At 47.7% G+C, this 71,038-nt stretch overlaps 1 protein-coding gene and 1 pseudogene across 3 annotated transcripts; one reads left to right on the top strand and one right to left on the bottom strand.

Moving 5' to 3' along the window:
* Positions 1-34,599: 34,599 nt before the first annotated feature.
* On the top strand, positions 34,600-35,576 carry LOC101115162 (POU domain, class 5, transcription factor 1-like; annotated as a pseudogene).
* A 9,400-nt stretch (positions 35,577-44,976) lies between these two features.
* CRABP1 (cellular retinoic acid binding protein 1) lies at positions 44,977-52,622 on the bottom strand. 3 transcript variants are annotated; one of them, XM_060401411.1, is made up of 4 exons: positions 52,533-52,622; positions 51,832-51,974; positions 51,111-51,289; positions 44,977-49,083 (listed from the first exon to the last, which is right to left on the bottom strand). In XM_060401411.1, exons 2-4 carry the CDS (start codon positions 51,899-51,901, stop codon positions 48,400-48,402), a joined length of 933 nt encoding a protein of 310 aa, XP_060257394.1. In that variant the 5' UTR covers positions 51,902-51,974; positions 52,533-52,622; the 3' UTR covers positions 44,977-48,399. The 3 variants fall into 3 exon arrangements, with proteins under 3 accessions (XP_060257394.1, XP_014957449.2, XP_060257393.1); XM_015101963.2 differs by lacking the exon at positions 52,533-52,622 and having other exon boundaries at positions 44,977-45,262; positions 48,970-49,083; positions 51,832-51,994; XM_060401410.1 differs by lacking the exon at positions 52,533-52,622 and having other exon boundaries at positions 51,832-51,994.
* Between the last annotated feature and the right edge of the window lie 18,416 nt (positions 52,623-71,038).

Below are 71,038 nucleotides of genomic sequence, written 5' to 3'. Positions count from 1 at the left end.
CTGCCCTGGGCAAGCAATGCTCTCCTGTCTGCACCCCACTCACTGCCTTAGGGTACTCCCTCTCTTTCCCTGGTTCCTTTAAGGACACCAGGCAGCTGCCAGGGGCCTGGCACATGAGGCTGTGCCCAAGGAAAGTAGAAATCATGTTGTTAATTAAACCAGCATGGACATACTGCCCCGGAATTCAGGAGCCTGCCCTCTCCTGCCCCCTCTGACCAGAGCCTCACAGAGCTGGAACGAGTTAGTTCGACCTTCTCAATTGATGTCATTTATGAGGTGGTTGTGCAATCCTTTGTTTAACAGGACTGGTTTCTGGGCCTGGCCCAAGGCTAAGCTGGACTCTGGCAGGCATCCATGTCCCTAGCCCTGCCTGCTCCCTTGAACTTCCAGACCCTGGCCAGTGCCCCCTATATACCAGGCTGACATTATCTTGTTGCCAGCATCCCTGAACTCCTCTGCCTCCCCGGAGGAATCCAAGAACAACGCCTCTGACCTTTCCCTGAAGCCCCGACTCTGTGGAGCTTTCTGTTTTACGAGCTGGCCTTTCTTGTCTGGAGAATCCGTTTCTGTGTTTGCAGTCAGAGCAGAAAAAAAACTGCCCAGAGAGGTTGCATGGCCGTCTGGGGGTCTGGTAGCCATATCTCTGCGACTAAGAATCTTTGGCCTCAAGGATGCAATCTTCTCTCTCTTCCTTGCTATAGTTCCCAAAGTTCTTCCTAACCTTGTGTTACAGCTTCTGCCTCAACTGTACCGGGCTATCCTTCCTGAGCCCAGCACACTGGAAGGGCAAAGGCTCGGTGTCAGATTGGCCTGGGTTCAAATCACTTCTTTACTGCTTTTCAGCTGTGTGACCTTGGGCAAGTGACTTCTTTGAGCCACAGCTGCCTCGCCTGTAAAATAAAGAACACGACTCCCACCGCCTTCCGGGGGCAGTCTAGGGAGTGAGAGGATGTGGTGGAGGACTGGGCACAGTGACCAGCAGACACGGTTGTCACTGGTCCCCGCAACCCAACCCTGGCCCCCATCGAGGTCTAGGCTTCCAGTGGCTCAGCTCTTCAGACAAGGAATGAGTGGGTGCAATTCCAGGCCGGCTTGGTTCCCTCTGGGCACTAAACCGGCTGAGGATGGCGGGGTGTGCTACCACCACCAGGACAGAGGGCCTGAGACCCAGGCCTGGCTGAGCCCCTCCCAGCCTGTATGATGTCAGGTAGCCCACCTCCTCCCTCTCTTTCGTGGTCTCACCTGTAAATGAGGCAGCTCGACTGTGAAACCCAAATTCTCTCCAGCTCCATGATTTTAAAATAGGTAAACTCAATAAACACATTCAGGTGGGGAGATGGGCCTTGCACGAGATGTGGGGTTCCTAGGGAGGATTCTAGGCCCTTCTCAAGCCTCACCTCTTGGAGAATGCTGAAAACTAAGACCTTCTGTCTCTTCCCCTGGGCTCACCCTTCAGGGTCCCCATCTCCATCACAGAATTCTCAAGCCCCTCCCTGCTGAACTGTGCTGTGATGGAATCTGTGTTTTGCATCTTTCTCCTCCAAGTGCAGCTTCCTGGTGAGCCCAGCATCCTTCGAGCCACATGTGGGACAGCGGTGAAAGGTTTCAGGACCTGTAGGTGGTCCCTTCCCAGTGGGCTGGTAATCACTTCCCGGATTCCAGAGGCTCATTATGTGAAATCTAAGCTGGACGCCCCAGCCGGGGTTTGCCTCTCCCATCTCAGCTGTCAGCGAGGCTTGAATTGTTTACAATTATTCCAGGAGCGAGAAAGGAGGACTGAGGCTCAGGAAGGTCTGTTTCCAACCCCCTCCCTCATGCTCTCCCTGTTGATGTTGGCCCCACTGGAGCCTCCCCCAGAGTGGTGGTCCTGCCCCCTGGGTGCACCTGCTGTGGGGGCCTGCCAGCCCCGCTGGGCTCAGGGGTGTGTGTGTGGGTGAGGGTGGAACATTTGACTTGGGCTTGACCTTCCCACTGGGAGGTGGGGGCTGCGGGGCAGAGCAGGGGATTCATCAGCAAAGAGCTGTTTGACAGTGTGTTCACAATACTAGAATTAAACTTGAAATGGGTCTGTAATCCTTTCTACCATTTCTTCCACTTTTCCTTTCATAAAGAGGGTGAAACGACTCTCACAAACCCAGAGGCAAGTACTGGGATGGGGGAAGAATTACCATGCACAGATCCTGCCTGTAAGGAAAGAACAATTTGGAGAGAGGTCAGAGAGAGTCATCCCTCCGTTCATTCTTTTATGCTCTGGGTGAGTAATCAGCCACCAAGGCCCTCTACTCCCCTCAAGCCTCAGATGGAAATGGGTAGGTTTGGGGGTGGATGTGGAAATTCTGAAGCTGAAGAGAGGCTGTTTTCCTACTTCCCTTCCTTTCCCGGGGGCTGGTGCAGACAGATGATACTGAGATGGGAAGCACAGCCCCTGCCTGGGGTTGCACAAGGCCTAGTATGTACAGGAAGAGCTACAATGAAAGGCTGACTCTGATAAGTGCCTTCATGAGGCAGAGAAAGAGAACCAGGAGTTCCCAGGAGGAAAGGGTCACTCCTAACTGGTGCACCCAGGAAGACTCCCAGGAGACGGCCATGAGCTGGGCCTGGAAAGATGAAGGGTTTCCACAGCTAGAGATGGAAAGGGCAGAATTAAGGGTATTGGCAGTGTGCGAGAAACCCATGGGAAGGCTGGAAAAAGCAGGAGATACTCAGGGAACAAGTTCACTAGAAATTAACTAGGAGAGATTCCCTTTCTTTTCTTAATGGCTGTGTGGTCTTGGACAAGTCCCCTAACCTCTCTGGGCTTGGTAGCTTTGCGTACACAACACAGAGAAGGCAGAGAGCTCCTGTGAGGCCCTTTCATCTCATCCTTCTTTCCTAAAGCAGTGAATAAGACTGACAAAATCCCTGCCCTCATGGGGTGGGGAGAAAGAGTAAACAAATAGGACAGATGGTACTACATGCCTTGGAGAATAATAAATTAGGGAAGGGAACGGAGAATAGGGGGTTGGATAACAAATTGAAATAGGATAATTAAGGAAAGACTTAGTGATAAGATGACAATCGGTTGAAGATCTGAAGGACCCAGCCATGTGGACACCTGGGGAAAGAGCTATAGAACGGAAGAAACAGCTAGTGCAAAGGCCCTGGGGTGGTTGCCAGCTTGGTGTGTTCAAGGCCAAGTAAGGAGGACAGTCTTTTTTTCCTAGAAAGGAAGAGCAGTAGGTTTCCATAGAAACTGGTTCTAGGAGGATGTATAAGGCTGGCGCGCTCTCTGCCAGGGGTAAGTACCATTGTGTAGTCAGAATCAGCTTGATAGGGCTTGTGAGCAGGAAGCACTCGCAATGCTAGCACCGGCAGCTGGCAGAGTGCCCAGGGCACCTGGCGGCAATCAGCTGGACCAATTGGCTGTGCTGAGAGCACGCTTCCTGACACACGAACTGCAGGGATTCTCAAGTGCTCCTATCTTTGGTCTAAAGGGCTCTGTAGCTTTATCTGGAGTGTATCAGGGGTATAGCGTGGTCCCACAGCAGCAGGCCTCCAGCACAAACAGTGCTATCTCCACAACCAGACTCTAGCCCTGAGTGGAATCTCCAGTGAGGCAACAACACAGGTTGGGAGAAAAACATCTGACATCATAGCTGGGCCCCGTTTTCCCCAACCCCCAGCACTTCCTTCCATCTCTTGATCTTTTCCCTTTCCACCAGTTGAAGGATTCCTCCCTTGCTCCCTGATGGAAGAGATGATAGAGTAGAACCCCCAAAACGGTCCTTTCAACTATTGAGTCATAAATACTAAGGTCCTGGAGATTTTATGGGACTAAGGCATGAGGATGAAGGGGGAGAAGTAAATTCATGGTTGGGAGGGGGGAGGGGAGGGAGAGGAAAATGAAGCTTGGATACTGGGGAGGGGGAGGGGCCGTTGAAAGGGGTCTGTGTTCTGCCTTCCTCTTGATCAAGTGCCCAGTGTGGAATGGGGGCAGAAGGGGTGACTGTGGGGTATGTCCAGCCCAAGGGGGTTCAGGAGAGTCTTCCCCAAGCTCTCTGGGTCCAGCTTGATGCTGGTACCACATTTAGCCCCGTGTGATTAAAAATGGCCTGGGTGGGGTCCTGGGAACCCAGAAAGACCCACCAGGAATGGTGGGAGCACATCAATGTCAAGCTTCCATATAAAGAGGAGTAAGTATTTATTATATATAGCATTTATTCTAAAGCATTAACTCATTTAGTCCTCAGAACAATTCAGGAAGGTAGGCACTTTATCATCCCCATCTTGTAGATGAGGAAACTGAGAGGTTAAAGAACTTAGCTAAGGTCCCAGGGCCAGTCAGAGACATGGCTAGGTTTTGAACCCAGGCAGTTTGGCTCTGGAATCTGTTCCCTTCATAACCACTCCACTATATTGCTAAGATCAGGCCGCCTTGTTGGATGAGGCCCACGCGGATGCTTGACCACACTGAGGATCAGATTCCATACCAACCCCCTCCCCCCACCACCACTGGTTCTCCATAAACCTCCCCAGAGCTTAGGCACCATTCAGATAAAACAGGGAGGGAAAATAAGACTGAGATTAAATTTCTCCCACCTGATAGAGGAGGACTCACCAGTGAAACTTGGCTCAGTTACAGACTACTGTCAGCTAGTGGACCAAGTTCACCCTCATCTCAATCACCTCCTGGGACCGGAGAGCCACTCCCTGCTATTGCTGCGTCTCCTGCCACCGTCGCCACCTGCCGGGGAGCAGGAAAGGGTGCCACCTCGCCTAGGGCAAGAACAGAGATATACCTACTACTGGGGATGTGGCTTCCTCTTCCTTGGTCAAGGGTTTCTGATTTTTAGGTTGAGCCATTCCAAGTGGGTCGGGTTGGGGCATTTCTCTTGACTCCAGCAGAAAGCGCTCTCTGATTGGCTGGAGCCATCAATCACCCCACTCACTCATCCAATTATGCCTGCAGTTCTACCCTCATCTGGAAAGAATGAAGGCAGCAAAGCGCTATGGTCGTCTAATGCAAACCATTCGTGTAGTCAGAAGGAAAACGGGACGTGATTCACATGGACTTTCCAGCTTCTTTTTTAAGAGGCCTGCTGTCAATAAAGTGAAGGCATTTTGCAGAAAAGGGACGTTTCTGGTCAGGCTGGATTCATTCTCCCTCAACCACCTCTGACTTCTTTGGGAAGCAGGGTCTGATCCATTCTTGGTTCCCTGCAGATGAGCTATGTGTGTGTATAAAAGGTCAGGAGTTTTAGAAATTCCAAGTGTGTGAGTTCGACGTCATCTTAATTTTCTTACAAGCCATGGGCCCAGATGCAATAATGTATTTCATACACCAAGGAACACAAAGGAAACATTTAACAGTTATCATATTTTAGTAGAGTGTAAGCTCCTTGAGGGCAGACATGTTTATGATTAGTTTGACCTCCCAGACCTAGCACAGGCCCCCAGGAGGCAGATGCAGAGTTTTATCTCAACACCCCTTCCAGCCTCTCATCCCTCCATGTATCCTCTGCCTCAACCATCCTTGGACTGCCACTCTTCTGCCACAGGACCTTTGCGCATACCTTCCTTAAGCCTGGTGTGTCCTCCCTCCCTCACTTACCTAGTTAACCTCTAGAACTTCTGAGCTCTCAGCTCAGACATCACATCTTCAGAGAAGTCAGCCTCCCTAATTAGGCCAGTTTCTGCAAGACAGATTCTCATTCCAGGCTGTAACCTTCCTTGTTGAGTCTGCCACGGTTGTCATTTTATGCTTTTTCACGTGCCTCTTTGATGACTGTCTGTCTCCCTCTCCACTTTGCCAAGTCTAGGAGGACTTACCACCATCTCCCCCACTGTCCTGCCTAGCTCCTGGCACTTGGTAAGTATGAAATGGGTCGGTCAACCTTCACTGAGCACCTGGTCCTGTGTACCAAATGCTGAATAACCCCCCCAAAATGGGCATTATCCTCCCTTTGCAGAGAAGCAAACTGAGGCCCAGAGAGGATAGAATTGCTCACAGTTCATGCTTTGTAAGGGCCAGAGGCAGGCTTTGAATCCAGTTCTTCTGACCCAGGTACCAGCATTCTTTCCACTGCCTCTCTATGGGTTGGCTGAAGGACTGACCTGACTACTTAGGGTGGACGGCATCAATCTTGCATGTGAAGCTATAGAGGAAAGGCTGCGGTTCCAATGCAAATTAGCAGAGGTTTTGCCCAAGGAAGGAGGCTGCTTGGGTTCAGCTCCAGGCCAGCCTTTCCGTACTTAGCTGGAGACAGCAGTTCCCCAGCCAGACAGCCCTGTTCTCTGGTCCTTTCCTGCCCTACTGGGCCATGAACTCTGTGGGCGGTGAGGCAGGCATTTCCGGGGCCCCGGGTTATGCGCCTCTCGGGGGTGGTGGCTACAGCTGGCCACATGTTCACCAACTGCACTCTGGTCAATTGCCCCAGGTCCTGGTTCACAGAATTGCCGGGAAAATGACAGCTCTGGGTCCACATGAAAGGCATTCTTGAAAAATCTCTCCACCCTCCTTCCTTCCCCTGCTGGAGAATTTTGTGCTGTGAGTTATTGCAGCAATTGGCGGCCCGGATGGGTTTGAGCAGAGGGGGCTGGGCTTTCTCGTTGCTTTATTGCTCCAATGTGTGCGGAATCAACTCAGTCCTCTGGCAATCTTTTCTCCCCACCTCTTCGTGGAATGAAGATGCTCAGAGAAATGGAAGCAGGAAGACAAAGAGCCTCAGTTTCTTTGCAGTTTGTCCTATAAAGCAGGGGTCCCCAATCTCCAGGATCTAACACTCGATGATCTGAGGTGAGGCTGATGTAATCATAATAAAAGCAAAGTGCACAATAAATGTAATACGCTTGAATCATCCTGAAACCATCCCCCACTACCCTGGTCTGTGGAAAAATTGTCTTCCACAAAACTGGTCCCTGGTGCCCAAAAGGTTGGGACCACTGTGGTAAAGCTCCCTGCACATTGCAGACCTTCTAGCAAATAAAGAGGGTGAAGGAAGAGACTGGGGCTGGGGGTGGGGTAGGGGGCAGGTTGCCAGTCTTTGCGCTGAATCCCTGCTCCATGTCTCCCAGAAGTGAAGGCTGTGGTCGTGACCAAAGTGCATCCATGTAGTGGGCCTGGCCACGAGGAAGAGAAACCTGCAGTGTCAGACCAAGGACTTCATCTGGACAAGAATGATACTTGATGCTTATGCATTTGATCTCAAGTAGATTTTTATTTGCCTGTGGCCACTCCAGGGGTGTCAGGGAATGTCACGTATCACACATTGCAGGGTGGGGGGGTGGGTAACTGTATTTCCAATACCTTCCTGTCTGAAGAGCAGGGCTGTCCAATGGGACTTCCTGCGAGGAAGAAAATGTTCAATATCTGTGTCATCTTAGGATGGAAGGCCCTGGTCACATGTGGCCCCTGAGCACTTGAAATGTGGCTAGTTCACACTGTGTCTTGAATTTCAATTAATTTTAATTAGTTTGAATTTAAATAGCCACACATGGCTAGGGGCTATCATATTGGAGAGGGTGGTTCTAATGACTAGCAACATTAGCATCACCTGAGAGCTTATTAGAACTAAGCCCCACCCCAGATCTGTTGAATCAGACTGAGCATTGTAATAGGATCCCAGGTGAAGCACATTAGCAATTGAGAAGGGTTTCTCTGGAGCACAGTCAAGAACAAAGGAGGTGAGAAAACAGAAAGCAAGGAATAAAGCTAGTGGACAGAAAGAACAACTATCATCAAATCTTTGTATCTTTCGCACAGCATTTATCTGGGGGGTGTTGATGCTTACTTTGGAGTCCATTCTCACAGCGCTGGCTGGGGGATGTTTTTTTTTCCCAGTCTGCAGTAGATTGGAAGCAGCAGTAGGGGCACCATGGGAGCCTCTTTGCCGCCTCTAATGCCACTTGTTTAATCAGCACAAAGTGCCTGTGAGTATAAGGATCATGATGACCAGTGCCATTTGGGAAGGTGAGGTCTGGACCATCTCCCTAAGACCACACTGGAGTCTCTCAGCTAGAATTCTGCAAGCCAGGGCAGCATTTCAGAATCTCATTTTTAAGTACACGTTAGTGTCTGCTGTAATGAAACGCATGCTGTAGACTGATGAAATTTAATGTTCAAGCTAAATAATAAAATCTTTTATTTACGGGCAAGTTTTACGTTTCCCTGAGGGGAGATAAGCTAGTGTGCAAGCCTTTCCTACTTTCCCTGGGTCTGATGTGAAGCCAGCTTGTTCCCCCTTGACATCACAGGGGAAATATGAGTAGGAGGGAGGTGGAAACGGGCGGGAGAGGAGGCTCTATATTTACAAGCCTGTGTATGATGCAGCCAGATGCAGATTCTACTGGGTTTGTGGGTGTGAGGACACCGGGGGAAGGAGTTAAATAGGACTTACCTCTCTGACCTCAGCTAAGTCTTCAGGAGGACTCGTGGGGAGGGTCGCACTGGAGAAATTTTTTTAACTCTAAAGAGACCACAGATGATCAGACAATGCTAGGAAGGGCTCCTAGCCCTCACAGACCCTACCCATCACTGATAAGGTTGCTCTTTCATTCCAGGAGTCTATCAGCAAACAAGAATTGAGCTCCTTCCATGTGCCAGGCACTATTCTAGGTGGTGGGAGCTTAAACAGTATGAAACAAGTCAGAGACCCCTGTCCTCAATGAGTCTGCATCTGAGTGGGACAGAGACATGTACACATGTAATTTCAGGAACTGAGAACGGTTGTCAGGAGGATAAAATTAGTAGAGGCATGACAGTGGTCCAAGTGGGCTTCATGGAGGAAGTGACATTTCCATTGCGTCCTTAGAGTAGTGAAAAGAAGGCAGTCCCTGAAGGTGTGAGGGAAAGGCACTTCAAGGAGGATCGGGGTAGGGGTTGCGGGGATGGAGTGAATCATGCCAGGCCAGCGTGGTGAGATTTTATTCTAAGCAAAGGAGGAAACCATTAGAAGGCTTGTGTCTTGAGGAGTGATATTTCCTAAGCTTACTGTGGTTGCCATATGGAGAAAGGACTATAACTTTGGGGGGAAGAGCAGCAGCAGGGAGAACAGGGAAGAGGCTGTTGTGTTCCAGGTGACAGAGGATGGAGACTTGGGTGGAGGGTTCATCGTGGAGGTATAAGAGGCTGGACTCAAGATAAATCCTGAAAGAGGGGGCAGACAGGTCTTCCTGTGACCTGGATGCTTGTGGGAAGGTCAAGCTCAGGTGCCTGAGTAAATGGGTGAATGATACCACCACCTCTGGAAAGGAAAATGTTTGGAAGAGGAAATCAGTGTTTCTCTGAGATGCCATTAGAATATCCAGGTGGATTAACATTTAGGAGTCTGGCGCGCAAGTTCTTGAGATTTTTTAAAATGTGGTCGTAGTCAGAATACAGAGAAGATCGGGAGCTACAGGACTACCAGAAAACAATGCCTAGGGAGGGATAAGATTGAAGACCGAGCCTAGGGGCACACTACCACCTATAAATCTAAAGGAGATGGAGGAGCCCACAAAGGGGACTGGGGAAAAAATGGCCAGAGGGAAAAAGGGAGAAAAGTTAGTGGAACTAGTAGACCAGTCAAATGCTGCTGAGAACTTGAGTAAGATGGAGACAGAGCTGGTCTTTGACTCTGGCCTGAGAGAGGTCACTGTTATGGTGGACATAATAGCAGATTTAGAGTGAATTGCGGTATTAATATTTACTTCTTCTACAAGGAATAAGAAGAGAGGACTATCAGTTGCCTCTAGGGAGGGAAACTGGGTTGTTGGGAGAAGGGGAAGGGGACTGCCTTCCTTTCGCTAGATATCACTTTGTGTGTTTTATACCCTTGTTACAAGCACCTGTTCAAAATGTCCCAGCAGATTGAGGAAAGAATGGGCAGTAAAACAAGAGTGGGGATATCAAATATAAATGACTCTTGGGAGATATTTTGCTGCAAAAAGGAAGAGAAAAATGGGTCGTTGTGGGGTCAAGGAAAGGTTTCTGATGTTTATACATTGGTGAGCGTGGTCAAGCAGAGAGTGGGAAATGGGTAAGACAGGAAGGGGAGGGGATGGCTGCAAGGGCAGGATCCTTAAAGAGGCCACAGCGATGAGATGAGCTTTGAAACAAGGGGTGAGTAGGGAGTGGGAGCTGGCCTGAGACTGACAGTTCATTTCACGGAACAGGAAGGAAGGTGGGGGTGTAGGTTTAAGCACAGCGGGATGATGAATAGATGGGAGGATGGTGAGACCATCAGTTAAGGGTGACGTGGCTGTGACAGAAGATACTGGAGGGTCAAGAAGAATGTATGAAATGGTTATTCTAGGGAGTGGGAAAGTAAATTCTTGAGGAAAAGAGTGACAGGTTTCCTCGGCAGTATTGAGCACCCACTTGAAGTCTGGGGTCGTAAAACTCGAGTGAAATAGTTGAGGGGAGGGTGTGTCTGGAGCAAGGAGGTGGAATGACTTCATTTGCGTCTCTCTGCATTTGGAGGCCTGCCTGATTCTTCTTTGGCAGAGAAGTCTTTCATCTGTGCTGTTTTGGCACATTGGATACTTTTTGGTGGGAAGGCATTGTCGGAAAGAGGGGTGCCATCGAAACATATGAATGACATAGAGCTGGGGTTACCAGGCATTTCGAAGAGCAGCTGGCAGCAAAGGACCAGCTAGTTCCTGGAAGAACTGTTGGTGATGGGGCAGTGGGACATATTGGTGATGGGATGGATGTGTGGATTTGAGAGTGCTGGCTTTGGATACTGGTGCTAGCTTGGTGGTGATGGCATGTGGGCAAAGAGGTATTGGCACTGGGGTGTTAAAGGGGCAAGAATAGCTATGGATGCCCTGAGGGACAACAAGAAGGGCTGCCATTATGAGGTACAACCCAAGCTGTGACATTGAAGAAAGAGATCAGAATGAAGCTTAATCTACAGAGACAGAATAGCTTAGTGGTGGCCTGGGGCTAGAGGTGGGGCCAGAGATTAACTGCAAGTGGGCACAGGGATCTTATTGGGGGTGATGAAAATGTTCTAAAACCGGATGATGTTGATAGTTACACAACTCACTAAACCTACTAAATATCATTGAATTGTATACTTGAAATGGATGAATGTCATGGTATGAAAATTATACTTCAATAAAACTGAAAACAAAAAGAATGATGGGATAATGCTTGGCACATAGCAGGTCTGCAATAAATAACTGTTGAATAAATAGACCATCTCTTCACCAACAAGTGAAAGAAAGTCAAAGTTCAGTCGCTCAGTCGCGTCTGACACTTTGTGACCCCGGGCTCCTCTGTCCATGGGATTTTCCAAGCAAGAATATCTGAATGGGTTGTCATTTCCTCCTCCAGGGAATCTTCCCGGCCCAAGGATCAAACGCAGGTCTCCCGCATTGCAGACAGATGCTTTACCATCTGAGACACCAGGGAAGCCCCTCACCAACAAGGAAAGAAACCAAAACACTGGCCACATTTGTCAAAAGGAGCATGTATTATTCTTACAATCAGAAGATAATGGAGGGTTTTTTAAAGTGGTTGGGGCCGTTGGCATTCTCAGTCCTCTGTTCTCATTACAAGAGTCCCTTCCTGTGCCGAGCCCTTCAGACCTGGGTTTCCACTCCTACCTGCCTGCTATCAGCACCCATGTAACCCAGCCGGGTCTCTCCTCTTGAAATCTCATGTTCCCAGGCTCCATGTTTCAAACATACCCATCATCTCCATCCCTTCCACCCCACCCCCACCTGCTCCTTTTCCTCTTCTTTGCCTCAGTGACTATACTCACCCTCCACCTTGTGGTCGAACCTGGAATACTCCTGGACTCCTCGCACCACATCCACAACACCACCATGCCCTGACATCCACCTCACACCCACCCTCCCCTCCCCCTGCCACCCTGGGTCTGCGGCACTCTCTCCTCCCCACCATCTCATTCCTCCTCCTGGTGTCTGCCTCAGCTGCCTCTGCATATACTCCTGCCTTAGCCAACCCCTCCTCTACACTTCAGCCAGAGTGATCAGCCCAACATATAAATACGGTCACCTGCCACCCCTTCTTCAATTTCTCTGATCCTCACAGCCCACAAGATAAAGTCCAAATTCCACCCCAGGGCTACTCAGGGTTCTCCACCTCCATCTCCTCTCTATTTCAGTCCAGTTCAGTTCAGTTCAGTTGCTCAGTCATGTCCGACTCTTTGCGACCCCATGGACTACAGCACACCAGTCTTCCCTGTCCATCACCAACTCCTGGAGCTTACTCAAACTCACGTCCATTAAGTTAGTGATGCCATCCAACCATCTCATCCTCTGTCGTCCCCTTCTCTTCCCGCCTTCAATCTTTCCCAGCATCAGGGTCTTTTCCAATGAGTCAGTTCTTCGCATCAGATGGCCAAAGTATTGGAGGTCTCAGCTTCAGCATCAGTCCTTCCAATGAATATTCAGGACTGACTTCCCTTAGGATGGACTGATTATATCTCCTTGTAGTCCAAGGGACTCTCAAGAGTCTTCACCAACACCAAAGTTCAAAAACATCAATTCTTTGGCACTCAGGTTTCTTTATAGTCCAACTCTCGCGTCCATACATGACTACTGGAGAAACCATAGTTTTGACTAGATGGACCTTTGTTGGCAAAGTAATGTCTCTGCTTTTTAATGGGCTGTCTAGGTTATGTTATGTTATGTCTAATAGTTATGTCTAGGTCATAACTTTTCTTCCAAGGAGCAATTTTAATTTCATGGCTGCAGTCACCATCTGCAGAGATTTTATTTACCACTCTCCAGATCCTCCCCTGCGTGGAATGCCTCCAGGCCTTTGTGTCCTGTCTGCCTGGAACTCCCTTTTCCTCTCCAACTGGGAAACCTCCCAGCCTTCAGGGGCTCAGCTCTGTGACCCTTCCACAGCCCATTCGCATGGAAGCTCGATGCTCTCCTCTGGGTTCCCTATCACCGTGCGGCCTTGTATATGTGTCCCTACCCTACCCTCAACTGTGAGCCATCTCAAGGACAGGGGCCCTGCCTCCTACCTGAGCAGCCTAAACACCTAGTACTGCGCCTGGCCCAGACTAGAATCCCGATTTCCTGGGAACCTGCATTAGCTGCCCACAGCCAGGCTGCCCAGTGACTCTGGGAAGAAGAGAATATTAGCACCTTGGAGGGGGCCTCGGTTCTGTACCCTATGGGTAGATCATATCCTCCTTGTTGTCTGCCACATCCCATTGCCCAGTACAGGGCCTGACCATAGTTGTAGTTGTTCAGTCATTAAGTCATGTCCTACTCTTTGCAACCCCATGGACTGTAGCACGCCAGGCTCCTCTGTCCTTCACTGCCTCCCAGAGTTTGCTCAAATTCATGTCCATTGAATCACTGATACTATCTAATTATCTCAGCCTCTGCCACCCCCTTCTCCTTTTGCCTTCAATCTTTCCCAGCATCAGGATCTTTTCCAATGAGTCAGCTCTTCACATCTGGTAGCCAAAGTATTAAACTTCAGCTTCAGCAACAATCCTCCCAGTGAATATTTAGGGTTGATCTTCTTTAGGATTGACTGGTTTGTTCTCCTTGCTGTCCAAGGGACTCTCAAGAGTCTTCTCCAGCACCATAATTTGAAAGCATCAATTATTTGGTGCTCAGTCTTCTTTATGGACCAACTCTTACATCCATCCATGACTATTGAAAAAAACCAAAGCTCTGACTGTATAGATGATTGTCAGCAAAGTGATGTCTGTGTTTTTTGATACACTGTCTAGGTTTGTCATGGGCTTCCACTTGGCTCAGTGGTAAAGAATCCGTCTGCCAGTGCAGGAGCCACAGGAGATGTGAGTTTGATCCCTGGGTCAGGAAGATCCTCGGGAGGAAGCAATGGGAACCCACTTTAGTATTCTTGCCTGGAGAATCCCATGGACAGAAGAGCCTGGCAGTCTACAGTCTATAGGATTGTAAAGAGGTGGACATGACTGAGCATGCACACACACCTAGGTTATGTCATAGCTTTCTTTCCAAGGAGCAAGTGTCTTTTAATTTCATGGCTGCAGTCATCATCTGCAGTGATTTTAGAGCCCAAGAAAATAAAATCTGCCACTGCTTCCATTTTTCCTCTTCTATTTGCCATGAAGTGATATGATCAGATGCCATGATCTTAGTTTTTTTTTTTTTATGTTGAGTTTCAAGCCAGGTTTTTCACTCTCCTCTTTTACCTTCATCGAGAGGCTCTTTACTCCCTCTTCATTTTCTGCCGTTAGAGTGGTATGTATCATCCGTGTATCTGAGGTTTTTGATATTTCTCTTGGCAATCTTGATTCCAGCTTGTGATTCATCCAGCCTGGCATTTTGCATGATGTACTCTGCATAGAAGTTAAATAAGCAGGGTGACAATATACAGCCTTGTTGGATTCCTTTCCTAATTTTGAACTAGTCCATTGTTTCGTGTCCAGTTCTAATTGTTGCTTCTTGACCTGCATATAGGTTTCCCAAGGTAAAGTGGTCTGATACTCCTATCTCTTTAAAATTTTCCAGTTGTTTGTGATCCAAAACATTCAAAGTTTTTAGCATAGTCAATGAGGTAGAGGTAGATTTTTTTCTGGAATTCTCTTGCTTTTTCCATGATCTGATGAATGTTGGCAACTTGATCTCTGGTTCCTCTGCCTCTTTGAAACCCAGCTTGTGCATCTGGAAATTCCCAGTTCATGTACTGCTGAACTCTAGCTCAATAACCACTTGTCAATGGGACAGAGGTTTACAGGCATGAATGAAACAAACCCCCATGCCTGGAAAGACCCGACCTGTACCACCCACGTGTGTCCCAAACAAAGAAGCTGACGTCCCCCATGGAGCAGGGGCTTGCTCAAGGAGAAGTAGTGGCCTCTCCCCCACCAAAAGATTAAAACCCAGATATCCTTTCCTTCAAATGCAAGATGGTTCCCTCTCCAAACTCTATAAAGGAGAAGGCTTCCAGGAGCAGGTGGGGTCTACTACTAACATGTCTGCCATGTCTGAGCACATGCTGTGTGCCAGTTTGGTGCTGCGTGTCTTCATACATCTAATCGCATAATCCCACGTGAGCCCGGAGGGAGGCACTGTTGTTACCATTTTACAGCTGCGGAATTGGAGACTCAGACGACTGAAGCTGGTTAGAGAGAGCTAAAGAGAATTTGAATCCCGATATATCTGCCCCCAAGATTGATATTCTCAGAAACCACGTCCTGCACCAGGATGGTTTGGAAAGGGGTGCCTGAGGGGTGGAGTTGGCTGAGCAGTGTGTCCTACGTGAGGCGAAAAGGCCCAGCAGGGGCCTCTTGAGAACATGGCCCCTGGCCCCTGACCCCTGGCCCTTGGGGGCAGAGTTGGGAGGAGGTAACGCTCAGAACCCAGGAGACGAGGCCTCCCTTTCTGAAATACTAACTGCACAGGCGCAGGCCCTTCTTCACTCGGGCCTCTGATGGTCTTAAAACTGGAGTGGAGTTTTAGGGGGTTATCTTAAAGGACTTCATCTGAGTGCAGAAAAGATAGGTTCTAAAGGAGAAGTCAGGTCATGGCCTGAGCTGACACCCTGAAACCATGACATTTGAGACCTTTGTCAGGGGCCATGGGGGCTCTTCTTCCATGCACTTTCCTCCCATCCAATTCCTTCTTAACAAGCTTAAACAGGCCCATTTCTGTCCCCAAACTAGCAATGGTTGTTGGTTGTCAACTAGCCCAGATATCTTAAGCTGGCATTCACGGTGCTCTTTGGCCTCATCCTTGACTATCTGTCCTACCTCATCTCTCTCCCCGGTCTCTTAAACAAGCTCTTTGCAAAATTACACTGCTTACTATTCCTCTAAACGTTCCTGCTGCTTTGCTACCTCTGAACCTTTGTCCACACTATTCCCTCTGCCTGGAATGCCCTCTATTCCCATCTTCTCCTATGGAAATATTACCCTCTTTTCAAAGTCCAGTTCTATTGGCACCACCTCCTTTCACGGATTTTTCCTCCAGCTCTCAAACCTATTATTGTTTAGTTGCTCAGTTGTGTCCGACTCTTTGTGACCCCATGGTGCCTGCCAGGCTCCTCTGTCCATGGGATTTTCCAGGCAAGAATGCTGGAGTGGGTTGCCATTTCCTTCTCCAGGGGATCTTGAAGGGCTATTTTTCTCTGACTTTCTTAGGACACTTAGCTCACTGCCTCAAGTGTAGCTTATCTGTGTGTATGGCCTTCTCTTTCTGGACAGTGTATGTTTAAGGGTCTTATCCATCTCCTACCCTCAAGGGCCATGCACACAGCAAGTGCTCAATGAATGCATACTGGCCAAATAAAGGCATAAGTAGACTTCTAAAATCAGTCAGAAGTATTTCTGGTCCAGAGGAATTTGCATTTTAATGGAGATCACCACTAACCCTGCTGCTATTGCTAAGTCTCTTCAGTCGTGTCTGACGCTGTGTGACCCCAGATACGGCAGCCCACCAGGCTCCCCCATCCCTGGGATTCTCCAGGCAAGAACACAGGAGTGGGTTGCCATTTCCTTCTCCGGTGCATGAAAGTGAAAAGTGAAAGTGAAGTCACTCAGTCGTGTCCAACTCCTAGCGACCGCATGGTCTGCAGCCCACCAGGCTCCTCCGTCCATGGGATTTGCCAGGCAAGAGGACTGGAGTGGGTGCTGTTGCCTCTCCACTTAACCTAAATTAGAGTAATTATCCAAAACCTGGAATTAAGACAAAAATGTGCCCTTTAAAAGTCCGCCTAGATCTAGAAACGAGAAGGCAATGGCACCCCACTCCAGTACTCTTGCCTGGAAAATCGCATGGATGGAGGAGCCTGGTGGGCTGCAGTCTATGGGGTCGCACAGAATCAGACACGACTGAAGCGACTTAGCAGCAGCAGCAGAAGATCTAGAAAGATGGTACTGATGAACCTATTTGCAAAGCAGCAATGGAGACACAGACATAGAGAACAGACTTACGGAGATGGGGTGGGAGGGGGAGGGGGTAGGAAGGAGAGGGTGGGACGAATGGAGAGATTAGCATGGAAACATATACACTCAGTCAGTCAGTCAGTCATTCAGTCTGGCTCTAGATGACTGATCACACCGTCGTGATTATCTGGGTCGTGAAGATCTTTTTAGTACAGTTCTTCTGTGTATTCTTGCCACCTCTTCTTAATATCTTCTGATTCTGTTAGGTCCATACCATTTCTGTCCTTTATTGAGCCCATCTGTGCATGAAATGTTCCCTTGGTATCTCTAATTTTCCGGAAGAGATCTCTAGTCTTTCCCTTTCTATTCTTTTCCTCTATTTCTTTGCATTGATCGCTGAAGAAGGCATTCTTATCTCTTCTTGCTATTCTTTGGAACTCTGCATTCAGATGCTTATCTTTCCTTTTCTCCTTTGCTTTTCACTTCTCTTCTTTTCACAGCTATTTGTAAGGCCTCCCCAGACAGCCATTTTGCTTTTTTGCATTTCTTTTCCATGGGGAGTGTCTTGATCCCTGTCTCCTGTACAGTGTCACGAACCGCATTCCATAGTTCATCAGGCACTCTATCAGATCTAGGCCCTTAAATCTATTTCTCACTTCCACTGTATAATCATAAGGGATTTGATTTAGGTCATACCTGAATGGTCTAGCGGTTTTCCCTAGTTTCTTCAATTTAAGTCTGATTTTGGTAATAAGGATTTCATGATCTGAGCCACAGTCAACTCCTGGTCCACATGTAAAATAGACAGCCAGCAGGAATTTGTTGTATGGCTGAGGAGACTCAAACTGGGCTCTGTGACAACCTACAGGGGTAGGATGGGGTGGGAGGTGGGAGGTCGGAGGGAAGCTCAAGAGGGAGGGGACATATATAGACCTATGGTCGATGCATGTTGATATAGGGCAGAAACCAACACAATATTGTAATTATCCTTCAGTTAAAAAAAATAAGGGAAAAAACCATTTTCTAAGGATTGCCTAAGGGTTACTGACTCTAAGGATGTAACATCATTTGAATTACTATTTACCATTAGTCAGGGCCCAGATTTTGTAAACATTGATGTTAACTGTAGAAAATTGATAAGCTACAAAAGATTTCCAGACATTCAGGGAAAAAAAAACAGCCCTACAGGCTATGGTTTGACTGTCCTGTGGGACATGAAGCAGTTTTGTATCTAATTTGGCCATCTCATTGCAGCTTTCTTTCTTTCAGTAGCTATACAGACCCCAGTGTCTAATGCCCTCCTTTGAACCAGCTTTGCCATTCTGCTGGGTTCAATTCTTCCCCCATTGCCCTCATTTATGAATTCAACAAATCTTTGACATATGTCCATTACATGTTTGTATGAAAGCTCTGTGTTATAGATTTTTGTTATAAGTTTTGTGTACATTGAGTCAACCTTTGGAGCATATTAGAATCATCTGTGGGGGGCAATTAAAACTTTTACATACCCAGGCTGCACCTCTTTATTCCAATTCAGAAAGTCTTGGGTGAGGTGCTCATGTCTATCTATTCTTTTGACACTCTAAGATACTTCTAATTAATATTCAGAGTTGAGGACCTCTCTGCCAAAGAGTGTTGACCAGATGGTCAACACCGAAATCAGAATGATTATATTCTTTGCAGCCAAAGATGGAGAAGCTCTATACAGTCAGCAAAAATGAGACTGGGAACGGACTGTGGCTCAGATCACGAACTCCTTATTACCAAATTCAGACTCAAATTGACGAAACTAGGGAAAACCGCTAGACCATTCAGGTATGACCTAAATCAAATCCCTTATGACTATACAGTGGAAGTGAGAAATAGATTTAAAGGACTAGATCTGATAGAGTGCCTGATGAACTATGGACGGAGGTTCGTGACATTGTACAGGAGACAGGGATCAAGACCATCCCCAAGAAAAAGAAATGCAAAAAAGCAAAATGGCTGTCTGAGAAGGTAGCAAGGAGAGACAAGAAAGCCTTCCTCAGTGATCAATGCAAAGAAATAGAGGAAAACAATAGAATGGGAAAGACTAGAGATCTCTTCAAGAAAATTAGAGATACCAAGGGAACATTTCATGAAAAGATGGACTCGATAAAGGACAGAAATTGTATGGACCTAACAGAAGCAGAAGAAATTAAGAAGAGGTGGCAAGAATACACAGAAGAACTGTACAAAAAGATCTTCACAACCCAGATAATCATGAAGGTGTGATCACTCACACTCACCTAGAGCCAGACATCCTGGAATGTGAAGCCAGGTGGGCCTTAGGAAGCATCACTACGAGCATCACCACCACCTAGTGGAGGTGATGGAATTCCAGTTGAGCTATTTCAAATCCTAAAAGATGATGCTGTGAAAGTGCTGCACTCAATATGTCAGCACATTTGGAAACCTCAGCAGAGGCCACAGGACTGGAAAAGGTCAGTTTTCATTCCAATCCCAAAGAAAGGCAATGCCAAAGAATGCTCAAACTACTGCACAATTGCACTCATCTCACATGCTAGTAAAGTAATGCTCAAAATTCTCCAAGCCAGGCCTCAGCAATACGTGAACTGTGAACTTCCAGAAGTTCAAGCTGGTTTTAGAAAGGGCAGAGGAACCAGAGATCAAATTGCCAACATCCGCTGGATCATGGGAAAAGCAAGAGAGTTCCAGAAACACATCTATTTCTGTTTTATTGACTATGCCAAAGCCTTTGACTGTGTGGATCACAATAAACTGTGGAAAATTCTGAGAGAGATGGGAATACCAGACCTCTTGAGAAACCTGTATGCAGGTCAGGAAGCAACAGTTAGAACTGGACATGGAACAACAGACTGGTTCCAAATAGGAAAAGGAGTACGTCAAGGCTGTATATTGTCACCCTGCTTATTTAACTTATATGTACAATACATCACAAGAAATGCTGGGCTGGAGGAAGCACAAACTGGAGTCAAGATTGCCAGGAGAAATATCAACAACCTCAGATATGCAGATGACACCGTCCTTATGGCAGAAAGTGAAGAAGAGCTAAAGAGCCTCCTGATGAAAGTGAAAGAGGAGAGTGAAAAAGTTGGCTTAAAGCTCCACATCAGAAAACTAAGATCATGGCATCTGGTCCCATCTCTTCATGGCAAATAGATGGGGAAACAGTGGAAACAGTGTCAGACTTAATTTTTCTGGGCTCCAAAATCACTGCGGATGGTGATTGCAGCCATGAAATTAAAAGACGCTTGCTCCTTGGAAGGAAAGTTATGACCAAACTAGACAGCATGTTGAAAAGCAGAGACATTACTTTGCCAACAAAGGTCCATCTAGTCAAGGCTATGGTTTTTCCAGTGGTCATGTATGGATGTGAGAGTTGGACTATATAGAAAGCTGAGCACTGAAGAATTGATGCTTTTGAACTGTGGTGTTGGAGAAGACTCTTGAGAGTCCCTTGGACTGCAAGGAGATCCAACTAGTCCATCCTAAAGGAGATCAGTCCTGGGTGTTCATTGGAAGGACTGATGTTGAAGCTGATACTCTAATACTTTGGCCACCTGATGCAGAGAGCTGACTCGTTTGAAAAGACCCTGATGCTGGGAAAGATTGAGAGCAGGAGGAGAAGGGAACAACAGAGGATGAGATGGTTGGATGGCATCACCGACACAAAGGACATGGGTTTGGGTGGACTCCAGGAGTTGGTGATGGACAGGGAGCCCTGGTGTGCTGCGGTTCATGGGGTCGCAAAGAGCTGGATACGACTGAGTGACTGAACTACCAAAGGGAGACAGGCTTTAAATTAAAGCACTTAAAACAAGCCTGGCACATAGTAAGTGCTTATTAAAGTTAGCTACTATTCCTGGTAGCCTTAACAATCTAACTTTAGACACTGAGAGTGAAGGTTTGGCATAGGGCCACCATAAGTGTTCCTGAAGCCATACTACCTCCGGCCTCTTAGATTATGACATGCAGCCAGGTTTATCACTGTGTTTTTGTTTCTTATTGCAGCTGCAACGAATTATCACAGACTTAGTGGTTTAAAACAGCACAAATGTATTCTTTTACAGTTCTGAAGTTCAAATGTCTAGAATGAGCCTTGTTCAGTTGCTAAGTCTTGGGTCCAAGTGTTTGCGACCCCATGGACTGCAGCACATCAGGCTTACTTGTCCTTCACCGTCTCCCAGAATTTGTTCAAACTCATGTCCAAAGAGTAGGAGATGCCATCCAACCATCTCATCCTCTGTCACCCCCTTCTCCTCCTGCCCTTAATCCTTCTGAGCATCAGGGTATTTTCCAGTGAGTCAGCTTTCTGCATCAGGTGGCCAAAGTATTTGAGCTTCAGCATCAGACCTTCCAATGAATATTCAGGGTTGGTTTCCTTTAGGATTGACTGGTTTGATCTCCTTGCAGTCCAAGGGACTCTCAAGAGTTTTTTTGCAGCACCACAATTCAAAACCATCAATTCGTTGGTGGTCAGCCTTCCTTATGGTCCAACTCTCACATCCGTACACGACTACTGGAAAATCTAAAGCTTGGACTATACCGATCTTTGTTGGCAAAGTGATATCTTTGCTTTTAAATACATTGTCTAGGTTTGTCATAGCTTTCCTTCCAAGAAGCAAGCATCGTTTAATTCCATGGCTAAAATCAAGGTGTCACCAGGGCTGTTTCTTCCTGCAGACCAGGGGAGAATACATTCCTTGTCTTTTCCCATTCCGGTGGTTTCCAGCACCACTTTGCTCAAGGCCTCATCCCTCTCATCTCTGCTTTCACGTTCATATGACCATTTCCTTTTACCCACTCATTCTGATCTCCTGCCTCTTCCTCCTATAGGATTGCATCAGGCCCATCTGAATAAACTGGATAATTTTCCCATCTTAAAATCCTCAATGTAATCACATCTCAAATTCCTTTTGCCATAAAAGGTAACATTCACAGGTTCCAGGAATTAGGATATGGATATCTGGGGGGAACATCATTCAGTCAACTGTAGTTCCCAATCCCCTGAGCCCCTGGGACCTAAGGAGTCACTCCTTGCAGAGCACCAGCTGCTGTTTCCCCCAACCACCACAACCCTATAACCATGGGGGACTGAGTCTGTTCCGTGTTGGGGCTCAGAGAAAGCAAGCGGAAGTTGTGCAAACCTCCCAAACTAGGATTTTTCTACTGAAAACTGTAACATATTTGGGACTCGGGAAGTCAGGAGGGCGAAGTTAAAGGCAGCTCTGATGCTCTCGTTGCCTGTGGGCTGTCCACAAAGTAAGTGTGACATCTCCCTGCCACAGCGCCAGGTCAGGGCCACCTCCCTTCAGTACTGGACTCTCTGCTGTCTGCACTGAGCTGCATTCACTGTGTATTAAGCTGTTAAAACAAAACCTATCTCCCAGTTTTTTAAAATTATCTCTATAGATAATAAGAGAAACAAGTTGAGATTGTTGCTGTTATGTGTCCATTGAACAGTTATAATCTAAGAGCTCCACAAAAGTGCATTAGAGAAAAGGTGGAGGAGGTTCATTTCCTTCCCTCTAGCTGGACACGGCCTAGGTTTGCAAGGGCAGGCAGGGACACTCTGCACCATGAAAAGGCATGCCCTCCACGGTCCTGTGCCAGGGCAAACGTCTTGGCAAGCAGTAAACGCTGGATGTCTGGCGAGACTCCCTTGAAGAGTCAACAACATGTAGATTTGGACACAGCAGCCCTGTTCACCCAGCTGCATCCATCTCCCCGTACCCCCACCATATGTGAATTTATTTCACAGAAGCTCAATCTTTACAAACTCTCAAAGCTTTCCTCCACATCCTCTCACTCAGTCCTCACAACAACACTGAGACATTGGCCATGTTGGTACTACCTTCCCATTCTAGAGATGGGAACACTGAAGCTAAAAGACACGAATGACTTGCCAACACCAGTGGGCTAGTACGTGCTGGGGCTGGATGTGGAAGTGCCACCTGTGTGACATCACTCAGTGTAAAGTGGCCCTGGGGCAGGGAATGGAGCATGCGTTTCAGCAGGCAAGGTTTCCATCTTGTCACCTGCTACCAGAGGCCCAGCCTTTAGGAGGTTCCTTTTTAGAAAGCTACCCACGTTCTCCACCCCTCCCTGCCCTCCTCAGCATTCTCACTTTTTCCACTTCTGATGAAACACACCTCTAAGACACTCAGCAATCACTCCCTGCTGCCCGCAACCATCATTACATCAGTTTCCACATTACAGGCCTCAGGGCAGATAAATCACAATTACTTACTCAAAGGAGTAAGGAAATTAACATGCTCTGAATGGATTTTGCCTTTAATTGAACAAGCCAGTACATTTGCTGTGGGTCTAACTAAAGAGCCTCTTGATGAGGGTGAAAGGAGTGAAAAAGCAGACTTAAAACTCAGCATTTAAAAAACTAAGATCATGGCATCTGGTCTCATCATTGCAAATAGATGGGAAGAAAGTGGAAACAGTGGCAAATTTTATTTTATTGGGCTCCAAAATGACTGTGGGTGGCGACGGCAGGCACAAAATTAAAAGATATTTACTCCTTGGAAGAAAAACTATGACAAACCTAGACAGTGTATTAAAGAGCAGAGACATCACTTTGCCAAAAAGTGTCTGTATAATCAAAGCTATGTTTTTTCCAGCTATGTTTTTCCTGTATATGGTTTTTTACATGCAAATGTGAGAGTTGGACCATAAAGAAGGCTGAGCACTGAAGAATTGATGGCTTCGACTGTGGCACTGGAGACGATTCCTGAAAGTCCCTTGGACTTCAAGGAGATCAAACCAGTCAATCCTAAAGGAAATCAACCCTGAATATTCATTGGAAGGACTGATGCTGAAGCTGAAGCTCCAATACTTTGGCCACCTGACGCAAAGAGATGACTCATTGGAAGAGACCCTGATGCTGAGAAAGATTGAGAGCAGGAGGAGAAGAGGGCGACAGAAAACAGAGGATGAGATGGTTGGATGCCATCACCGACATGAGTTTGGACATGAGTTTACGCAAACTCCAGAAGATAGTGAAGGACAGGTAAGCCTGGCGTGCTGCAGTCCAGGGGGTCACAAAGAGTCTGACACAACTGAGTGGCTGAACAATGAACAACAACTAGGCTGAGGGCTGTCCCATCAGGGGAGCAGCTGGCTGGCCTTTCCTGGGGCATCAGGGCCAAAAGCAGATGAAGCTCAACTGCACTGACAGGAGGAACAGGCAGCCAGGTTGGAGGACTTGGGAAACAACTTGGTCCTTTGTTTCGGTATAACTGGAAGCTGCTCAGACTGGGAGGCCTGGGTGCCCCTGCCTTGCTGAGCAATGCTGATTTAATGATGCTTTCTCTACCTGCACCTGATGAAGGGCAGAGATTAGAGAGGCATCCCACCCACCCTTTGCTTAAAAACCGTCTGCCCTCAGGTTGGCAGTAGATCCTACCTGGAGACTTGTAGTAAGAACAGACCAAGGAACCCTGTCCAGAGGTCCCCAACCTCCAGGATCTGAGGTGCTAGGTACTCAGTCATTTCAGTTGTGTCTGACTCTTTGTGAACCAATGGACTGCAGCTTGCCGGGCTCCTCCGTCCATGGGATTCTCCAGGTAAGAATACTGGAGTGGGTTGCCATGCCCTCCTCCAGGGTACCTTCCAGACTCAGGGATCAAACTCCCATCTCCTGCATTGGCAGGTGGATTCTTTACCACTGAGCCACCAGGGAAGCCCAATGATCTGAGGTGGAGCTGATGTAATAAAGTACACAATAAATTTAATGTGCTTGAATTATCTCAAAACCATCCCTTCTTCCCCTGGTCCATGGAAAAACTTTTTTCCACAAAACCAGTCCCTGGTGCCAAAAAGGTTGGGAACTGCTGCAATGATTAGACAAGGGACCCACTGGAGCAGGTCACTCACTGGACCACAGACTTACAGATAGAATTCAGAGGGGTCTGTAGACTTAAACACACAAAAATGACACCTTCGTTTTCCTAACCTCTAAATGTAATTCAGCATTTCGCCCTATGGTGAATGTAAGCAACAAACCCCAATAATATTAGCAGCACTTGGAGTTCTGTCCCCACAGAAATCACCCATATTTTCATATCATATTACAGTGGTCACAGGTATCTTAAGATACAGTTTGTACTCTTCACTACTTCAAAATCAGGGTAGTTGTTGGATGCGTTCCTAGGTCCTAGTAGATGGCTTAATAAAGAAACATGCATGACTATCTCAGAATTCAAAAAATATTTTGATTTACCATATTCCAATATAATTGATTTTATTTGCAATCCTATGTATTTTATTTTAGGTATTTAAAGACATTACGCTGAGAAGGGGTCTATGGCACCAAGAAAATAAAAGCATTAAGACCTCATACATCCAAAGTAACCTTCACAGTGGACAGAAGTTACAGGTCACATCACCAAGGGAGAGGGGTTAGAATACAGATTCACAAGTTGGGTTCTCTGGGAAGCTTACTCTGAGAAGGGGTTTAGAGTTCAGAGTTCAAAAGGAAGTGACTTTGGGATCCATACCTGAGGAAGGGAGAGTGAGGAAGAGGGACTGGGCAGAGGGAAAAAATGTAGTCTCCATAGATGTCTCGGCCTGCCCCTTGTGAAGTTCTGGGCCTGGGATGACTCTTCAGATTTGCCATGAGTTGGGGTGTCGATCCCAAGCTGACTGCTGACTAGTTATTAGAAGCAATCATTCCTGGAAAGGGATAAGACCTTGGGCAAGACTGCTCTTGCAGCCATGATATTTTCCAAAGGGAGTCTGCAGCTGAGGGCTCCCTGCCAGCAGAAGCCACCCATCCTTGAGGGGACCTGGTGATGGCTCACAATCTGCCAGGGCCTCTACCTAAGGCCCACTGCAGCTGGATCAGGACCTGTCATTTTTAAAGCTCTTCCAATGATTCTGATGCTCTACACAGTTTGGAAGTCATTGATCCCAGAACTGGAAGGGTGGCGGCGGGGGTGGGGGCTAGACTCTGAGATCCTGGCATCCAAGGGACTTGTTCAAGGCCAGGAGGCTGCTGATCTGGCTGAGTCTATTGGCAAATTTCCATTTACTAATTGTACTACGCTGGGCCCTGGGGGTCCATCAGTGAGCAAAAGAGACATAGTTTTTGCCCTCAGGACGCTTATAGTCCAGGATCTCACAAACCTTTCAGTACAGGAGGCTGTATGGGGAACTGAGTTGGCACAACTTCTCTGCAGGGCAAGTTGGCAATATTATCAAAATTATAAAGGAACCTACTCAGCATATCCACTTCTAGGTATTTATCCTGCAGATAGATCTCCACATGGGTGTAGTGACAAATGTAAAGGATATTCACCAAGAAATTATAGTAACAAACAACTGGAAAACCTCAGTGCTCAATAGAGACTGGTTGAATAAATGTAGTGTGCACAAAGGAATCCTATGTTGCTATTTTAAAAACAGGTAGCTCTGTATATGTATACATATGAAAAAACCCAACAACAACACTGCAAGACATATTAGTAAACAAAAAATAACAATAAAAGGAAGATGCAGAATCATATATAATGTCAAATTTGGGGTGGGAAAAAAGGGGAAATATTTATGTGGATCCATAGGCTGTATATTGTCACCCTGCTTATTTAACTTATATGCAGAGTACATCATGAGAAATGCTGGACTGGAAGAAACACAAGCTGGAATCAAGATTGCTGGGAGAAATATCAAGAACCTCAGATATGCAGATGACACCACCCTATGGCAGAAAGTGAAGAGGAACTCAAAAGCCTCTTGATGAAAGTGAAAGAGGAGAGTGAAAAAGTTGGCTTAAAGCTCCACATTCAGAAAACGAAGATCATGGCATCCGGTCCCATCTCTTCATGGAAAATAGATGGGGAAACAGTGGAAACAGTGTCAGACTTTATTTTTGGGGGGCTCCAAAATCACTGCAGATGGTGACTGTAGCCATGAAATTAAAACACCCTTACTCCTTGGAAGAAAAGTTATGACCAACCTAGATAGCATATTCAAAAGCAGACATTACTTTCCAAAAAAGGTCCGTCTAGTCAAGGCTATAGTTTTCCAGTAGTCATGTATGGATGTGAGAGCTGGACTATAAAGAAGGCTGAGCGCCGAAGAATTGATGCTTTTGAACTGTGGTGTTGGAGAAGACTCTTGAGTCCCTTGGACTGCAAGGAGATCCAACCAGTCCATTCTGAAGGAGATCAGCCCTGGGATTTCTTTGGAAGGATGATGCTAAAGCTGAAACTCCAGTACTTTGGCCACCTGATGCGAAGAGTTGACTCATTGGAAAAGACTCTGATGCTGAGAGGGATTGGGGGCAGGAGGAGAAGGGGACAACATAGGATGAGATGGCTGGATGGCATCACAGACTCGATGGACATGAGTCTGAGTGAACTCCGGGAGTTGGTGATGGACAGGGAGGCCTGGCTTGCTGCGATTCATGGGGTTGCAAAGAGTCGGACACGACTGAGCAACTGAACTGAACTGATGAGTTCTCAGGCTTCCCTAGTGGCACAGTGGTAAAGAATCTGCCTGCCAGTGCAGGAGAGGTGGGTTCAACCCCTGGGTCAGGAATATCCCCTGGAGGAGAGCAGGAAACGGCAATCCACTCCAGTATTCTTGCCTGGAAAATTTCATGGACAGAGTAGCCTGGTGGGCTACAGTCCTGGGGTTGCAAAGAGTCAGATGCAACTGAGCGGCTGAGCATATACGCCTGAGTTCTCAGTTGCCCAAGAGTTTTTCATTTTAATGAGGGAATCAATCTGTCCAGTTAGAAAAACAAACCACCAAAGATTTCTCAGACAGAGAGAATTTAAGCCAGGGAATTGACTAGACAAGTGATGTAAGAGCTGAGAAGCCACATAGGGGAAGGCAAGGCAGCTCAGAAACTATCAACTCAAAGAAGCCGCTGGACCTGTCCCCTGGAAGGACCAAGGGATGAGGCTGTTCCTGGGCTGGAAGAGCTGGAGTCCCAGTGGGTCTGGAACTCTGGCAGATGCACCCTTCATCCATGGAAGAGACACAGCTGCTGCTGAGAGTCCACACACGGCAGAGAAGGAGGGGAACAGAGGACCTTTTTTCTCTCCCGTCTGCCCTTTATTTCCTGCTGGGTGCCTGCCCTCAACTTGTGCTCAACCTGAAGACAGCCGACCCAGGATCTTAGAAACAGTAGCCTGTGAGGAACAGTGTCTTCCGGTACAGAGAAGAGCAGGGGAGGCGAGATTTGGACTTGCGGGCTAGCGTAACAACGGATGAACATGATGAAGATCAAAGTGTTAGTCGCTCAATTGTGTCCAACTCTTTGAGACCCCACAGACTGTAGCCTGCCCAGCCTCTCTGTCCATGGGATTCTCCAGGCAAGAATACTGGAGTGGGAAGCCGTTCCCTTCTCCAGGGATCAAATCCAGGTCTCCCGCATGGCAGGCGAATCCTTTACCATCTGAGCCACAGGAGTACGTGCTTATAAAATGCACATAAGAAGTAGTAACAGCATGGCCTCTAGTTGCTGGGGATTGGGAGGGAAACTTTATATTAAGTTCCCCTGGTACTTTTCAATTTTGTACCATGTGCTCGCATTGCCTTTTTGAAACAAGATGCCTGCCTGACATTCCCTGGAGGCACAGGGAATATTTTGTACATCAGAAAGGGCAAGGCTGTTAAATTTTTTCATTGAAAAAAGTCCTGGAAAAATAGTGCCAGCAAAATCTCCCCCTAAATCTCCTGTGATTATACCACCCACCCCCTACCAAGAGAGCATAGCTCTTTTTCTGTGAGTCTTTCTTACAAGTGTCCTCTTCCAATCCCTCCTTTCACGGCCCCATCCCTGAGAGGAAGAAGCATGGCCCTGGGTGGAGGCAGAGCGGTGGAGAGAGCAAAGAGATGTGGGGAATATCTTTCCCTCTCATCAGCAGCTGGCCGGCTGTGTGATCTCACACTACAGCTGTAGCCACTTTGAAAACTGCCAGCCGGAAGACCTCAGCTCACGGCTTAGAGCCGCGCCTGCCTGCCAGAGCACCGGGCTTACCACCTCCTGGCAGCGGCGGCTGCTCCAGAGTGGGGCTCTCACCCTCCCCCAGGAAACAGCACACATGCCTCCAAAGCCCCAGATGCCCACGGGGGGATGGCACAGGTCCCTGTGCTCTTGGGCTCTGCCCTTGATGGATGTCACATTCTACATCCAATACCCCATAAAGAAGGGCAATGGAAGAAGGGAGGGGCCCCTTCTTCTCTGAAAATTTACCCTTGTTGAACTCTGTGACGGGAAAGCAGAAGCACGCAAAGTGCAAGTGAAGCCCGAGGTCACACTGCTTGAGTGGGGCAGAGGCAGGATGCAACCTGATTCTGGGTGGGATCATGAGTCCAGCCCTCTCACTGAAGGACAGGAACTCCAAGGCTACCAGGGAGGTCACAGAGACGTTGGCCCAGGGTCTGTGTCCTTCTCTGCTGCCTCCCTTGACCGTTTTGTTGTTGCTCAGTCCGACTCTTTGCAGCCCGACTCTCTGCAGACCCCATAAACTGCTACATGCCAGGCTTCCCAGACTTTCACTGTCTCCTGGAGTTTGCCCAAGTTCATGTCCATTGAATTGGTGATGCCATCCAACTGTCTCATCCTCTGCTGCCCTCTTCTCCTTTCTCCTTCAATCTCTCCCAGCATCAGGGTCTTTTCTAATGAGTTGGCTCTTCACATCAGATGGAACTTCAGCATCAGTCCTTCTAATGAGTATTCAGGATTGATTTCCTCTAGGATTGATTGGTTTGATCTCCTTGTAGTCCAAGGGACTCTCAAGAGTCTTCTCCAGCACCACAATAGCAATTTCTCACTAAAGCTCTCTGAATCTTCATTTTCTTGGCTATAAGATGGGACCACTAACACACATCTAAAAGGTTTTGATGAGGTTTGCCAAAGACAGTAATGCTTCTGCCACATATGTCTCAACAAATATGAGTGCCCTTCTTCCTTCTCTTTAGCTTGTCCTGAAACCTTACAGATTGCTTGAGGCTCAGACAAGAACACTGCCCTTCCTCCAGAAGCCTCGGGTTTTGCCAAAATCCCTGGGCAGGCCTGGGAGCTAGGCTCTGCATCCTGGATACTTCTGCCCTGAAACCCAGATCCAGATTCGCTTGGCTTGCCATCCTAACTCAAGACAGCGAGTGCAAAAGTTGGGTTAACTTCCCCTGTTATTAACATTTCCAGGACTGTGTTCCCAAATAAATTCTGAACAATTTTCCAAAAAAAAAAAAAAAAAAGATGAAAATGCTCTGTCATCTTGAGCCTCCAACGACTCAAAGGCAGGGCTAAGTGGGTTCTCTGGCAGATGGACTTGCATTAGCACATCTGGGACTCTGCTCAGCTCCCCCATATCTGCCCCTCTTCCCCCACCCCCGCCCCCATCATGATGATCTAAATAAGCAACCGGATCTATTGCTGAATGGGATGGCTTATACCTGTGCTTCTAAGACAAGTCTCCCTGGCGAATGTCCCAGGCCTGGCTCCTGGCCCCAGAGCTTTCCTTTCTTTATGATGGAGCCCAGCTCTCACTGTGGGCTCAGCCTCTCTCCAGCCTCTGAGACTGAGGTTGTCAATGGTTGGTACCAATGGAAGGAGCCCGAGGCTGCTACTTACCTTGGTGGCTTAATTTCAGATCATCCTCGCTATGGGCCTCGCTGTGACCTCCCACCTGGAGTGTTACCTCTACTGTGTCAGCTCCCATAGCATACTGCAGCTGCTCACTTGGCTAGACTCCCCTTGTTGCCTGTAACAGTTGGACCTGCTGTCAGCTTCCCTGAGCCATCCTCATTCTCTCTCTCATCTGCTAATGTCTGCTCTGTGCAGCTCCTGGGCATGGAAATTGGAGGTGAAGGAGATACAGCCCCTGGTCCCCTAAGTCCCCAGGACTAGCAGAAGAGACAGGCATTAATGAGACAGCTACAGCCCAGGGTGGCCAGTGCTCTGTTAGAGCAATGTACGAGGAACTCTGGAAAAAAATAAACAAAACAAATAAGGGAAGAAGCATGGAAGTTCTCTCAGAAGAGTCAAGGGTGGTGTTCCAGTGATTTCTTGCTCCAAAACAAACCACTCTAAAACTTAGTGGCACAAAAATCCACGCACATTTACAGATTATAGAGGTCAGGAATTTGGACAGGGTGCTATGAGGCTAGCACTTCCCTGTTCTATGATACCTTGGGCTTCAGCTGGGGTGACTCTACAGGCTGGACGTGGACCTGAAGATTGGGTGTCGGGGCTGGGCTGGCTGAAGAATGGGCTCAGCTGGCACTGTTGACCAGAGTACCTACTTGTGGCTTCTCCAGCATGGTGGTCTCAGGATAGTTGAGCTTTTTACATGGTGTCTCAGGGATTTCAGAGTGAGTGTTCTCAGTGAACAAGCTGGAAGCTTCATAGACTTTTATGACCTAGCCTCAAAAGGAATGCAGTATTACTCCCAACATGTTCTATGGGTCAAGCAGTCATAAGATGGGTCATAGAATCCACTTCTTCATGGGAGGAGAAGCATAAAAAATTTTTTTTGCAGCTGTATTTCAAACTGCTACAGAGGGTCTTCTGGAAGAGACACTCTGAGCTAAATTTTAAAGGCAGAGTAGAAATTCGCCAGACGGACAAAGTGGGGAGGGTGTCCCAGACTGAGATATGAGCATATGCAAAGGCCCAGGGACACAAGAGTGGGTTGTATTACATGAAATAAATCAGATTTCCTAGGGGCTCAGCAAGAGACCCTGCCTGTCTCTCACCAAGCGGTTATTCTCTGCTGGTCCTCCCCAGACTGCCAGGGTCCACTGTGCCCCAGAGTTCAGACACCAGCTCCCGAACTGAGAGCTCATCTCAGTCAGGGATTTAAATGGCATATCTACATCCCAGTGGTCCCACCTGGCTCCCCAGGCTGTTGTGAGCACGCAGGGAGATGCCACCTGGAAGAGGCTTGAATACAGTCTCGCCATTCCCCACACACATGTTCTCATCTTCAGCTCTTGATTTAGAAGCCCTTGCAGCTCAGCCAAAGCTTTCTTGGTTTGGTTTCTTACAGCACTGAAGGCTCTGTGTCTGTTGGCTTGAATCCCAGCAATTCTTTCCATAATGGTTATTCCTTTTGATTGCAGGCATAAAAACTCAGACTAGATTAAACAAAAAGGGGAAATTACTGGTTCTTGTAACTAAAATGTTCTAGAAGTGAACTATGGAGTTTAAACAGTATCAGAATTCTATCTCTTCCTCTAAGCTTCTTAGCTGTACGTTTTTCTGTGTTGACCATTTTCAGGCAGCATCTCCACAAAAGTAATGACTATTGGCTTGAAAGCTCTGCTGCTGCTGCTAAGTCGTTTCAGTCATGTCCGACTCTGTGTGGCCCCATAGACGGCAGCCCACCAGGCTCCCCCATCCCTGGGATTCTCCTGGCAAGAACACTGGAGTGGGTTGCCATTTCCTTCTCCAATGCATGAAAGTGAAAGTGAAGTCTCTTAGTCGTGCTCGACTCTTCGCGACCCCATGGACTGCAGCCTACTAGGCTCCTCCGTCCATGGGATTTTCCAGGCAAGAGTACTGGAGTGGGGTGCCATTGCCTTCTCCGGGCTTGAAAGCTGTCCGCTTAACAAATTCTGAGAGCCAGAAAACCCAGCCAAAAGACGGTTCCTCTTCCCTGGGGGCCCTTCCTTCCCAAAGAGGGTTCTGATTGGCCCAGCTCCGATCACATGCCCCTTCCCAGAATCAATCACCGGGGCCAAGAACATGTAGTATTCTGACTATGACTGAATCAAGCTAAGTAGGGGTTAAAGGTTACCCCTGCAGTAACCACATAGAATCACTTCATTTCAAAAAATAATGTTTGTTTAACTAGAATGGAAAAGGAAAATGTGAAGGGCAGGCAAAATTTAGCTGCTATGGTCCCAGGGCCACTAAACAGTTGCCCAGTTTGTGCACTCTGCAAGGGAGGATGGAGTGCCTTCTGTATTTGCCCAGAGAACATTTCTTTTTCTAATTCACACAAAAGTGGATATATGGGCTACTGCCAGGCTTTGCAAAGTCGACCACACACTCTCCGTTTCCCAGTGTTTCAATACTGCCTGGAAAATCCCTCCTCCTTCTTCATGTCCTTGTTCAAATGCCTTCTCCCCCCTGAACTGACTGTGATGAATCATGAGTTTCCCATGTGTGCTAAGCTGCTTCAGTCACGTCCGACTCTGCCACCCCACGGACTGTAACCCATCAGGCTCCTTTGTCCATGGGATTCTATAGGCAAGAATACTGGAGTGGGCTGCCATTTCCTACTCCAGGGGATCTTCCCAACCTGAATTCCCCACAGGCTGTCAGAATTATAGCTTCTGCCTCAGTTCAGGGTCATACAGTTGAACAGTTGTGTTTCCTTATCCGTATCTCCTCACCTGGCCAAAGACGGGCTCCAGGAAAACAGGGAGTGGGTGTGAGCTCCCCTCTCTGGCTGGCAGGAGGGCTGCAAAGGTGCGATCTGTTCAGTGGATGGGAAGAGACCAGAACAATCCTCCTTGCTGCCTAGCCTCTCTCTTACCTGTGGCTGCAGCAGCCAATTACAGGGGAATGCAAGTCTGGCACTTCGGTTATAAAATGACTGTTGGCCTGATCCATGCATCTTCTATCTCCCCTCTCCTAGCCCCTGCAAACCTTGCCCAAAGGAAGGGGCCTTGAATGGTGCATCCACAGGGCCACCACCCAAGGCAGGGGCTCCGGAAATCTAGCACCTTTCTCCAGGAGGCCTCTGAGGAAGAGAAGGTGGCTGGGCTCCATCCGGGCCTCACTAAGGACTGCCAGGCCACTGCTCCAGGGCTCAGCTCTAGCTCCTGATTAAAACCAGATCCAGGGGCTTGGAACCTTTGGTGAAACTAGATACCTATCGATGGAGGCAAAGGAAATATACTGTGGGAGGGAGGGAATCTGGCCAGCAGCCCGGCAGCCCGGGGCTGGGCAGCAGGTTGAGCTTTCCTTCTGAAAGGTCCCCAGGAGCCCTTGCTATGTGAGGTGATGACAGCTCTAAGAAACTGGAGGCTAGAGGAACACACCCACTGCTCTGTCACTGGCTTCCCACTTCTCTTTGTCTGCTTTTTTTTCTTTAGATAGAAGGCCTGGGTTCAAACCCACTACCAACTTTTATCCATTTGGGGTAAAGTTATTTAACCTCTCTGAGCCTCAGTTTTATCATCTGTAAAATGGGGATAAAAATTGTACCAACTTGATTAGTTTATTTTTGGATTAAAAGTGATACTGCCTGAAAAGTGCTTAGCACAGAACTTGGGATAGCGTGTGTCCTGTCAATCACTTCAGTTGTGTCTGACTCTTCGTGACCCCGTGGACTATAGCCCTCCAGGCTCCTCTGTCCATGGGATTTTCCAGGCAAGAATACTGGAGTGGGTTGCCATTCCCTTCTTCACGGGATCTTCCAGACTCAGGATCGAACCCAAGTCTCAAGTCTCCTGCATTGGCAGGAGGGTTCTTTACCACTAGGACCACCTGGGATGCCTTGGGACAGAGTAAACCCTTATTAAATGTCAGTTATTGTTATACTGTCTTATTTTTCCCCCCATTGAGAAGCCATTTGGTATCATTAAATTATAAACACTATTTTGTAGTCCCTTGAAGAGCTCTCATTTTCCTAGGCCCTAGGCTTGGGGCACATTCCTCCCCCACAGCAGGACACCTGGCTTCTGACTTTACCTTCTTACTCCAGCACATGGTGGAGGCGACAGGCTGAGAGGGCTGAAGCCAGGCTAGGAACCTGGATGAGCTTCCAGGGGCTTCCTTGGGTGGGAGATGGGGCTGGGGGTTGGGCCTGGTGCTCAGGTGTGGGGGCTTACTCTGTGCTCTCAGCCTATGACTTCTGTGGAGGAACTGCCTGTGCCCCTCAGGTTGGAGTGGAGCTGGTGCCCCAAGGTGGCCCAGAGACCCCTCAGCCTGAGGGCGAGACAGGAGCTGGGACGGAGAGCAACCCCAGCTTCGAGGGAGCCTCTCCGGAGCCCTGCACCGCCCCCGCTGGCGCCGTGAAGCTGCACAGGAAGCTGGAGCTGAACCCCAAGGAGTCCCAGGACATCAAAGCTCTTCAGAAAACCCCCGAACAATCTGCCAAGCTCGTAAAGCAGAAGAGGATCACCCTGGAATCTACTCAGGCTGCTGTGGGGCTCACCCTAGGGGTTCTCTTTGGGAATGTGTTCAGCTAAATTACTATCTACCGTTTTGAGGCTTTGAGGCTCAGTTTCAAGGACATGTATAAGCTGTGGCCCCTGCTGCAGAGGTGGGTAGAGGAAACTGACAAGAATGAGAATCTGCAGGAGATACGCAAGGCAGAAAGCCCCATGCAGGCCTGGAAGAGAAAGCAGATGAGTATGGAGCGTTGAGTGAGAGGCAACCTGGACAGCAACAGGAAGAACAGAGGCTTCCTGCAGTGCCTGAAGCCCACCCTGCAGCAGCCTAGTGGCCCAGCATTTTGGGCTTGAGAAGGATGTGGTTCTGCAACCATCGCCAGAACGGCTAACAATCAAGCAATGACTGTTCATTCCCAAGGAGAGGATTTTGAGGTTGCTGCAAAATCCTTGAGGTCTCTTTTCTCAGGGGGACCAATACCTTTTCCTGTGGTGCAGGGACCCATTTTGGTACCCCAGGATATGGGGGCCCTCACTTCACTAGTCTGTACTCCTTAGTCCCATTCCCTGAAGGTGAGGCCTTTCCCCCAGGAGTCTGTCACTGCTCTGGGCTCTCCCGTGCATTCAAACCGCAGGACCTGCCCTTCCTAGGAATGGGGGGCAAAGGAACAGGAGAGCTAGGGAGAGAATCCTGTGGGTTTGTACTGGGGGGTGGGGGATTAAGTTCTTCATTCACTAAGAGAGGAACTGGGAACACAAAGGGTTTGGGGGCAGGGAGTTTGGGGGAACTTGTTGAAGGGAAGGTGAAGTTCACTGATGCTCTTGATTTTAATCCCCACATCAGTCATCACTATGTTCTTCCATAAAGAAGTCTGGGACCTAGAAAAATGAACACAATCTCTGGTGATCACTGCAAGGGAAACATTTCATGTCACCAGTGATAGAAAAAGCATTGGTTCTGGGGTCAGACAGCCCAGGATTGTAATCCCAGCTCTGCCATTTACAAACTGGGTAACTCACTCCAAGGACTTAACCTTTCTAAACCTCAGTGCTCCTACCTATAAAATGGGACACTGATATTACCTGACTTGCCTATGTCCCAAGATTGCTGTGCATGTCACAAAGGATGCATGTGTGAACAGTGCTGGACACTGTACACAGCCATACACCTTGGTCATTGTTATCTCTGCTTCCACTATTGTGGCTTGTTGCTGTCTTCTTTTCTCCTCTTTGGTCCTTCTCTTCCTTTCCCCAAAGTCTTGAGTCAAAAAACTTCATGGAGTCATAGTGTTAGGAGCCACGAGAACTTTGTGATCATGGGTTCAGTTTTTCTATTAGCAATCACTTGGGGAAACACAAAGAAATTCAGATTCCTAGGCTCTATCCCAAACCTCGACAAGAATCAGGATCTCTTACTTTTTAAATGAAAATTTGTTTTAAATTACAAAAGTAATACATACTCTTTCTAAATGAATTCCAGCAATACAGAAATAATGAGAGTTAAAGACAGCCAATTCTCAGAGGGAACTGCTATTTAGCAGTTTGGTGTGTGTCCTCAAGGGTTTTGTATTTGTCCTGAAAACAGCTGACCATGTAGCTTTTATTTTTCCCATTAAACAAGATCGTCACTCATTTTTAAAAACGATATAGCTTGGACATCTTTTCACATCAGTACACATGCATATGCCTCATTCTCCTTGACAGCTGCAGAGAATTCCATGCTGTGGTTTATTGTGGTTGGTTTAACCATTTCTCTGTTGGTGGACATTTTTGATTCCCTCTGGTGATTCATATGCAGCCAGTCCAGCCTCTGTTCACATTTGGCAACCTCTGCTCTGCACAGATGGGGAGTAGAGCCTCAGGGAGGGGATGTCAAGAACAAGAGCAACTTACTCACAAAGCAAATTAGTGGCAAAGCCAGTCTTACAATTATGATCCTCTCATGTGCTCTTTGCATTCAACTATATCATTACAGTTATTATTTTTTTTAATGACCTAGGGAACTTAATATTTTCTGAACCTATTCCTGATAGGAAGAGAAAAAAGAAAAAACAAACTCAGTGTTAATTTTGTTGTGTGCATTTCTGAAAATTGGGTTTACCCCCAAACTTTGAGTCTCAGAGTTTTCACATTTCATTATGTTCTTTGTAAAAGTCCATGATTCAATGATTTTTTTCTTGCACATTGTTTGCAAAGCCAATTTTTTTTAATGCTACAATCCCCAAATCTCACTTCCCCTGAGTATGCCTATTCTTGGAGACCCTGATAAAATTCCACTTTAGGGACCCCGAGGCCCTCCCCTTCACTCACCATAATTGATGAGTTTTCCTCTTCTGGAAACAAATGGAATTATACAATTGTGACTGTCATCTATTTTCTTATTAAGTAAATTTCTCCAAGTCCTGTAGGTAACTTTCCCAGAAAGATAAATTACCCAGTTGTAACAAATATGATGCATAATATTTGCAGAACCCTTGTGAGAATTTGCCCTTTGCCCAGAAATTGTGCTTAATTTTCCTACAAAAGGATGGAACATTAATCCCGCCTCCCATGGAGTAAAGAGAGGTTTGATTGGAAGTAACCACTGTGCATCAAGTCACATGCTTGTGAAAGCAGATGCCCTCAGAGCTTGGTGCTGAATTGCATACAGATGTTTCCCAATCTACTGCCTCTACTACAAAGGGGTTGGTCAGAAACTACTCACATTTCTGAGTAAAAAGGAAGAGATGTCATTCTCAGAAAACTGACCACAGACAGCGTTAGTAACATCTGAATGTTGTTTAGCACTGTCTTGGGCAAAAGATAAAGGAACACAGGACTACAGAGTAACTCTTCTGTCTAGTACTTGCCTCTTGGGTCCTAGAACTCTGGCTTCCAAATTAGACTCCTCCCCTGGCTCTGAAACTGTGGCTTCTATTGATAAATCCCATTGCCTTCCAGAAGGACTGGACTTCTTGAAGAAATGGGTGATTCCAGGTCTGGAGCAGGAAACACACAGAATGAGCCTGGAACACCATGTCATAACAAACAGCAAGGAATTTACCAAAGATGACCGGGGCCCTCCTGAAGGACTCAAGAGTCAATTTGAAAAGGCTCTCACTGGCCAAAGCTGGGCCACTTTCAGCATCTATAAGGATAGCAACTGTGATGAGTTAAAACACGTCAACTATGTTTAGCTCTACAAATTCAGAGTGACTTTCCAAAAGAAAGCAAAAACAGGGGCTTCCCTGGTGGTCCAGGCGGCACTTTGAATGCTTTGAATGCAGGGGGCACCGGTATGATCCCTGGTTAGGAACTGAGATTCCACATGTTGCATGGTGTGGCAAAGAAAAACAAAAACAAAACCCAAACCAACCAAACAACAGACAAACAAACAAACAACTCATCAAAAATACATTGCTCTCTTTTAAAAGATGTCAAGAGGACCAATACATTACTTTGAAAACTAGTAAATACAGGGAAAGAATCAAACATTGATTCTGCCTTTCCTATATAAAGGCTTCCCTGGTGGATCAGACGGTAAAGAATCTGCCTTTGATGTGGTAGACCTTCAATCCCTGAGTTGGGAAGATTCCCCCGGAGGAGGGAATGGCTACCCACTCCAGTATTCTGGCCTGGAGAATTCCATTGACAGAGGAGCTTGGCTTGCTACAGTACATGGGTTCACAAAGAGTCAGACTTGACTGACTGACTTTCACTTTCACTTTCTATATAAACTATGCCTCATGATGGAGTGGGGTGCCATTGCCTTCTCCAATCACATAGCAGATGAGAGGAATTATCTTCTAATGGAAATATTCTAGCTCAAAAGTGGAGAAACAATGATAGAAGTAGAATAGCCCCAGGTTTCAACCTCTAGTGAAACCATGACTCTAGGCAATGGTCACTAGTGGCTGCTAATATCACAGAGAGGCAGACATCACGAGTCCACTGAGGGATGTACAGCAGACCCACGACCTCTGCAGTATTCTTGCCAAGAAAATCAAACCTGAATCTAAATGAGCTTGTGGCTCTAACTACCACTTCTCAAGAAATACAGGAGAAACAAAACATGTTAAACACCATGGAAATGTAATCATCAAAATTTAGACTATAGGAAAATTTCAAGACAAACAACCTGTTTCTCCCACAAATACACTGTAAAAAAAAAAAAAAAAGATGAGGTAGAGGGGAACTTACAGATTCAAAGAGACTTAAGAGAGGTATCAGACAGTCACAAAGTATGGCTATTTCAATCCTGATTTGAACAAATAGGAAGAAAAAAATTATGAGACTGGAAATTCTGAACACTGATAAGATATTTGATGATATTAGGAATTATTTTTAATTTCCAAAATGTGAGAATGATATTATAGTTACTTTTAAGGTAATTATTAACATCTAGAGACAATATACTGAAATACATGTAAGTAGAATCTTAAAATGTCTGGAATCTGCTTCAAAATAATCCAGGAGAGGAGAGGATAGATGAAACAAGACGGGACATAATGGTTGTTGAAGCTGGGTGGCGGGTATATGGGGAATCATTATACAATTCTATTTTTGTGTATGCTAGAGATTTTCTATAATAAAGAGTTAAAAAAAATACACCTCTCAATCCAGAGAAAGAAGTCTTCCTGATCTTGACAAGCACCTACAATGATAACCCTGGGCAAATCATTTCTCTTCTCTGAGTTTCATCTCTTCACGGTTGAGAGCACTTAAAAGCAAAGCGGCCCTGATGAGTTGGGATAAGCACAACTGTCCAATCAATTTAAGGGTTTTCAGTCAGAGAAGACTTCAAATCTACTCTGACCCACATTTATCTGATCATCGGGGACTTTGCAAAGAATAATTTTTCACCCAGTGACATACTGCTTTTCTTTTATCTTAGAGGAGATAGTTTGCTGGACATTGGGGAGGGCAGATATAGATGTAAGAGACATTTTTGAGATGATCCAAGGAATTTCCAGACACAAATGAGCTTTAAAGTAAAGGAGGGAAGAGCCCTGGAGTGTATTCCCAGAGAACAGATGGCTCTGAAAGCAGTGGGTGGGGTTAGACTGGTGGTGCGACAGGTTGCATTGGCAGGCTGGTTGCCCTCCATTTTCTTGATAACATCCGCTGTTCATTTGGAAATGTTGGCTGCCATGATGAGGAGAAGATGATGAAGTAAAAGGGAATTTGAGGGACTTCTGGTGGTCCAGTGGCTGACTCCAGTGTTCCCAATGCAGAGGGCCTGGGCTCAATCCCTGGTCAGGGAACCAGATCCCATATACCACAGCTAAGAGTTCACATGCCCCAAGGAAGATCGAAGATCCCACCTATTGCAACTAAGACCAGTGCAGCCAAATAAATAAATTTAATTTAAAATTTTTTTAATAAAAAAGGGAATTATGAAAGATGCTACAATATGCAAAGAATCTTAACTGCCACAGAATATTTTGACATTATTTTTTCCTTTAAGCAAGATGGCACATTGTCTAGTTCCATAACACTGGTAGTCATCATCAAGACAAGACTTCCTAGAAAACTGCGATCCAGACAGGCCCCTGTCCTTTCCATCACCTCAGTGTATCAGTTTGAAATGCTTTTACTTGCAAGTATGGAAACCACCGAATTAACAGGCTTAAAAAAAGAAGGGCTTTTTTCTTTTTTTTTAGATCACATAGCAATACATCCAAAGAGAGGTAGGGTTGTACTATCTCAATGAGTCTGAGCTAACATCTCCTTTCCCCATGGTTATAAGATGGTTGCACCAGCTCCAGGCATCACAATCACATACCATATTGAGAGGCAGTAAGATGTTACCTTCTCAAGCTCTCCTCTCTTATCAGGAAGGAAAAGTCTTGCCTGGAAGACTTCTGGAAGACTTACATTTATGTTTTATTAGCCAGAACTGGGTCACATGCTCAATGCTAGTTACAATGCAGGCTGGGAAAAAAGCATTGACTTTCCCAGCCTCTAGCGTGAGAGGTGGGTGGAAGGGGTGCTGGGACAAGCAATCCGTAAGTTTGCTTCTTCCAAGTTTTCCTGCTCCTGAGCAGGGCTTCCTGCACTATTCACACTTTTATTTTAAATGAGTCTTGCAATCTCTATCCCCCTGCCTCTGAGATATAATATGCTATGTGTATTATATATACTACCTACCTGAGGGATTTCTCTTACTGTTGGATGGTGTTTGAGTTGAGTACTGCTGTTTGTGCCCATATGTCTGCTTTTCCTTGCAGACATCCATTCAGGAAGGTTTGGATCTTATAAAAAATGTTGGCCCTTCATCAGTCAGATAATCAGCACATGTTTACAGAGTTATCCCCATTTGCCAAGCCCTGTGGTGGGGCAGTAGGGGGTGGTGGGGGAGGAGGCAGAGATGGTTAAGCAGCCATTCCTGGCCTCAGGGACCACACAGGCTGATTGGCAGAAAATGTCAGAAACCTAGGAGATGTGGAACGACAACACAGGACCACAATAGAAGACCTTCAAGCACAAGGCAGGCTGTAATTGTGAGCCTGATGTGGGCGCAAGAGACATCGAGGGAAGATGTCCTAGAGGAAGTGAATGCGGGCCTTGAAAACATAAAAGATCTGAGAGACTCAGAGGAGTGGGAATCAGGGTCTGGACCCATGTGGCTACAGGGCAGGATTGTGTAGAAATCTCAAAAGCTCTTTTGTTGTTCAGTCGCTAGGTCGTGTCTGACATTGCGACCCCATGGACTGTAGCCCGCCAGGCTTCTCTGTCCATGGGGTTTATCAGGCAAGAATACTGGAGAGGGTTGCCATTTCCTTTTCCAGGGGATCGTCCCCACCCAGGGATGGAACCTGTGTCTCCCATGTCTCCTGTATTAGCAGGAAGATTCTCTACCAGAAGCCACTAGGGAAGATAGTACTTAGTACTTTTAGTACTTTACAAATCTTAATTCCACTAATCTCCATACCAGCCAGGCCAAATGGATTTTATTGTCCTCATTTTACATAGCAAGGGACTAAACAATTTGTCCAAGGTTTGCTAGCCAGCTGAGATGGCTGGATGGCATCACCAACGCGATGGACGTGAGTCTGAGTGAACTCCGGGAGTTGGTGATGGACAGGGAGGCCTGGCGTGCTGCGATTCATGGGGTCGCAAAGAGTCGGACACGACTGAGCGACTGAACTGAACTGAACTGAAATGACGGAGGATAGCTTAATCACTTCCTTCCTCCCAGTTCTTTCCCCGCTATTCCTTTTCTAAAAGGTTCTGCCCACTAGCCCAGGAGAGGTCACATGTCTTAGGCCTGGCCAATCACTGTACTGTGTTTTCCCTCAATTGTGATTGGTCCAGGGGTGGTCATATGACCTGAATCAGTTCTATAAAGAAGTCAAAATGGAGTCAGAGATGGAGGGGTAGAGGGCTGAAGGCCCAGCTCTGGAAGCTTCTGCTTGAATCCTGAGAGTTTCCCCAGCATTCTTCACAACCAGGTCAGCACTTCCTTAAAAAAAAAAAAAAAAAAAAAAAAGCAATAGCTTTATTAAGATAATTCGTATATAATTCATCCATTTAGAATGCGCAATTCAGTGGTTTTTTGTGTTTGTAGAGTTGTGCAACTACCACCACATCAATTTTAGAACATTTTCATTATCACCAGCCCCCACACCCCTAAGAAACTTTTTACTCCCATTTCCTCCCATTATGTCCAGCCTTAGGCAACCACCAGTCCGCCCTGTGTCTGTATGGATTCATCTGTCCTGGACATTTCATAGAAGTGGAACCATACACTATGAGGTCCTTTGTTACTGGCTTCTTGCACTTAGCGTAACGTTTTCAAGGTTCAGCTGTGTTGTCTCAGAGTATGTTCCTTTATGCTGGGGCTGGTTGGGGTTGGGTTGCTTGTACTTGCAAACCAAAGGTGTGGCCAGGAGTTGAAGCCAGGTGTGACAGACACCAAAACCCTCATTCTTTGTTTCACCTGTTGAGACCAAGACATGGAGGGCGCCAGAGAGTTTGACCTTTCTGTCGCAGACCGTGGGTTTGCTGAGCAGACGAGTGACATGTTTAGAATAGCATCATAGTGAGGTTAATCTGATGACAGTGGTATTTTGTGTAGGTGTTCATCCTACATGTATGTGTAAATTATATATCATATGTAACGTGTCTGTGAGTTGCTCAGTCGTGTCCGACTCTTTGTAACCCCACGGACTGTAGCGCACCAGGCTCCTCTGTCCGTGGAATTCTCCAGGGGAGAATACTGGAGTGGGTTCCCATGCCCTCCTCCAGGGGATCTTCACAACCCAGGGATGGCAGCTGAGTCTCCCACGTTGCAGGCAGATTCTTTACCATCTGAGCCACCAATGTGTGTACACATAAATATTTAAAGGTTGAAAATTATAGCAGCAATTCCCATATTGGGTCCCATGCTAATGTCCTGTGAGCAGTGTTCCAAGAGGGGTGAGAAACTCTGTGCCTTTTTCTCTGGAAAATGAAGAAAAGGATTCAAGAGAAACAGGCTACAGCCTCTGTTCTGAGTCTAAGTAAAGTGGTGCTTCAGACAGTCCCGGTTCTCCCCTTCCTTAGAGGTGCCACTCCAGCCCCCTTCCTCCAAGAAACCATTAGGCAACTGCTCCTACATGTAAGTAGTAGAATCTTTGAGAAAGAGCCAAAGTTTTCATCAGCAAAGTAGGGTTCTGGACTGCGGCGGTGTGATAAGTCAGGTAAAGGTGTCCTCGTTTACATACAGGTGGTGGCACCTGGGCCTTAGGTGTCTGCCCATCAGGGTATGAACTCGTTGAAACTGAAAGTATTAAGTCGCTCAGTCGTGTCCGACTCTTTGCAGTCCCGTGGATTGTAACCCATCAGACTCCTCTTTGCATGGAATTCTCCAGGCAAGAATACTGGAGTGGGTTGTCATTTCCTTCTCCAGGGGATCTTCCCCACCCATCAAACCCAGGGTCTCCTGCATTGCAGGCAGATTCTTTCCCATCTGAGCCACCCAGGGTGAGCTCTTTAGGGTCACCTTAAACCAGTCATCTAAACTGGGCCTCACCCATGCCCACACAGCCAACTCCCCAGCCGACTCTGGCCTGGCTTTGCCAAGAACCCCTGTGCCTAGGATGGCAGGGAGAGATGCCTGAGAAGCCAGGCAAGCAATGCAGATGAGGGCAGGGGCAATGGTGGGGCCCATGGGAAGGCAGAGAGTGTAAGTTCCACTTAAGGGGGAAAGTTGCTAAGCCAGCTGTTGCCCTGTAAGAGATGCCAGATTTTCCCCATTTTTCTGAGGGAATAGAAGTGCAGATTTTCGTATGAATTCTCCTGATTTTTCGATGTTCAAGTTGGTAACTGTGGATTATTGTCCTTTTGCATGTTGGGATCCATTCTCCTCTTGTCTCTGTCCTAGGAGGGTAACTCTTGTGGGCAGTACCCTCCTCCCCCCACCTGCCCACTCTTTTGCCCTCTAGATTCCAGATGGGTTTGGCCAGTGGACAGAATAAGTAGATCAGAGACTGAAAGTTGGGTGATCAGTATATTTAACCCCCTTGTTCCAAACCGGAGACTCTCCCCGACCCTCTGAACCCCGCTCTACCCACATACTGGGGCTTTGGCAGTGACCACATTCTTCTGTGTACTGCACAACTCTTGTACGTAGTGGTCTCTCTTCCAGGCTTCTGTGGTCTGATGACTCCTCTGTCCGTCTCTCTAGGGGAGTATACCAGCTCCCTACTGCTGGTCTGAGTACCTCACCATCCTTTGTTGGTTCTCTTCACCCCATCCATGTAAAGGCCTGTGTAAATAGCCCCTTCATTCTGAGCTCTCCTCAATTAACTCTTTCAAACGTTCCCTCACTTTCCTGCTGGGAACCACCAATATAGCAACTAATTCAGTTGAAACACCAGCATAGGGAGGTCTAAGCACACCTGGATCTTCAGTGTGAATCCTTTCAGAGGGAGCCCAGCTCACCACCCTTGCCGTATGCTCCAAGCTCTGCACCAGGGCAGCAGGTGGAAGCCGAAAGTCCCTACGCAGACCAGTGCAGAGCTTGGGTCAGCAGGATCACCAAGACCTTTGTGGAAACTGAAGAGGCAGTCCAAAGAAGGAGAAAGCCTTGAGGTGTGTACAGCCAGTTTAATGACGGATGAACCCATACAGATGCCAGACTATGGAGCGCCAGGGACACGGAGGCACAAAGCCTTGGGGAAAACACTACAGCATTACTGGGGAGACATCGGGATCACCTAACGTTAATACCGGGGAAGAGGAGGTCCGCTGGCAGCTCAGAACTATGACATTCTTGGGGGAACATGCATCCCACCCCCAAAGCTGGAGCAAGCTGGCCGCCTTCATTCCCGAACATAAATCCTCGTGCAGACCACGTCATCGGCGCCAAACGTCTGCAGGGAAGGAAAACCAATCAGTGCAGATGTCTGTGCAAAAATGTTTAAGGCATATCGCTAATAAGGGCACTTACTGCCCTGTTAAAAACTCTTTGTAACAGACATTCAATTTCCTGTGCTGTGTGTTCATGCTCAGCGCTAAGAATTTTTTTTTTTCCCCCCTCCCTTGAGCTCTGCGCTGGCAGAGAGGCAACTAGGGTATAGAATTATATTGTGTGCAGTTTTCCTTTGCTTCTGGAACCTGGGAGTGCTGACATAAAAAATGCAAGTTTCCTGGCTTCGGTTTTTTAAATTAAACTGAAGTGGGGGTGGTGGTATGTCATACTGGACATTTCTGAAGTGGTTCTGTCTCTTTTCAAGTGATTTCAAGAGAGCAATGCGCCCGGGGCCACTGAGCCCTGGGATCCAGTAATCAACAGTCAGGTGGGATATCCTTGGAAAGGGTGTAGAAGTGCCTTCTAGGAAGCGGCTGTCTGTCCTGAGAGACACCTGAGATGTTGTGTTAGTAATACTCAAGGAACCCCTGAGCTAGAAACGTGGTCTTGGCTGCAAGAGAATGGCATAGGCCGCCAAACCTAGGCCTGCAATTCACAGCCAGGTGAGCTGGGGCACCGCTCTGCTCTCTTGGACAATTCGGAGATGGAGCGGCAGGGAGTTGAGGGCAGGAGTGCAATTGAACAAGATGATCCCAAGTTCTTTCAGCTACAGTTTTATGACTCTTTTAGTTTGTTTGCTGTGGAGAGGGCACAAATCATTCCACAAATGGAGGAGGAAGGACCATTTTCTTCTGGCCTCTGAAAAGATATCCCTGTAAGTAAGCTGTCTCCACTCTTCCCAAAACTGGCAATTACTCACAAGGCCTGCTCTCCTGGGTCTCTCACAGATAACTGGGACAGAAAAAAGCAATATATTAAAAAAAAAAATTTAAACAAACAGGATGTCCCCAGTCTGTCGACTGATATAGATATGTTTGTTTGTAGACATACATTTTTCTGTGGGAGAGCCCCTATCTTTCAAATTGTCAAAAGGGCCTTAGGTTAAAAACCCTGAACTAAGAGCGTGAATGGGCTTCCCTGGTGGCTCAGTGGTAAAAATAAAAATCCTCCTGCAATGCAGGATCCACTGGAGACATGGGTTCCATCCTTGGGTTGGGAAGATCCCCTGGAAGAGGGCATGGCAACCCACTCCAGTATTCTTGCCTGGAGAATCCCATCGACAGAGGAGCCTGGCAGGCTACACAGTCCACGGGTTCACAAAGGGTTGGACATGACTGAAGCAACATAGCACACGTGCATGCAAGAGCTTGAACGTACTTGTATCTTCCCCTGGGTCACTCAACTGGTCATGAGATGCTCTCAGAGAACATGAGCTGGGACATTATTCTCATGTGTGTTTCAGGGAAATACTAGTCATTAGTGATTATGAAGGAATCAAATGCTCATCACCAGCCTAAATAGGGAACTGCTGATCATACCGGCGGCACAGCTGTGCCTGCTCTGGACACCTTCTCGGTCTTCCTCCCTCTCATTAGTGAGGAATTAGCAGATGATGCTGGGTGCTGGGGGAGGGGGAGGCAGGGCTTCCCATAGAAATTCACCTCTCAAGTGTCCAGGCCTGTCAGAACCATGTCAGTTTTCCAAAACTCTTCCAGCTCGATGGCCATGGAGTGTCCCATGGCAGGGCAAAGCTTGGGGACTGGACTCTTTACCTGTGCTAGAATGATCGTCACCTCACCCAGGCCATCAAATGGCTTCACGAAACAAGAAGAAATGGGTACATTTCCAACCATGTTCAAAATGTCCTTCTCAGCCCGCAAACTATTATGAGAGGTTCCTGAAAGAAACTCTCTCTACACTATTCCAGAGTGGTTTAAGGGACTTTACTCAGTTTTCAAAAGAAGGCAAGTTACAGCCCGGGGTTGCTGGGAGAGCTTATTTCAAGTTAACCAGAATAAATTGCCTCTTGTTTATAGAGACGGCATCTCCCTACATTTGGATTTATTAATGATAATAACCCTTGGAACAAAAGCCCATATTTTAGATCCAAATGCCAAGAATTAATGTTCCCTTTGAGGCCTGTATGTATGTATGTATATGTCTGCTGAGCCAGGGAGAGAAGCACGGGTGGAGGTGCAGTGGGGGAGTTGGAAGTGGGGGAAATCTCCTAACAGAATCAAGCCAGTGTGCGGGCTGCTCAGATACTACAGAGATTAATAAAATCACACTTTCTCACCAAGCACACCGAGCCTACTTAACCCTCAGCTACCCTCAAGAACTCTAAAAATCATCTCCCTCTTTGCTATCCCTGGTCCGAATGAATATGTCCCTTTTTCTCTTAGATTCCCATCTCTCGGCCTCAAATTGCTCCCCCAACCCCATCAGTGTATTCCTGCCCTGGAAACAACATTAACCAGGTTGCAAATGAAGCCAGTCCTTTCTGTGTGAAAGGAGGAAGTCTGGGAAATCATCTCAGGGAAGGGCAAGAAGGCAAGAGTGAGATCAAGCAGCCTCCAACTGAAGTAACAGAAACAGCTCAATTGAGGGTCTTCCTACAGAATAAACATGTAATTTCAGGGCTGAGAGGGACCTGGGTCGGGGGAACGAGGCTTTAGTCCAAACCCTCATTTACAGCTTGGGGAGGGAAGGGCCAGGCCCGGGTCACAGTGAGTCCTGACCTAGCATTCCTTGCCACCTCCTTTCCCGACATTTTAGGGTGACGCTCATTAAGACGGGGCAAGCAGGCAGTCTTAGAGAGGAGATGTTAACAACGGGTCTGATGGAGAACAAAGGATATCATTTCCTGGTTACCCACAACAGCTTTCCCCTTTTCTAGTGTGGGGCGGGGGTGGGGTGGGGTGGGCCATGGGTGGGGTGGGGTGGGGGTGGTTGGGGGGAGTGAAGAGGCGGGCGGGGAAGGCTGTTGTCAGGAAAGCTTGGTCTGTTCTGAAACACAAAGGGAGCATAACAGGGAGTTGTCCTTCACTCCTGCCCCCCCCCACTTCCTTTGCTCCCCTAAATGGAAAGGAGGTGTGTGATTTAACTACAGAGGTCTCTAACTTGGCCTCAGCAGGTATATTTTGCATGGTCAGGGATGTTTAAAATACTTCAATCTGATTCCCTGATTACCCTCTCCAGTTAACCCTCAGACTGTCTTAAATTAGCATTTCTTGTCTGTCTCCCGGAAAGCCATCGGAGTCTGTAAGTCCGGGGGCAGGGGTGGTGGGGGCGGGGGCGGTGGGGGTGCGGTAAAAAGACTTCCAGTGCAGGCATACTGAAATTTCGGAAATCTTTCCTAGGCAGCAAAGTGGAGAATAAGTGAGGTGAGGAAAACCCTTTCTGCAGAGTGAACTCTGGGACCTCGCAGAGCCCACGCACGCTGAGCTCAACTGGAGGGGAGGTTGGTTTAAGTAAGTCAGCAAGTTCACCGCCGGGATGTGTGGGTTTGGATAGTGGCCGGCAGCGCAGCATGTCTCTAGCCCCTGCTCTGCCCCCTGAGCCACCCCGCTCTCCTGCCAGCCATCTAACAGTGATTTCCTTTGGCCTAAACTGTCGTCTCGAGCTTTTCTGCTTACATTTTAAGCCAGAGCATAGAGGGTCTCTCCCTGAATGGGCGAGTGAGGACAACGTCGGTGGGGCCGGGCTGCGAGCAGCGGCTGGAAACCTGCGAGCTCCTTTCAGGGCTGGGGATGAGGGGGTCTCACTCACCAGGATGAGTTCGTCGTTGGCCAGCTCGCGGGTCCAGTAGGTTTTGGGGCCGTCCCCCTCCAAGAGAGTTTGTGTGCAGTGTATCTTGTTCTCATTCTCCCAAGTGGGTAAGCTCTGCGGGCAGGAAAACCATTAGTGACATTAATTACAGTCTTGGCAGCGGGGAGCAGAGACAACAATGAGCACGGGAGAATAATTGCTGTGCAGAGAAGCAACACATGGTCCCTGTCAGCAACGCACAGAACCTTCTCTTCTGTGCCTTATCAAGCCCAAATTCAGAGGGCTGACCACAGATTTTATGGGAGTATAAATATACCTTATATTACACACACACACACACACAGAAGAGCAAAGCCTCAGGCATGCCTTACATCTTCAGGAATAAAATTGAGAGCACACAATGATTCATTTATGTCAAAATGGACTCCCCCTTGAAGCAATTTGGCTGTTGAGGGCAAAAAGCTTCACAAGAGAAATACAAAATTTTAGAACAGTTAAGACACCATATTTGTGACCACATCTAGTCAGCAAATCAGGAGCTTTTCCTTGCATGGATTTGGGGATAATGCCTTTCTTTCTGTTTGCACTCAGCAGACGCAGTACACACCCTGCTCTGATAATCCTGAGTTTCTCTGACTCTGAGAATAAAAACACTGCCACTTCCCAGGTTACATCTCTCTAGAAACAATTTTTTTTTTTTTTTTTTTTTTAAGATCTGAAGGGTCTTCATGCTGTCGGAGGTAGAAGGCAAAGAAGGGATTCCGCTGTAGTTTTCCCCAGCGTCTGCATGAAGCAAAATGGTATACAGTTGGGCTAGGCGTCTGTCCTGAATGCGCACATACTGTCTTTTTAACTAACACGTGGGACACGTTCACTAGGCAGGGTGGGGATGGATAAAGCCCCACTCCCCAGGCTGTCCTGTGAACCTTTGATTTCTGATCAGAATTACTGTCTCCAGCAGTACTCTGTTAGATGCGCCCAAACTGATTCTGCCTATTGCCAGGCCTTTTACCTTAGACTCCCAGACCTTCCCTCTACGCTGAAGAGAGGTCCTGCTCTTTTGTTTTTGCAAACAGAGCAGTGGCTGAGGGCTTGGATCTTGCCAGCTCCAAGCCCAGATATCATTTTCAGGCTGTGTCAACTCTAGGGGTCAAATATTGCTTCATGGGCCAGGGTGCTTCTGGGGGGCTGTGTCTCTATGTCCTCCCAAACCCGGTGCCCAGAGAGTCTCACTCTAGATCAGACAGGCACGGCTCCGGAAAGGTGAAAAACAATTTCTCACTCTCTGGAATGCTATGAGTTTTTCTTTTTTCAAACCTTGGGGGAGAGGAGGGAGACATTTTGTCACTTTTTAAATAAGTGGTAGCATCAGCAATTGTCCATCTGCCCTCAAAATACATGAGTAGCCAACCCTCCATTCTATTCCACAGACCAACCAAATGCGACTTTGCCCATCTGAAAAAGGAATTTATAACCCCTTGCTTCAGTCCACCGATTGATCCCTGGGACCGATAAACGGAGAGAAACAGAATTCTTGCCCCTGGGGACTAAAAGAGGGCACTCAGTCCATTCTTCGGGCAGAATCTGCCTTGCTTTTGGAAAGGTTTCGTCTTTTCCTTTAAGGAACCTAACTGAGGGCGGGCAGGAGAGGTACCGGGGCCATCAAGACTGTTGAAACTGGATCCAGAGCATTCCCAAGGGCCCAGGACCTGGGAGGGCGGGACGCAAGAGCTGCGGCTCCACCTGCGACAGGAAACGGGGCAGCCGAACGGCCGGGCAACGCGGCCCAGCCACCTCCTCCTCCTCCTCCCCAGCCGCCTGCGCTCGCGCGAGGATCGCTGCAAAATGCCGCAGAAACGCCTGCAGAGAACGCGGTGTAACCCAAAGCCCGCGCTTTAAGCGCGGCGGTTAGCACCCCGGGAGGCAATTTAGGGAGGAGGTTGGGAGGGGCTGGGGTGGGACTTTCTCCTGAGCCCAGGGCAACGAGTTGCACAGATCCTCTGGGCAAACAGCCGATGCACACGCCCTGCAAGGAAGGCGCGGCACAGGCTGCAGAAGGAGACGGGGGTCTCATCTGGCTGCAACGGGTCCTGGGTAGGGAGCAGGGATCCGGGAAGGCTGCCCAGACTCCGAGACCTCACCCTGCACTTGCGTCCGTCCACGGTCTCCTCCTCAAAGCCTTCTCCGACCTTGAAGTTGATCTCGGTCGTGCGCACCGTGGTGGACGTCTTGATGTAGAACTGGTCCCCGTCCTGGCGGATCTCCACGTGCGGCTTGGACGCAGCCGCCACGGCCACTTTCCTCAGCATGGCGTTCACACCTGCCCCAGGAAGAACGGGGGCGACCCGGGTTCGGGTCACGGGGTCTCGTCACTCGCCCATTGTTCCAGAACTGGCCTGGCATTTCCCAAACCCTCTGACTATAGAAGGGGGACTTACAAATGAACCATTCCTCCCCCGGCTCTCACCCTGATTTTCAAGATGAGAAACTGAGGCTCAGAGAGGGTAAATGGCTTTCCTTCGGTAGCACGTGGTAGGGCCTGGTCTCAAAATGAGTCCCTAAATTTAAAGTCCCTGACCCTCCCAGGATTTCAGTAATAATCTCTCCTCGCGATGATCTAGCGCGAGATAAAGACCGAGCCGTCGGGGAAAGCGCCAAGGATCCAGCAAACGTTCGCTGGATGAGTGGATCCCAGGCTCTCCTCGCTACTTCTAGATGGGATGCTCCTTGGAATTCGCCCCGATCTAAGGCACCCAGGACTCCCTCCTGTCTGGTGTTGGTCCCTAAAGCCGACTCCCCGCGGGCCCCGGGGCGCCTCCGGCCGCTACTCTCCGTCGGGGCGCGCTGCCCGGGCCAGCTTACCCAGCGCCTTGAGCAGCTCGTCGAAATTCTCGCTGCTGCGCATCTTCCAGGTGCCGGCGAAGTTGGGCATGGTGGCAGCGGTGGCGGCGGCGGGAAGGCGGCGGCAGGCACGGACAGCTGCGGCGCAGCGGGCACACTCCAAGCTGCAAAGGCGGAGACTGCTGCTCTGCGCCCAGCCCCACGCGCCTTGAGTCACCGGGAGAGCGCCCCCAACCCCCTCGCCGCTCCAAGCCCCGCCCCGCTAGCCCCGCCCCCACCCCCCGCGGCCCCTACCCAGCGTGAGCCCCTCTCCCAGCCCTACTGTGCCCGCACTCTGCCCCTTGGCGGTCCATTCGCCAGGGGTGCAAGCCTGGTACCAGCTCTCCTACAACTCTGGGTGGGGGGCGTCTCTGCCACCCCCAGGCCACCCACATCCTTCTTTAAAGTGGGTGGTGGGAGAGGATTAGATGTAACAAAATTGGCCAAGAGGAGAAAATCGTTGAAGCTCGGCAGTGGGGGTTGGCGAAATCATTATACCACACTCTCTACTTTCGTATATGTTTGAGAATATACATAATATAAAGTTAAAATAAGTGGGTAGTAGGTCCACCAGGGGATGACAGCCACCCTGTCCCCACTCCCAGGCATGGCTTCTGGATGCGCCCAGTAGGTCGCCTCCACTCCCAGTCCTGGATCCTATTCCGCAACCACCACCAACCCACCTTACTTCCGCACCACCACCACCACGAGCAGGACCACGGAAGGAAACACCGGAAAAGCCTCAAACCACTCCAAACCCGCCCGGCACTGCTGCTCGGAACCCAGGATCGCGCGAGATTGTGGGGTCCTCCGCGTTGGTGTGGCGGGAGGGAGCCCATACCGCTGCACCCTTGTGGGTAGCTCAGAGAAGGGTGGACTGAATAAGTTCCAGAACCCTGTATATCCGTGGCCTGTTTTGCAGAAAAGTGAGACTTTGCACTTGCCGGCAGGCTGGGAGGGCCAAGTGGAGGAAATCGCCACTTTTCTCCCTTTAATCCGAAATATGGCCCAAACCTAAGGCCCCCTCAGTGCCTCCGCTACGAAAGTACAAACATTTCACCACAGCGCTTAGAGCTTTGCACACAGACCCTAAAATTCCCTTCCGGTCTCTTCCCGCTCTTCTGCCGTCAGTATGCCTTGGCAAACTGCACAACCCAGGATTCTGGGACCTGTCAGGCATCTTCCCACCTCTAAGCGCCTGCTGGGCAACGGTTGGGGAAAGCCCTTTTCCTCCTCGGGTAAATAAAATCTTGCCCACTCATGGAAGTCCACCTTTATGCCATCTCTTTTGAAATTCAGCTTCCTAATCAAATGATTATGTTTTTCTGAACCCGATGAATTCTGTGTTTGATCCTGGTCTTGTTTAAGTTTTAATCCTGCTATTAAACTGAACACCTGGAGGGCAGTGATTGAGCCTTTGTCAATTTGTCCTCTCTTCCACAGGCTTAGCCAGGTGGGGCTCAGTCAATAAGCATTGATCTGAGGAGGGTGAATGTACCCTGCAGCCCAGAGGTAGTGTGGGGGTGAAGATCCCCAGAGGGACTGCAGGAGTTGAGTGCCTGCTGAACAGGGCTCTGGACCTCTGCAGGTGCCTGGGGCTGGAGTCCTGCTCTCCGGCCCTAAGGAGCTGCCCTAGAAAGCAGCTGAGGACAGGAGAGGGAGAGGGGCTGTCCCCAGCTGGGAAAGGGTGTGAGCAGGGCCAGCTTCACGGACGTGAGACCTGTGTAGTCCACAGAGCCATGCGTTTAGGAGGGCCTGGCATTTGGTTCAGTGCTCTCCTACTGCCATCTTGAAATTATTAACTACTTTTGGGCAAGCAGTACTGTATTTTCATGTTGCACCAGATCTGCAAATTATGTGCCTGATCCTCTGTGGGAGGCAGAGGCTAGGGCTGCCACAGAATCAGGTCACTTTATGGAGGGTCTGGGGTCTGCACAGTGAGGGGGCCAAGTGGGGTTGCCATCCAACTAACACAGACCTCTGCCCCCATTCAGCTCTCCTCCCCAACATGGCCTCTGCCATCTTCAGACCAGGCTGGGGAGGGGTTGAAGCAGGACAGTGGAGGGAAGTAAAGTTGGGAGTCAAAGCCACAGGGAAAGCCTTGAAGTGGCTGGCAGGTATTGCAGCAAAGGCACTGAGTTGGCAAAGAGGGGAAAAGGAAGAGACAGGATGGGGGAGTCGTGGTGCATTGCCCAGGCACTGAGCGAGGGTGGGAGAGGGTCCAGGAAGAGGAGGGGACTGCTAGTTCAGAGTGCAAGTTGGTCCTGGGGTCCTGTGAACCCACTGTCCTTGTTAATGAAGTTCAGAAGTGACCAGGGCAGATAGAAGGAGCTAAGACGCCCCAGACCTTATCAGAGGGCACATGGAGAGGGGGGAATGCAGCTCCCTGTCTGACCTGGCTACTCGGGGAATGTCAGAGCCTAGGGGACAGCACAAACCTCACGAGGGTGGTATTTCTGAGAACCCAGCCTGAGAATCCAGAGCAGAGTCCCTGCTAAGGAGAGGTCAGTTGGTGGCCTGGGCCGAAGGACAGATAGGCAGAATCACCCCGACTTCTCTGGGCCTCTCTGCTCTATCCCATTCCTTCTCCTATCTCACCCTTCCATCCACTAATCTTGCTGGGTTCAGCTCTGGGGATGATGACCAATCAAAGTCCAGGCTTTGTCTTAAGGGCCCACCATTTACCTGGGGGGAAAATCCTAGGAAATATGTGGTCCCCGGGTGGGCTAACAGTGCCTAAGGGGCAGGCTTTTAGCCCAGCTTGTGTTGAGCCTTTAGAGTCAATCCAGAGGGGCTAAGGGAATGAGGAGGTCTGATTAGAAAGAGCAACATGTGCGAAGCCAGGAGCTGTAGAACAGGGCTGTGGGTTTGGGGACTAATTATCCTTTGGGGCAGCTGGAGTGGATCATCTGAGGAGAGGGGAGTGAGGCCGGAGGTGACATAGGAGGTGAGCAGAAGTCACTCAACTAAGTGCACATGGCTATGAGGTGGGATTCTTGGAGAAGGCATATAGAAGGGTTTTAGGAGAGGTGAGCCATAGTCCTATGGCATTTTAGGTTCAGTGTGGAAGATGGATCAAATGGGGGCAAGCAGAGGTGCTGTTGGCAGTGGAGGTTGGCAGGGGACAAATCAGAGAACAGTGGTTCCTAAATGCCAGTCTGGGACTTGAGCCAGGCATCCTAGCAGGCTGGAGGTGCTTTCTAGGAACTCAGATTCCCAGGCCCAGCCTGAGAGCTTTGGATTCAGTAAGTCAGGGTAGGGCCCCTGGAACTGTGTTTGGCAAGTTTTCTCCTCTGTACGGTCAGGTTGGCTCTGCCATACTGGATGACCAGCTAAGCCTGGGAGGGAAGGAGAAGTGGAAGGAGGGACAAGTGTGACCCTAGTGTCTGGGTTGTGTACTGGATGGTCTTATTTGCTGCTGGGGGAGCACACAAGCAGGAGATGAGTCCTTCTCAGGACGTGTTGGCTGTGAGTTGTCTGGTGCATCCAGGACCCAGCAGACAGTGGGCAGTGTGGTCCCAGAGTTCCAGAGAGAGGTCTGAGATAAGGACAGGGGTGTGGGTGGTCACATGCTGGGGGGAAGTTGAAGACATGAGTGGGGATGAGATGCCCAGGGACAGGGCACACATAGAAAAGAGCAGACGACCAAGGTGGAGCTTGGAGACTCTCAGCGTGTAGGGGGTAGGTGAGCAGGGCAGAGTCAAAGGAAGCGGGAGGAAAAGCAGGGGCTCATGTCCTACCAGCTAGGACATAGCCATGTACAAAAGAAGGGATGGGCCATCAGTGCCAGCTGCTCCAGGGAGGATCGTGAAGGCAAGGCAGTGAATGCATGAGTCAGGTAGCTAGGTGACTGTGACCAGAGCAGTTTCAGAAGGTGGTGGAGTCTGCAAGGCTGCAGTGGGTTGAGTCTGCAATGAAAAGAGTGAAATGGAAGTGGAGAAGGTAGACTCTTCTTTAGAAAAGCAAGGCTATATGGGGGAGAGGAGGGAGGGCTTAGCAGTTATGAAAGGAGGCAGCATTCAAAGGACTACTGGGAGGGGGGTCGTTTGCATGTTGGATGGAGGAGTTTGATATTTATAGGCTGAAGGTAGAGAGTAAAGCAAAGGTAGAAGATATAGGAGAAAGAAGATGGGTTCAGGTGGTAAAGGGGGGAGAGGACTAGATGCAGAATATAGGTGGAGATGTCTGCCTTCAGGGGGAGGCAGGAGGAAAGGGAACCAGACATGAAGGGAGTTCCTAAATTCTCTCCTCACCCCATAAGTAGGAGATGGTCTTCTGCAAACTTAGAAGAGCCCCTTCTGAAAATGGGACAAGTGACTCAGGCTGCACAGAAGTGATGCTGGGCATGAGGCAGGGTTCCAGTGAGGTCTGACAGGACGGGGGCAGAGAGAAATGGAAGGGCTTGAGTTCTGGATGTCCTGTGAAGCTGAAGAACACGTGTACTGGGGGATAGCAAGAAGGTGGGCATGGTCAGAGAGCAAGATGCTGGAGTTTAGGATGATGAAGCCATCTTTTAAATTTTTATTTATTTACTTTTGGCTATAGTGAGTGTTCGTTGCTGCTTGTGGGCTTTCTCTAGTTGTGGTGAGTGGGGGCCACTCTCTTATTGCAAAGTATGGGCTCTAGGGCACGAGGGCTTCAGTAGCTGTGGTGCACAGGCTTAGTTGCTCCATGGCATGTGAAATCTTCCCAGAACAGGGATTGAACCTTTGTTCCCTGCACTGGCAGGTGGATTTTTAACCATCGGGGAAGTCCTGAAGCCATCCATATGATGCTAATGTACATTATGAACCTTAAATTGTCTATAGCATTTCCTGAATCTTACGTCTATGAAATATCCTGCAGGACTGGTGTGGCGCTAAACCCACTGTGATCAATTCCACTGAAAGCAATGGGAGCCCTGGAAGATTTTTAAGGAAAAAGTGACTTGATCAGATTGCATTTTAAACAGATCCCACTGGTGACCTGTATGGAGGATGAGTCGAAGGAGATTGAGAGCTAATGCATGGAAGCCAATGAGGAGTTTACTGCAACCGTCCAGGCAGGAGATAAAGAGCGCTCAAGGCTGAGAAGGGAGCAAGTTGAGAAATATTTAGAAAGGTAAATCAGTGGGGTCAGATGACTGAAGAAGGATATATCTGTATGGAGTTTTTAGCTTAGAGGTGGCGTGGAAGGTAAGAGCCCCTCCCAGACTGTGGTAGATGATTTTCATGGGAAGGATGTTGACCTCCACCTTGGGTGATATAAAAACTTTGAGGTTCATGGGGATGCGCAGATGGAACCGTTAGGAAGTGGAATTCCATAAAGCAACAAGAGGGAGCATTTGGGAAGGCTGCAAGGACGAAGAATTCAGTTTGCCATAGTGTGAGGGCTCTGGAGTAGAGAGACAGCCTGGCAAGAGATGGAGGTCTTGGTTAAGATGGATCACAGTATTTGAATTTCAGGCTTCAGAGTGCATCTCTGCTGGGGGGAGTGGGAGGCCAGGGGACAGGGGCCTGGAACTCTAAATGTAATTCTGGTGACAAATGGTCTGGGAAGGGGGCAGTGTCCTGCCTGGGTGGCCGAGAACAGGGGTCAAACTCTGGCTCCTTACTCCTTAGTCCAAGGAGATTCAACTGACACTGGAAGGTAGACAAAGGTGACTTCTTGGCTGAGCACGGCTACACCCTGCTGGTCAATTCTTCATTTATGGGATTCTAGCAAATTCCCAGGGCGCCCTGTGTAAATGTTGCATGCTCACACATACGTGTTCACAGTCAGGGGCCTCTTTTTGTTTTGGTCTTCGAATCTCTAGAGCAAAAAGACCCTTTTGGAACATAAGACCCATTGGTAGATTCATTCACTCAGGCTTTATGGAGAGAGTACTGTGGACCAGGCACAGGGTTCAGAGGTGAAGAGACATGGTTCCAGAACTCACAGCCTGGTAGGGAAGATAAAAGCACCCAAGAAAGTTTGGGACAATGTGGTAAGTGCTCTGAAGCAGGGAGGGGAGGCACTTTGGGAGCCCAGGTGAAGACATCTCACTTCTAGGGCACCTGAACTTCCCAAAGAAGGTGGCATTAAGCTGAAGCAGGGCTCTGAAGGGTGAAGAGGATTTCGACAGGCAGTCAGGGGGAAGGACAGCAGAAACAGCAGAGGCAAAGGGCTGGAGCCAAGCAGTGCTCTGAGCCCCTTACAGCTCCAACAGGAAACGGGTCTCTCTCCCTCAGAGGCAGATGGCCTCACTTTAGAATCCAGAGTTCCCAGCTGCTACTGCTAAGTCACCTCAGTCGTGTCCGACTCTGTGCGACCCCATAGACGGCAGCCCACCAGGCTCCCCTGTCCCTGGGATTCTCCAGGCAAGAACACTGGAGTGGGTTGCCATTTCCTTCTCCAATGCATGAAAATGAAAAGTAAAAGTGAAGTCGCTCAGTCGTGTCCAACTCTTAGCGACCCCATGGACTGCAGCCCACCAGGCTCCTCCATCCATAGGATTTTCCAGGCAAGAGTACTGGAGTGGGGTGCCATTGCTTTCTCTGAGGGATCCCAGAGTCCAGGTTAAAAGTAGGCGTCATCAGCACCTTGAAGTTGCCTATGCTATATGGCCAATTCCTGGTCTTTCCTCTCTGGTATAGATTTCTCAGGGGCCGGGGCTGGAGCCTGGGCCTTCTCTCCAAGACCCTTTTGTTCTCTGGCTGGCAGCCCTTGCCTTTGCAGACCCCTTATTGCCAGCTCCTCCCAGGCCACTGACCTGCATCCCTGTCAGGATATTTCTGCTGAGCTTTGCTACTTTTGCCTGGAGTCATGCCAGAGCCTTAGTCTCCCAGGGGCCCTGCTGGCCCAGCCCCATGCCCTTAGGCAGGCCGAATTCATGCTGGAAGAATGGAGGTCAGAGTTCAGCCCCCCCAAAGCTGGGGGACTCTGACAGGGTCCCAGTGGGGGTCTTCAGGACAGCGTTCCTAGTGGGGGCTGGGGCTGCTCAGCCAGGACAATCTGGGAGTCAGCAGAACAGGACAAAGAAGAGCTGGATTCTTGGGGAAGACTGGGGGTGGGGCTGCCCTTGCCCTGCTGGGTGGGTTTCTTCTAGGTTAATGGAGTGGAAGGAGCAGTGGACTGGGAGTCCGAGAGCAGGCAGCGCTCGGGCTGAAGGGGTGCTGGGGATCGTGGAGACCCACAATAGAATAAAGACAAGTAGCTAACATTTACCGAGCGTTTACCATGGGCCAGGCCCTGTAGTAAGTGCTTCATGGCCATTCATGTTTTTGCCCCTGTCCTGTGAGAGGTACTGATTTATAGATGAGAGAACCGAAGCACAGGAGATGAAGTACCATGTTCAAGGTCACTGAGCTAGCTAAGACAGATGTGAGAGGTGAACCCAGGTGGGCTAGCTGGTTTATTGCACAGATGGGGACCTAGAGGCCCAGAGAGGGGTGCCTGGGCCAGGTCAAGCAGTGGAGCAGGCTGGAGCCCTCGTCCTGGCCCACCAGCCCCAGGGGTCTTGGGCTTGTGGCGCTCTCTGCAGCCTGGGATGTCTGACCGCATGACTGCTGATGAGAACAACTCTGCCTAAAACCAGGACCAGGAGAAACAGGTGCGGCAGATCTGTGTGTCTGTCGACCAGGGCTTTAGCCACTGGGTGGCTGTGCAACATGGAGTGATACAACCCTATGAACCTCAGTTTCCTCCTCCGCGAAATGAAAGTGAGAATACCAACCATGCCTGCTGTAAAATGGAAGATGAATTAATATGAAATTCAAAAGATGAAACCCTGTGAACACAAAAGATGAAACAGTTGTTGGCTGCTAGAATCTACACTCAACTCACTCCTAGCATTTCATGAGCCCCAGTGGAAGCTCCGAGGGCTTCTCCTTAGAGTGACTGTTTCACTCGTTTATCAAATACTTATTAAAGTACCTGTTATGTACCAGGTTCTGAAATTCTCAAAATAACGCTGTGGATTTTGTTATACCCATTTTATTGATTTTAAAACCGAGGGTGAGAGGTTGGGTGACTTGTTCCAGGTGGCTGAAGCCAGGCAGAGCCAGAAATTGAATCTGTGATTGCCTGAATCTCCTAGGAGTTGATGAGTAAGGCTCATTCCCAACTCCCATAGTGCCACAGAATAGAGGGGAAAGAGGAGGACAGAGCAGCAAGCAAGCCTAATAAGTGCCCTGAAGCTGGGGCACAATGATAGAAGCAGGGCATGGCGGCAGTTCTAAGAGGTTCAGGAGCAGGAAGCAAGGATGGTGCCAGGGGCAATCCAGGAAGGCTTTGGAGAAATGATGACCCCCTGAGCTGAAGCTTAAAACTTAATTTGCCAGGAGAGCGTTTCAGACAGAGGGAACTGCAAGAGCACAAATCTGGTGGCTTGAAAGGCAGGGAAACAAAGGGAAGGAAAAGAAGGGAGAGGAGGGTAAGAGGAGGGAATCCTGTAGCTGTGGTGGGGGAGCAGGGCAAGCTGAGAGCTGGGAGGCAGACTGCAAGGGCAGCAGGGAGGTGCTGGAGGGTGCTGCAGCCTGTTCTGGGGCACCGTTTCTACGGGAGGGAAGATGAGCAGCCCAGGCACAGATGTAGAGCATGAGGTCCCCACAGTTTGCTCTAAAATCAAAGACATTGCCAACATTAAAAAATCAGAAGATTTCACATGTAAATCCAGACTTCTGGCTCCTCTTGAAAACTCAAATGATCTCGTAACTTGGGGCTGACTTCTTATATAACAAGCTGTTGTGGGTTACATCATGTTCCCCTAAAATCATATGTTGAAGTCAAAATGAGGTCATTGGGGGGACCCTTATCCAGGATGACTGGTGTTCTTATAAAAGGGGAAAATTTGGATGCAGACACACACAGAGGGAAGATGATGTGATGAGACACAGGGAGGATGGCCATTTGCCGGCCCCGGAGAGAGAACTGGAGCAGATTTCTCCCTTCACAGTCCCCGGAAGGAACCAGCCCTGCCGATACCTGATTTTGGACTTCTCATCTGCAGAACTGTGCACAGCGAATTTCTGTTGCTGAAGCCCATCGGTGGCAGTACATTGTTACAGCAGCCTGAGAATGAATGCTGGTCAAGTCTCCCCCTGGCCCTGTCTGGTCCCTGCCCTGGCCTGGTCTCTGCCATGGGGGAGGTGGAGACTCGGCCTTTCCGCCCGTGTCTGTCCCACTGTGATGCAGGGCCTCTGAGGACACTCTGGCATAACCTACTTCACTGGGGAGGTGCAGAGGGATGGAAAAACCCAGTGGGCCTAGTTGGTGGGCTGGTGGCCCATCATGAGAGTGAGGTCTCACAGTCAGTCCTTGGAAGGAAGGGAGTGAGCTCATTAAATCATCTGAGCCTGAAGGGACTTCCTAAATGACTGAGCCCTGTGGTCTGAGAACCGGCAGCATCAGAAGCACCTGGGAGCTTTTCTGGAAAATGCAGATCCCAAGCCCCAGTGTAACTGCTGTATCACAGTCTGCATTTGAACAAGATTCTCAGGCATCATTTTCAAGGTTGAGAAGCCCTGGTTCTTAATCTGGCTGTGCATTGAGATCTAGGACTCCAAGTGAATGCTGATGCCTGGGTGCCTCCATCAGAGGTGCTGATAAAACTGTTCTAGGATGTGGTTTGGACATCAGACTTTAATGTTTTTATTTATTTGTATCCATTTATTTTTTATGGATCATAGTCTTGTCGTGGCAAAGGGGCTTGGATAACTCAATGAAGCTATGAGCCATTCTGTGCAGGGCCACCCAAGATGGACGGGTCATAGTGAAAAGTTCTGACAAAACGTGGTTCCCTGGTGGAGGGAATGGAAAACCATCCAAGTATTCTTGCCACGAGAACCCTATGAACAGTATGAAAAGGCAAAGAGATATGACATCAGGAGATGAGCCCCCTACGTCAGAAGGTGTCCAGTATGCTACTGGGGGAAAGCAGAAAGCAACTATGAATATCTCCAGAAGGACTGAAGTGCTGGGCCAAATCAGAAATGACACTCAGTTATGGGTGTGTTTGGTAGTTAAAGTCCAGTGCTGTAAAGAACAATGTTGCATAGGAGTCTGGAATGTTAGATCCATGAATCAAGGTAAATTGGACATGGTCAAGGCGGAGATGGCAAGAATGAACATCGATATCTTAGGAATCAGTGAACTAAAATGGATGGGAATGGGCGAATTTAACTCACATGACTATTATATCTACTACTGTGGGCAAGAATCCCTTAGAAGAAATGGAGTAGATCTCACAGTCAACAAAAGAGTCCGAAATGCAGTATTTGGGTGCAGACTCAAAAATGACAAAATGAACTCAGTTTGTTTCCAAGGTTAATCATTTAACATCACAGTAATCCAAGTCGATGCCCCAACCACTGATGCCGAAGAAGCTAAAACTGACTGGTTCTGTGAAGACCTACAACACCTTGTAGAATTCACACACACACACACACACACACACACACACACACACACACACACATAATGAAAAGGATATATATATATCCTTTTCATTATAGGGGATTTGAATACAAAAGTAGGTAGTCAAGGGATACTCAGAGTAACAGGCAAGTTTGGTCTTAAAGGCTAACAGAGTTTTGTCAAGAGAACAAACTGGTTGTAGCAAATACCCCTCTCCAACAATCCAAGAGAAGACCTTATGCATGGACATCACCAAATGGTAAATACTGAAATCAAACTATGTTCTTTGCAGCTGAAGATTTTAGAAGCTCTATATAGTCAGCAAAACGAGACCTGGAGATGACTGTGACTCAGATCGTGAGCTACTTATTGCAAAATTCAGTCTTAAATGGAAGAAAGTAGGGAAAGCCACTAGGCCATTTAGCTATGATCTAAATAAAATCCTTTATACAGTGGAGGTGACAAATAGTTTCAAGGGATTCAGTCTGTTAGACAAAGTGCCTGAAGAACTATGGATGGAGGTTCCTAATATTGTACAAGAGGCAGTGACCAAAACCATCCCAAAGAAAAAGAAATGCAAAAAGGCAAAATGGTTGTCTGAGGAGGCCTTAAAAATAATAGAAAAGAAGAGAAGCAAAAAGCAAAGGAGAAGGGAAAGAAAGATATACCCAACTGAATGCAAAGTTACAGGGAATAGCAAGGAGAGATAAGAAGGCCTTCTCTCTTTTTTTAAATTAATATATTTTTTATTGAAGGATAATTGCTTTACAGAATTTTTGCTGTTTTCTGTCAAATCTCAACATGAATCAGCCATAGGTATACATATATCCCCTCCCTTTTGAACCTCCCTCCCATCTCCCTCCCCATCCCATCCCTCTATGTTGATACACAGCCCCTATTTGAGTTTCCTGAGCCATACAGCAAATTCCTGTTGGCCATCTATTTTACATATGGTAATGTAAGTTTCCATGTTACTCTTTCCATATATCTCACCCTCTCCTCCCCTCCTCCCATGTCCATAAGTCTATTCTCCATGTCTGTTTCTCCATTGCTGCCTGAATACATTCTTCAATACCATTTTTCTAGATTCTGTATATATGTGTTAGAATCTTTCTCTTTCTGACTCACTTCACTCTGTATAATAGGTTCTAGTTTCATCCACCTCATTAGAACTGACTCAAATATGTTCCTTTTTATGGCTGAGTAATATTCCATTGTGTATATATACCACACCTTTACCCATCAAGAAGGTAAAGAAATAGAAGAAAACAATAGAATGGAAAAGACTAAATATCTGTTCAATAAAGAGATATCAAGGGAATATTTCATGCAAGGTTGGGCATGATAAAGGACAGAAACAATAAGGACCTAACAGAAGCAGAAGAGATTAAGAAAAAGTGGCAAGAATACACAGGAGAACTATACGAAAAATGTCTTAATGACCCAGATAACCATGATGATGTGCTCACTCACCTAGAGCCAGACATCCTGGAGTGTGACGTCAAGGCAGCCTTAGGAAGCATTACTACAAATGAAGCTAGTGGAGGTGATGGAATTCCAGCTGAGCTATTTAAAATCCTAAAAAGATGATGTTGTTAAAGCGCTGCACTCAATATGTCAGCAAATTTGGAAAACTCAGCAGTAGTCACAGGACCGGAAAAGATCTGTTTGCATTCCAATCCCAATGAAGGACAATGCCAAAGAATGTTCAAACTACCATATAATTGTGTTCATTTCACTTGCTAGCTGGGTTATGCTCAAATTCCTTCGAGCTAGGCTTCAGCAGTACATGAACCAAGAACTTCCAGATGTACAAGCTGGATTTAGAAAGGGCAGAGGAACCAGAGATCAAATTACCAACATTCATTGGATCATGGAGAAAGCAAGAGAATTCCAGAAAAACATCTACTTCTGCTTCATTGACTATGCTAAAGACTTTGACTATATTGACCACAGTAAACTGTGGAAAATTCTTCAAGAGATGAGACTACCGGACCACCTTACCTGTCTCCTGAGAAAACTGTGGATCAAGAAGCAACAGTTAGAACTGGACATGAAACAACTGACTGGTTCTAAATTGGGAAAGGAGTACATCAAGGCTGTATATTGTCACCCTGCTTATTTAACTTCTATGCAGAGTACATCATGCAAAATGCTGGGTTGGATGAATCACAAGCTGGAATCAAGACTGGGGGAGAAGTTTTGACAGCCTCAGATATGCAGATGATACCATTCTAATGGCAGAAAGTGAAGAGGAACTAAAGAGCCTCTTGATAAGGGTGAAAGGGGAGAGTAAAAAAGCTAGCTTGAAACTCAACATTCAAAATATTAAGATCATGGCATCTGGTTCCATCACTTCACAGCAAATACAAGGGGAAAAAGTGGAAGCAGTGACAGATTTTATTTTCTTGGGCTCCAAAATCACTGCAGATGGTGACTGCAGCCATGAAATTAAAAGATGCTTGCTCCTTGGAAGGAAAAGTATTGCAAACCTAGACAGCATATTTAAAAGCAAAGACAGCACTTTGGCAATGATGGTCAGTCTAGTCAAAGCTATGGTTTTTCCAGTAGTCATGCATGGATGTGAGAGTTGAACCATAAAGAAAGCTGAGTGCTGAAGAATTGATGCTTTTGAATTGTGATGCTGGAGAAGACTCTTGAGAGTCCCTTGGACTGCAAGGAGATCAAACCAGTCAATCCTAAAGGAAATCAATCATGAATGTTCATTGGAAGGACTGATGATGAAGCTGAAGCTCCAATACTTTGGCCACCTGGTGTGAAGAGCCGACATATTAGAAAAGACCCTGATACTGGGAAAGATTGAAAGAGGAAAAGGGGAGGACAGAGGATGAGATGGTTGGATGGCATCACTGACTCAATGGACAAGAGTTTGAGCAAGCTCTGGGAGGTAGTGTAGAACAGGGAAGCCTGACGAGCTGCAGTTCATGTGGTCGCAAAGGGTCAGACATGACTCAGAGACTGAAAAACCACAGCAAATTTACTATTTTATTGCCTACAAATAAAGGCATGTAAAAATATTACTAGTGCATAGAACTGAAGTTCTGAGAACCGAATATAAATATTGAATTCTCACTGTTAGCTCTTAATTCACCAAAATCACTAACATCAGAAATAAATTTCAGGAACTTCCACGATGATCCAGTAGTTAAGAATCCAAGATTCTACCACAGACTGTGTGGGTTCAGTCCCTGGTTGGGGAGTAAGATCCCACATGCTGCACAATGTGGCCAAAAAATAAATGGATTTCCCTGGAGGTCCAGCAGTTAAGACTCAGCCCTTCCAAAGCAGGAGGCACAGGTTTGATCCATAGTTGGAGAACTAAGATCCCACATGCCCGTGGTGCCAGAAATAAATAACCAAAAAAAAATTTTTTTTTAATAAAAAAGAATTAAACTTCCTCCATCCTTATTATTGTCTAACATCCAGAGGATACTCTTCCTGATCTGGATGCCCTCCCTTCCACTGACATAGCTGTCCTGGGATGCTATGCAAATGTTACCTCTAGTGCCCTTCTGGACACACGGGGGGATAATTTCATCATGTGTTTGTCTAGAGCCACTTTTCAGTTCAGTTCAGTTCAGTCGCTCAATTGTGTCCGACTCTTTGTGACCCCATGAATCGCAGCACGCCAGGCCTCCCTGTCCATCACCAACTCCCAGAGTTCACTCAGACTCACATCCATCGAGTCGGTGATGCCATCCAGCCATCTATCCTCTGTCGTCCCCTTCTCCTCCTGCCCCCAATCCCTCCCAGCATCAGAGTCTTTTCCAATGAGTCAACTCTTCGCATGAGGTGGCCAAAGTACTGGAGTTTCAGCTTTAGCATCAGTCCTTCCAAAGAAATCCCAGGACTGATCTCCTTCAGAATGGATTGATTTGGATCTCCTTGCAGTCCAAGGGACTCTCAAGAGTCTTCTCCAACACCACAGTTCAAAAGCATCAATTCTTCAGTGCTCAGCCTTCTTCACAGTCCAACTCTCACATCCATACATGACTACTGGAAAAACCATAGCTTTGACTAGACGGACCTTAGTCGACAAAGTAATGTCTCTGCTTTTGAATATGCTATCTAGGTTGGTCATAACTTTTCTTCCAATGAGTAAGCGTCTTTTAATTTCATGGCTGCAGTCACCATCTGCAGTGATTTTGGAGCCCCCAAAAATAAAGTCTGACACTGTTTCCACTGTTTCCCCATCTAATTCCCATGAAGTGATGGGACCAGATGCCATGATCTTCGTTTTCTGAATGTGGAGCTTTAAGCCAACCTTTTCACTCTCCTCTTTCACTTTCATCAAGAGGCTTTTGAGTTCCTCTTCACTTTCTGCCATAAGGGTGGTGTCATCTGCATATCTGAGGTTCTTGATATTTCTCCCAGAAATCTTGATTCCAGCTTGTGTTTCTTCCAGTCCAGTGTTTCTCATGATGTACTCTGCATATAAGTTAAATAAGCAGGGTGACAATATACAGCCTTGACGTACTGCTTTTCCTATTTGGAACCAGTCTGTTGTTCCATGTCCAGTTCTAACTGTTGCTTCCTGACCTGCATACAGATTTCTCAAGAGGCAGGTCAGGTGGTCTCGTATTCCCATCTCTCTCAGAATTTTCCACAGTTTATTGTGATCCACACAGTCAAAGGCTTTGGCATAGTCAATAAAGCAGAAGTAGATGTTTTTTTGGAACTCTCTTGCTTTCTCCATGATCCGGCGGACGTTGGCAATTTGATCTCTGGTTCCTCTGCCTTTTCTAAAACCAGCTTGAACATCAGGGAGTTCACGGTTCATGCATTGCTGAAGCCTGGCTTGGAGAATTTTGAGCATTACTTTACTAGCATGTGAGATGAGTGCAATTGTGCGGTAGTTTGAGCATTCTTTGGCATTGCCTTTCTTTGGGATTGGAATGAAAACTGACCTTTTCCAGTCCTGTGGCCACTGCTGAGTTTTCCAAATTTGCTGCCATATTCAGTGCAGCACTTTCACAGCATCATCTTTCAGGATTTGAAACAGCTCAACTGGGATTCCATCATCTCCACTAGCTTTGTTCGTAGTGATGCTTTCTAAGGCCCACTTGACTTCACTTTCCAAGATGTCTGGCTCTAGATGAGTGATCACATCATCATGATTATCTGGATCGTGAAGATCTTTTTTGTACAGTTCTTCTGCGTATTCTTGCCACCTCTTCTTAATATCTTCTGCTTCTGTTAGGTCCATACCATTTCTGTCCTTTATTGAGCCCATCTTTGCATGAAATGTTTCCTTGGTATCTCTAATTTTCTTGAAGAGATCTCTAGTCTTTCCCATTCTGTTGTTTTCCTCTATTTCTTTGCATTGATCGCTGAAGAAGGCTTTCTTATCTCTTCTTGCTATTCTTTGTAACTCTGCATTCAGATGCTTATATCTTTCCTTTTCTCCTTTGGTTTTCGCCTCTCTTCTTTTCACAGCTATTTTTAGGCCTCCCCAGACAGCCATTTTGTTTTTTGCATTTCTTTTCCATGGAGACGGTCTTGATCCCTGTCTCCTGTACAGTGTCACAAACCTCATTCCATAGTTCATCAGGCACTCCATCTATCAGATCTAGGCCCTTAAATCTATTTCTCACTTCTACTGTATAATCATAAGGGATTTGATTTAGGTCATACTTGAATGGTCTAGCACAGTAAATAAACTAGCTTAGCTACGGTGAAAAAGATTAAATAACAGTTGAAAATTTGCCTTTATGAGTCTCCCCCATTTTGGTGGAACACAATTTAAGTGTTTCTTTCACCTGTATCTCCCAGGCTTCAGTACTAACAAACCTTAAATAAAGCTTCTTTATTAAAAAATAAAAAAAAAAGAAAAGAAAGTCAAAAGAAAAATGGTCGATTAGAGGGCTTCTTACTCACAAAGCAAATTGAAAAGGACCTGTAAAGATGAGAATGATTTCTATACCTGTAAAGGAAGAGAAATGGGGAAAGAATCAGTTGAATCACAAACAGTTTGTAAGAATTAAATGAAAATTTATTAACTGTATGAATAAAACTTGGCAATACACTGCAATTGCTGGGGACACTAAGTGACTACAAATGGCTGAGTGCCTCCCCCAGAGGCTCTGATGTAATCACTCCAGGGTGTGGCTTGAACATTTGATTCTTAAAAGCCTCCCATGTTTATCGTAATGAGCAGCCAAATATGGGAACTGCTGTTCTATTGTAGGTCTTTACACTAACTCCCTTTCCCATCAGAAAACTTTTATAGCAAATAACAAAACCAGAGCTGGGAAGTCCAGGTAGAGAACCCCCAAATGACCCTGGCTGTCTGGGGAGGGGCCACTGCAGATGGTCCCTGACCAGTGAAAGGCACGGTCAGGGCGTTGTTCAAGTGAGTTGAGAAGGCTCTTGGACTATGTGGCATTTAAGTCCTGGGAGGGACTTGGAAATATTGCCTAGAGCCCAGAGATGTTAAGTAATTTACCCAAGAGCTCATGACTATTTTTGGCAGGGCTGGGACCTGCGGGTGGGTCTGGGTCCTTGTAGGAGCACTTTGCTGCTCAAAGTCAATGTTATAGTCTGTCCCCTGGGGCCCAGAACCCACTGTCATGTGTACTGTCATAAAAGGTTCATGTCCTGAAGCACTGAGCCAACTCCAGGCTCCTGTTGTGAAACCCAAGCTATGTCCAACACTGATGAACTTCAGGAAAGGCAAACAGGCTGCTACTGACTCTGAGGACCAGATGGTTATAATGAAGGTAGAAGGGAAAAAAACATTTCTCCTTGGAAACCAGCAAGGGACCAGCAGAGGGAGAAAAGGCAGGACCTTGCTCCCAAATTTTCAGGGCGTCCCAGACCAAAGCCTGCACTCTGGACATTAGTCTATGTGATAGGCAGCTGGGGCCTTCAGGGCATAAATGTTGAACTTGAGGTTAAAATTACTTTCCATTTGCTTCCATTGATGCCCATGAATGTTTTTCACTAAGTAGCTGAGACAGTAGGGGGTAAGGGAGTGTAAGGGAAAGAACGTGGGCTCTGGAGTCCTGGGATCCAAGGTTTGAGACCCAGTTCCTCATTAACTAGCTGTGTGAACTTGGGCTAGTCACTCAGCTTCTCTGAGCCTTGGTTGTGGGTCTGTGAACTAGAGGTAACGTTGATACTCATAGAGCTCCCTGGTTCTGGGAGGGTCGCATGAGATAATGTATGTGAACATGTACTGTTAAGGGCAGTGCCTGTTGGACAGACACCTATGCTTTGTATACTGTTAAGGGTGAGGCCTGTGTTAGGCAGTGCGTGCAAACACGCATGTAACGATATACCATCTGTCTGAATTCAAAGAAGTGCAGGTCTGTGGTCCCTGATTTGAATCCTTTGAGACCAATATGTTTCAGATTCTGAACTGTGCACGTTTCAAAACTAATATGATTTCCCACAAGCAAGCACCTTAACATTCCCACAGAGACACATGCATAGTCACACGAAATTGGATAAACAACCTTATGTCAGTTTGGATAAGGTGGTACCTCCTAACCAGTTAGGAAGAGATGTTCTGTTTTCAGTAAGTTTGCTGTTTCAGAAATTAAAAACAGGGACCAGGGATCTGTCCCATAACAGTTGTGATGTATTGAACATAACCCTCCATGTGCCTGGCACTATGCCTGGTGCTTCACACACATTTGCTCACTTAATCCCACCCACATCCTGTGAGGATGGAAGGTGGTGTCCAGTTCATGGAGTGAACTGCATGCAGGACGCTCCCCTGTGGACTTGGCTAGCTGAGTCGGGTTGGAGAAGCTTCCCTTGCTAGGAGGATTCTCGTGTGGGCCCCGGCTGTGGTCTGCTTACTCCTATTCTTCCCTTCCCAGGAGCATTTCTTTAACATTCAAGCAAGGCCCACCTCCCATTAGTCTACTGATTCAATGGTTGATTTTGTTTTCTGAAATTTGCTTGGCCTTTGTTTTATTGGTTTTATTATTGTTCAGTAGGGTCTGACTCTTTGCTACCCCATGGACTGGAGCATGCCAGGCTTCCCTGTCCTTCACTATCTCCTGGAGTTTGCTAAACTCATTTCCATTGAATTGGTGATGCCATCCAACCATCTCATCCTATTTCACCCCCTTTCGTTCTTGCCCCGAATCTTTCCCAGCATCAGGGTCTTTTCTAATGAGTTGGCTCTTTGCATCACATGGCCAAAGTATTGGAGCTTCAGCTTCAGCATCAGTCCTTCCAATGCATATTTAGTGGTTTAGGTTTTGGTATTTCTCTTGTTCAGTAGATATGTGTGTGTGTGTGTGTGTGCGCGCGCGTGCATGCGAGTCAGCCCTTGTGTGTCTGTATCTGGGTGTGTGTGTGTGTGTGTGCTTGGTCTCTGGGATGGGCTGGGGCGTGTCTGGGTGCCTTGTGTCTCTCTGCTCTGTGTGTGACTCAGTATGTCTGCCCAGGCGTGTCTGTGTCTCCATGTGTGCAGACACCTCTGTGTCGTGCGTGTCTCCGTGCTATGGTGACCAGCTCTCGTCATAGTTTGCCTGGGACTGAGGGGGTTTCCAGGACATGGGGAACGTGATGAAGCAGTAAGATGGAGAAGTCCTGGGCAGACCGGGATGAGCTGATCACCCTAGTCTGACCATCAGGATATACATGCTCTGGGACTGTGCTTCATGCGCAAGCTTCCTCTGTGTGTGTGCGAACTGTGCACATCTCTGCATGCCCGCCTGTCCCAGTCTCTGCTAGTTTGTATCTGCGTGCTCTGGGAGGCATTCTCTGTGTGAGTTGGTCTCTGCCTTGCGTCTGTGAACCTCCCTGCCTGGGAGCCCGTGTCTGGGGGGTACATGTT

Source organism: Ovis aries, chromosome 18 (genome assembly GCF_016772045.2).
Source record: "Ovis aries strain OAR_USU_Benz2616 breed Rambouillet chromosome 18, ARS-UI_Ramb_v3.0, whole genome shotgun sequence".
Taxonomy (NCBI): Eukaryota; Metazoa; Chordata; class Mammalia; order Artiodactyla; family Bovidae; genus Ovis; species Ovis aries.
The sequence above is the reverse complement of the archived record's forward strand: the minus strand, read 5'-3'. Positions and strand labels throughout refer to the sequence as shown.

Excerpts from the sequence above, each read along its gene's own strand:
- CRABP1 (XM_060401411.1), bottom strand. The coding sequence starts at position 51,901 with ATGCCCAACTTCGCCGGCACCTGGAAGATGCGCAGCAGCGAGAATTTC. Across the intron at positions 51,290-51,831 it reads CGAGCTGCTCAAGGCGCTGG|GTGTGAACGCCATGCTGAGG; the intron begins GTAAGCTGGCCC and ends TTCCTGGGGCAG. Across the intron at positions 49,084-51,110 it reads TGGACGGACGCAAGTGCAGG|AGCTTACCCACTTGGGAGAA; the intron begins GTGAGGTCTCGG and ends TCCTGCCCGCAG.